The sequence below is a fragment of the Macrotis lagotis genome, chromosome 5 (assembly GCF_037893015.1).
Source record: "Macrotis lagotis isolate mMagLag1 chromosome 5, bilby.v1.9.chrom.fasta, whole genome shotgun sequence".
Taxonomy (NCBI): domain Eukaryota; kingdom Metazoa; phylum Chordata; class Mammalia; order Peramelemorphia; family Peramelidae; genus Macrotis; species Macrotis lagotis.
The window spans coordinates 102,485,060-102,557,148 of record NC_133662.1 but is presented as its reverse complement, the minus strand read 5'-3'; positions in this window follow the sequence as shown (position 1 = coordinate 102,557,148).

The following is a 72,089-nucleotide window of genomic DNA, read 5'->3' as shown; positions in this document are numbered from 1 at the left end:
AGTGGTCTTTTGTTCCTACAAAAAGAGGTTCCTGTCTCTCTTCCTTTCACTGTAGCTGAGAACTGGTCAAAGTACTCAAGGAAGTTGGTGCACCGTTTCATTTCACTTGGCACCCAACATGGTAGGGGAAGATCATTGAAGGACTTCAACCACAGGGCAGATCAGCCTTCATGGATCTGAGAGGTCTCCAGCTACAGCCCAGTGTATGGATTGGTGAGCTAAGAATATTCTTATCATGGGACAAGTATTAGGGGTTTCAGAGAAAGACAGATACATAAGATTATTATTTAAAGCCTTAAAGAAACAGGGTTGTATAGTACAAATAAGAGCTATTAGGAAATATATAGAAGTAGTTTATAAAGCATCCTCCTGGGTGCTAGAAAGAATGCCCAGTGACATGAATGATTGGATCATAGTAGGGGAACAAATGACTGAACTTCATAAACATGCACCTGTCACTGAAGGAATAATTTTATGAATAATTTGGTTAGATCTGTTTATGCAGATGAATTGCATTTACAGTGCCCTGGGAAGTTTAACACAGAAATGCAAACTTCTGCTCCTAGGTCTGGTCAAGAGATGCCCAGCTCTCTGTTCTTTAACAATTTATTATATCGGAATTTGGGTTGTTTAAAAATGAAAGAGAAAGGGTTAACAAGGAAACAATGGATGAATTAGAAAATGAAGTTGAAGAATTAGAGGAATAATGCAGTCACATGTCTACACCTTCAATAGGTCAAAAACCAGTTAAGAGCATTATGGACAAACAAATAGACAGCCCAAAAGGATTTGAGAAATCACTAATTAGTTCAGAAAATAAGGAATTCGGTTTATCACCTCTTAAGAGGGGGTTATTTCAGGTACTACAACAGGGAGAAAACCTCAAGGATTTGGGAATAATGATACTTGTCTTAGAAGACACTCAAGTGGATCCTAATACTGGACAACAAGCTAGAATCAGAAGACATAATGTGGTTCCTAGTAGTCAAATAAAAGAGTAAAAGAAGGCAGTTAAAGAATATGGGGTGAAATCACCATATTTATATTTGCAGTTAAAAACTTATAAACTGATGCTCTTACACCAAATGATTGGAAGGTAATAATTAGCGTTTGTTTAACACGTGGTGAAGCAGTGGCATGGATATCAGTTTCATTAAATCCGGGTAATCCAATAAATGCTAACACATACTTTGAGCAAATGACAAGAACAGGACAGTATTGTACAGATGGTCAGCAGATCACCTACACTTTGGAAACTTATGAAAGGCTTGCAAAACGTGCAATAGAGTCTTGGGGGTATAGTCCCTGTATCTGGAGAAAGTAAACCCTTTGCCACTATTATACAAAAACCTGATGAACCTTTTTTTGACTTTGTGTCCAGAATGCAGGATGCTGTAGCTAAGAGTATGGGGGACACCCTGGGTACAGACACTCTATTGAAACAAGTGATAAGGAATAATTGTAATACAGATTGTAAAAAAGACTTAATGGGGAGCAGATGGGATGTCTCATTGGAAGAGATGATTCAAAGATGTTCTAGCATAGATTCTGCATTGTATGGAGCTGAAATCATGCCTCAAACTATGGCTAGGGGCTTTAATGAAAGCAGCATAAAATGTTTCAAGTTGGCAGGATTGGACATTAGAATTAGAAGAAAGACTACCAAAATAAGGGAGAAGGGAATAGACCGACCATGTTCTGCATGCATATTCATTCACACTCAGGGCTGCCTGGTCCCCTTGTTGAAGGCAATGATATGACTGATAAGTACACTGATAGGTTCAGTCTGGGAAACATGCGGAGATCATAAATGGTTTCACTATTCTGCACGGTCCCTTAAGCTTTTATATCACATTTCCAAGGAAGCCAGTCAGATTATAAAACTGTGTGTGCAGTGTGTCCCTTTTCAACTCCTGATCAGTTCCTGATCCTTAGGAACCCTAGGGGTACCTTCCCTAATGAATTATGGAAAATGGATGTTACTCATGAACTCTCTTTTGGCAGACAGAGGTATGTTCATGTAACAGTGGACAACTTTTCTTCATATTTTATGGTCACACAACTGTCTGGGGAATCAGTTAAGGATGTCATTTGTCACTAAATATCTTGTTTTTCGATTCATGGTGCCCCTGCTTCTATTAAGACTGATAATGGTCTGGCCTATGTTTCTCTGTATTTCAAGTCCTTTTGTGAGGAATTTCATGTGATGCACATAACAGGAATTTCTTACAATCCCCATGGTCAGGCTAGAGTAGAATGTGCCAATAGGACCCTAAAGACCTTTTTTCAAAAACAAAAAAGGGGAGTTTGGGAGTAAATCCAAGATAAGAATGGACATGGCATGCTATACATACAATTACCTGACATTTTATGAAAACCATATTACCCCAGCCATGAAATATCACTGTTCTCCCTTAACAAAGAATTGTGCCAAGGGACTTAAACAAATTGCAGAGCCGAGGCATGATGAACAGGTTATGTGGAAAAATCAAGATAGAATTTGGAAAATGTCTAACAAGGTACTAAGAAAAGGGCCAGATATTTTGTGTTTCTACACATGAAGGGACTGAATGCTGGATTCCTTAATGGAATGCATGGACTATCTTTGAAGGGTCAAAATGCAAAACACCGTGGAGATGATCACATAGAAGGAGAAAAGGAAAACACAAACCCACTATGCAAAAAATACAATCCAAATACAAACATTAAATGCAAGGTAATTTGGGAGAGAAGGCACTAGAATTTGGGTGAGGGAGCACAGGAGAGGTTTCATGCAAAATACTGTGCCTGAGCTCCATCTTAAAAGAAGAGGTCTTCTGTGTGCAGAGGTGAAGAAGTATAGTCCAGGTAAAGAGATTGGCCAGTGCAAAGGCACAGTAATGAGACAGGGGGTTCTGTGAATGCAACAAAAAGGCTAATTGTAACGTCATTGGACAAAGATTCTTTTCTCCTTGTACTATGGGAGCTAGATATTTGCATCGCAAGTTATATCCACACAAGTACACAGCAACCTATTTGCTTCAAGGACTATGTGCCATGGCACGATAATTTACTTCCTGATAGAATACTTCATCATGGATTCCCTGCTCCATTATACCTGAATAACACCTTTTGGGGTTAATAACAGACTTTGGGGGAAGAATGGAACATAGCTATGGTTATGGGATGGAATAAGATCACATGGAGGGATACATCCAAGAGGATTACCTCAAGAGATGTACTGATAAGAAAGGCTTATTTGGGGGATAGCTATGAATTTTTGTCTGGATCTCAAGTAAACATAACTATGATTGACAATTATTATAATGTATCATGCATGAATTGTACTGTATCAGAATGTATAGATAGAAAAGTCAAAGGAACAATATTCATAGTTACTAGACCAAGATATGTTATGATAACTGTAAAAGCCCAGGGTTGGTATCAAAGTAAGGCTGATTAAGTATTTTCAAAATAGAAGAAAGAATATCTCACTATCCTATAACCATTAGAGAGAAAAGGTGTCTTTCATGTGTTATTTTAGAGATATCTGTATTGATATCTCTTATTGCTTCATAAATTTCCTTATCAATGTCTGTAAGTACTATAAGAAATGAAACAATACAGACTCAATTTTTTGGAAGAATTAGCTAAGAATGTCTCTTTGGGGTTTAAAGAACAGTGAATTATAGATGAAGAATTTTATAAGGCTATCAAAGCACTAAGGGATACTATTGAGAATGTTGGGGACAAAGTAGACATGATAAAATATAAAGCTAGTTTAGCTTAAGAATATGGATATTCCTCTTTTTGTTTCATGAAATTACAATATAATAAGCCACATCATTCATGAGTCAGGATTAAGAATCACCTCAATATGATTATAGATAATGGTATTCTTTCCATACAAATTAAAGATTTATATGACTTAGCTCAACAAATTAATGATGCTTCTAGAATGATCTTTTGCCTGATAAGACTGCTCAAAAAATCATTGATTATTTTAGTCATTTATCCTTTCCTTCTTGGGGACAGCATGGTCTGTACATGATTGTAGCAACTATTGGAGCCACTATTATGGTTTTGATTATTTTGTCATTTCTTGCTCGATTTGCCATTTCTGTTATATGCTCCAACATTGATCATATGAATTCGTGTATTTGGCAAAAGAAAAAAAAATGGGGAAATGTTAGCAATCCTTGAAGACAGAATCTGTGAGATAGCAAGGACAATGGTCTCCAAGACCCTCTTGCGCCTCTTTTGTTTCACAATACTGCTGACTCATTATCTTGGGACATATTCATGCTCCTACTTTTGTGTTTTCCCAAGAAGTGGCTCATCCTGAGATAATGAGATACATACCATAACTGTAAAGATAAGGAAATATGCCAAGAATTTGGACAAACAACTTCATGGTATTTTTGTATGGTTGTCTCCCATTGATTAACTCATATGATGCTGGCCAAAGACATTGGTAAGATATATAGAGGTTAAGTATACTCAATAAAGTGTTCTTTGTTCCTACAAAAAGTGGATCCTATCTCTCATCCTTTCACTTTAGATGAGAACTAGTTCTTTGATCGTCAAAGAAGTCAAAGTAGTTGGTGCACTGTTTCATTTCACTCTGGTTTTGATTTTGTATCTTCAGGTACTCATTTCAATAACCCAATATTTTGTCTTACAGTGTTCTTGTGACTTTTCATAATTTCTGAATTGTTTTCTGTTTCAGAAAATGAAAAGAAGGCTTACGAGACTTCCCATTATATACTTTTCAAATTTTTCTTAAATTATTATGCTCACAAGTTTGGAATTACACGCAAAGGGAAACAAAAGTGTGCATACCCTTTGTTCCAGCAATACCACTACTGGGTCTATACCCTGAAGAGATTTTGAAAAAAGGCCAAAAACATCACTTGTATGAAAATATTCATTTCAGCCTTGTTTGTGGTGGCAAAGAATTGGAAATTAAGTGAATGCCCTTCAATTGAGGAATGGCCTAACAAAATGTGGTATATGTATGTCAGGGAACACTATTGTTCTATTAAATCAGGAGGGATGGGAGTTCAGGGAAGCCTGGAATGATTTGTAGGAAATGATGCTGATTGAGATGAGCAGAACCAGAAAAAATGACATACACCATAACAGGAACAAGGGGGTGATCATCAACTGAAATGAAATTTCTCATTCCGTCAGTGTAACAATCAGGCATAAATTGTGGGTATCTGCTATGGAGATTACCATCTGTATCCAGAGAAAAAAAATGTAGAGTTTGAACAAAGACCAAAGACTATTACCTTTAATTAAAAAAAAAAAAAACCCTGTTATCTTATTATGTAATTTTGCTATCTCTTACAATTCATTTTTCATCCTTAAGTATATAATTTCTCTTACATTCAACTTATATACATTTATACCATGGGAACAGTGTAAAAACTATCAGACTGCCATCTGTGGGGGGTGGGGGTGAACGGAAGTAGGATTAGGGAAAAAATTGCAAAACTCAAAATAAGTAAAACTTTTCTTTTATTTGAAAAATAAATTGCTATGCCCACTAGAGATTTAAATAGGAATGCATACTGGGATTTTTTCTTTAGTTTTTTTTTTTAAAGACAATGGGGTCAAGTGCCTTGCCCAAGGTCACACAGCTAGTTAATTATTAAGTGCCTGAGGCTGGATTTGAACTCAGGTACTCTTGACTCCAGGGCCTATTACTCTATCCACTGCACCACCTAGCCACGTGGTACTGGTATTTTTTCAAAAAGTTTTACATTGACATAATCATATGATTTCTTTGAGGTTTGCTACTGATTATGTCAACTATGTTCATAATTTTTCTTAATATTGAAACATTCTGACAATCCTGTCATATTAATTAATCTGGTGATTCATTGCTATAATGGCCTTTCTAAAATTTGTAAAAAAAAAGTTTGCTTCAATATTTATAAGAGGAATTGATCTACAATTTTCTTGTAGGTTTTAGTTCTTACTTATTTAAGTGTCAATAACATATTTGTGTCATAAAAGAAATGTGACAGAACTCCTTGTTTGACTCTTCTTTAAAATACTTTATATGAAATTGAAATTAGTTATTCTTTAAATATTTAATAGAATTCACTTGTAAATCCATTTGACCCATGAGTTTATTTATTGTTTGTTTTGTTTTTTAAGAGTTCATTGATGATCAGTTCAATATCTTTTTCTGTAATGGTATTATTTAAATATTTAATTATCTTTTGTATTAATTTGAGCAATATATATATATATATATTTAAATTGTCCAGATTATATAACATATATATGTAAATTGCTCAGAATATATATTCATACATTTAATATAGATTGTTAAATTTAATGTCATTCATTGTACAAAAAAATTCTGATTTATTATTTTAATTTCCTCCTCTTTTGTAGATGAAAAAATGACGACTATTTATAATCATAAGAAAAGTACTCTAAATCTCACCTCACAGATTTTCAATCCTAGCAATTTTTTTCTGTCTTCATATTAATCAAATTAAACAAAGGCTGATATAATTTTTTAAAGCTTTTGAAAGGCAATGGGTTTTAGTGTCTTGCTCAAGTTCCACAGCCAAGCAATTATTGAGTGTCTGAAGTCAAATTTGAACTCAGATCCTTCTGACTCCAGGACCAGTGCTCTATCCACTGCACTCCCTGGCCACCCCAAGATTCATCTATTTCATTGTTTATTTTTTTATAGAACCAATTCTTACTTTTATTAGTTCAATAGTTTTCTTATTTTAAAGTTTATTAATGTCTCCATTTATTTTCAGAATTTCAAATATGTTATTTATTTGGGCATTCTTAATGTGTTCTATTTTAGCCTTTTAAGTTACAAGCCCAATTCATTTATCTGATTTTTCTCTAATTTATTTAAGTATTTAGAGATATATATTTCCAAATAAAACTGCTTTGGTTGCATCCCACAAATTTTCTTATGTTATCTGATTATTGGAAATGTCTAGGGGACAGCTAGGTAGAGCACTGCATAGAATGCTATCATTAGTGTCAAGGGAACAGGAGTTCAAATCCAGCCTCAGAAACTGACACTAGGTAACTTGTGATGGACGTTGAGTAAGTCACTTAATTGCCTCACATTCATTGCCATCCTCAGTTATCTTGCTTCAGATTTGGTCACTGGACCCAGATGTTCTCAGAGGAGAAAAAGGCTGATGAGTGAGCACAAGACAATCTCACTCAAATTCAATTCATATGTTTATCATGGCATCACTTCATTTGATATCATGAACTTTTTTAAGAATTAAAGACAAACATCATCATCATCATAACTGTCTAGAATGAAATTATTGTTTATTAGTGTGAATTGTCATTTGATTCACTAATCTTTTAAAATTAGGTTATATAGTTTCAAATTAATTTTATTCTTTCTATGTCTCTGTTTATTGCACCATGATCTTAAAAGGTTTCATTTTACCTTTCAATATTTCTTCAGTGATTATAGGGCTTCTAATGCCTTAATATATGGTCAATTTGGGGGGCAGATGCCATCCCCTCTGAGAAAAATGTATATTACTTTCTAAATTTATTCAGTTTTATTTAGATGTCTATCATACATAATTTTTCTTTTTTAATCGAAATTTTATTTTCATTTTCCATTTGTATACAGTGGTTAGATTTTCAACATTTCATCCATTGGCAAATTTATGAGTTTCACATTTTTCTACCATCTTCCCTTCCTTCTGCTCTTCCCCATGTTGGCAAACAGTTTTGTTAGACTTTCAAATGTACAGTAATGTTTAGCATATTTACATGTTAGTCATGTTGTGAAACAGGAATTAGGACTAATGGAAGAGGAGAAAAAACATGAGAAAGGAAGGAAAAAATATAAAAGAAGTTTTCAAAAAGTAAATAATTCTCATTCCTATGCTCATTCCCCTTTGTATGTGGATGACATTGTAATAGCAGATCTTTTAGGATTTTCCATGATATCTGAAATGCTAAGAGGAGCTGCATCCATCATAGTAAATCTTACCATGTTAGAAATGGTTACAATGTTCTCTTGTTTCTGTTCACTTCACTCAATATTAGTTCGTGCAATTCTTTCCATGCTTTTCTGAAGTCTGATTACTATGATTTCTTATAGAATAATAGTATTCCAAGAAATTCTTATACCATAATTTGTTCAGTCAATCCCCAATTTATGACCCTCTCAATTTCGAATACTTTGCCACTACAAAAAGAACTGCTATTAACATTTTTGAACATGTGAGATTTTTCCAATATTTCTTTTCCATTGAGATATAGGCCTAGTGTTGTATTTATGGTTCAAAGGATATGATAAGTTTTATTGTTCTTTAGACAGAGCTCCAGACTGCTCTGTAGAATGGGTGGATCAGTTCACAACTCCAACAATATGTCATTAACCTTTTAATTTTCCCACATTATTTCCAACACTGACCATTTTCCTTTTTTCTTATTTAAACAAATCTGGTAGGTGAGATTTGGAGTATTTTTCTAATGACCATATATAGTCTTCATTTCTTCTTCTGAAAGCTGTATATTCATGTCCTCTGACCATTTATCACTTGGAGAATGACTTGTAATTTTATTAATTTAATATGGTTATGTATATTAACAAAATTAGATTGCTTCCCTACTTTCTGCATGTATCAAATTGTTGATTAGTTCCATGATTTTTTTCTTGATCCACTCATTCTTTAAGGCTAGGTTATTTGGAAACCAATATTTTTTTTACAGAACAATAGTATTCCATACTGTTCATGTACCATAACTTGTTTAGCCATTCCCCAATTGATGGGTATCCCCTCATTTTCCAATTCTTTGCCACTACAAAAAGGGCTGCTATGAATATTTTGGAAGATGTGGTACTTTTCCTAAATTTTATGATTTCTTCTGGATGTAGACCTAGAACAGGAATTGTTGGGTCAAAGGGAATGAACATTTTTATTGTGTTTTGGGCATAGTTCCATATTGCTCTCTGGAAATGTTGAATTCATACACAACTCCATCAGCAATTCATCAATAAACCAATCCTCCCACAACCTCTCCAATATTGACCATTTTCCATTTTTATCTTCTTTTTCAATCTTGTAGGTGTAAGGTTATAACACATTGTTGTTTTAATTTGCATTCATCTAACCAATAATGATTTGGAGCATTTTTTTCCATATGATTATATATAGCTTTAATTTCTCCATTTGAAAATTGTCTGTTAATATCCTTTGACCATTTATCAATTGGAGAAAGTTTTTGTCCTTTTATCAGAAAATTTTAGAAGTCTCTATTTCATTGAAAATCTATCTTTTCCCCAGAAAGAATATCCTGAATTTTGAAGGGCAATCAATGCTAGGTTGGAAACTAAAGTCTTTTGCTTTCCAGAATGTCACATCCCAGGTCCTCCATCTTTTAATATTGAATCTGATGAGCCCTGTGTAATTCTGATGATTGTTCCTTCCTATGCAAATTGCCGCTTTTTTGATGTTTCCATTATTTTCTCATTAGTTGAGAATTCTGGGATTTGACTATAATAATCCTTGAAGGCTTTTTTTTCTCATGTGGTCTCTTTCTGGATGTAATTTATACATTCTTCCATGTACATTTTGTCTTTTTTTTGTGTGTTCTTTTCTTTTTAGGGATTATTTTGCAAGGCAGTGGGGTTAAGTGGCTTGTCCAAGGCCACACAGCTAGGTAATTATTAAGTGTCTGAGGCCAGATTTGAACTCAGCCCTGACTCCAGGGCCAGTGCTCTATCCACTGTGCCACCTAGCTGAACTTATTTTGTCTTTTTTATCTAGGATATTAGGGAAGTTTTCCATGATAATTTCCCAAAAGAAATTTTCCAGGCTCTTTCAGTAGAACAATGATTTGTGAATTATCTCACCTTGAACTCTTTTCCAGGTTATTTGATTTTCTTAAAAGGCACTTTACATTTTCTTCTATTTTTTCTGTCTTTCAATTTTGTTTAATGGAATCTTGGTGACTCATAAACTCATTTATATGTTTCCAATTCTAATTTTTAGGCTTTGTTTTATTTAGTTAGCTTTTTTATTCCTTTACAAGTTGGAAAATTTTAGTTCTAAATGAGTTAAGATTCCTTTCCTGGTTTGTTACTTTTACTTTTTAATAAGTTAATTGGGGGGCGGGGGTGAAGCCAAGATGGTGACAGGAGAGGATCATCTATTTGGTGCTCTCGCTCAAAACTTTGAGACTAAGGACTCTAACTAAATTTTCAAGAGACAGAACCCACAGAGGGAACCAGTGAGGCAGTTCTCCAGCCCCAGGTAACCTGGAAAAGAGCAGAAAGGCTCTGCTCTATGGGGTTGCAGGGCAGTAAGCCAAAGCAAAGGAACTGCAGCCTCCCAGAGGCAGCCCTAGGGTGCTGGGAGCCAGGGCTCTCAGCAGCAAGGGCAGTTTCCTGACCTACACTCTGGGGAGCATCAGGCAAAAATGTAAGGAATCAGTGGGGGGTATTCCTGCCAGAGTGAGCACATGAAACCCAGCCCTCAGGGTACTCAGTGAGCAGCTTGGCCTTGGCAGCTCACATCCAGGAATAGGATGCAGGCAGAGCCCATTAGCAGGAACCCCCAGGGCATGAGTGCTAAGCATAGGAAGGGGAGTGGAGAGAGACTGCTGAGCTCTGTCCTCTCTCCCTGGAAAAGAACTCTGGGGTTCAAACCACACTCAGATCCTGATCATAGTCTAGGCCCCCCATAGAACAGCAGGGCCTTCCCCAATTCTGCCTTCCCCATGGCAGAAGGGTGTGCTTAGAGTCCTTCATAGGCCAGGAGGGAAGACAGAGCCTCATATACTGAGATGCTTGTGGGGAGTGTCCCAATAATACTCAAAAGCTCAGGAAGCAATACAAAACCAAGCACAGGCTGGAGAAATGAGTAAGCAGAGAAAAAAGAGGAATTTCATTGAGAAATACTTTGACTGTGATCCCAAGTAGGATCAAAACACTCAATCTGAAGGTGAGGAAGTACAAGCTCCTGCATCTAAAGAACACAAGAAAAACAGAAATTGGACTCAAGCTATGACAGAGCTCAAAAAAGACTTTGAAAATCAAGTGGGGGAGATAGAAGAAAAATTGGGAAAAGAAATGAGAGAGAAGCAGGAAAAACATGAAAATGAAGTCAGCAGCTTAGTCAAGGAAATCCGAAATTATCCTGAAGAAAATAACATGTTAAAAACCAGCTTAGGTCAAATGGTTAAAACAATTCATAAAAGTATTTGAGGAGAAGAATACTTTAAAAAGCAGAATTGGTCAAATGGAAAAGGAGATAAGAAAGGTCTCTGAGGGAAAACAAATCCTTCAGACAAAGAATGAAATTGAGGGAAGTTTTGTGAGAAATCAGAACACAATACTTCAAAATGAAAAGAATGAAAAATTAGAAGAAAATGTGAAACATCACATTGAAAAAACAACTGATAAGGAAAACATATTAAGGAAAGATAAGTTAAAAATATTGGAATACCTGAAAGTCATGATCAGGAAAAGAACCTTGACATCATTTTGAAAGAATTACTACAGGAAAATTGTCCTGATATCCTAGAAGCAGAGGGTGAAATAGAAATTGAGAGAATCCACCGATCTCCCTGAGAAAGAGATCCCCCAAAAAAACCAACCCTCAGGAATATTATAGCCAAGTTCCAGAACTCCCAAGTCAAAGATTAAATATTACAAACAGCCATAAGGACACAATTCAAATATGGTGGAGCTGCAGTCAGGATCACACAGGACTTAGAAGCAACTACATTAAAAGTTCATAGGGCTTGGAATATAATGTTCTGGAAGGAAAAATAGCTTAGAATGCAACTGAGAATCAACTACCCAGCAAAACTGAATGTCCTCTTCCAGGGAAAAAGATGGACTTTCAATGAACCCTGGGAATTTCAAATATTTCTATTGGAATAGCCAGAGTTGAACAAAAGGTTTGATCTTCAAATACAGGACTTCAGTGAAGCATACATAGAGGAGAATGGGAAAATATGATGGACTTAACGATGATAAACTACATGTATTCCTTCATAGAAAAATGATACTGATAGTACTCATATGAACCTTCTCATTTAATAGAGCAAGTAGAAGGAGCTTTGACAGATGAAGCACAGGAGAAAGCTGAATTTGAAGATATATTGTGGTGTAAAAATGGAGTCAATAGATAAAAGGGAAATTTAAGGGGAGAAAGAAAAAGGAAAGAAAGAATAGGTTAAGATATTTCATATAATAAGATTTTTCTTTAATACAATAAGTTATTGCAATGATATGGAAGGCAAGAAGGCAAGGCGGAAATGAGGGAATCTTCACGTTCATCACAGGTGCCTAGGAGAGCAAACAGTAGATATACTCAATGGGGTATAGGCATCTGGAGTAAGAAGGAGAGAAGGGAGTTAAGGGGAAGGAGGGTGAGGTAAATGATGGAAGAAAGGATGGACCATGGGGGGAAAGTGGTCAGATATAACACATTTTTTTTTTTACTTCTTGCAAGAGGCTGGGATTGGATGGCCTGTCCAGGACCATAGGGCTGGGTGGATGCTGGGCCTAAGAGATGGTTTGTGAACTTGGGGCCTCTTGACCCCAGGGCTGGGGATATGTCTGCTACACCACTCAGCTACTGTAAAGCAGAGTTGGAGTGAAAGGAGAGAGAAAATATAGTACAATTGTAGTGGAGAAGGATGAATGGAGGGAGTTGTGAAGAGCAATGGCAACGGTGGAAATATATGGAAGTAACTTTTTGTGATGGACTTATCATAAAGAATGTGATCCACCTGTGACACATCTGGTGGTGCTGGAACACAGACTGAAACACATTTTTTGTTATTATCATTTTTTTGGGGGGGTTGCAGGGCAAATGGCACTGGGTGGCCTACCTGGGGCTACACAGCTTGGTGATTTTTGGGTGTCTGAGGCTGCATTTTTACCTGGTTGCTCTTGGCTCCAGGGCCAGTTCTCTGTACACTGCACCACCAGGCCATACCTACAATTATTATTATTATTGTTATTATTATTATTATTATTATTATTATTATTATTATTATCACTATTACTATTATTTTTCATTTTAATTTTTTCTCTCCCCTTTACTTTATCACTTATGTGGGTCTATATTTTTTGGGTGGAGGGGGGTATTATATTTACTCTTAAACAAGAATACTTTAGTAATGTATTAAAAAACCACTATTTGTACAAAATAAGAATAAATAAACAGAAAAAAGAAAAGGGGAAAAATAAGTTAAAATTTTCCAGTTGTTTATTTTTACTTTTAAAGGAGTTGTTTTCTCTAGTTAATTTTTCATAATTTTTCTGAAATGACTGTGATTAATTTTTTTCATTTGTATTCTTCCTCTAAATTCTTTAGTTTTTATAGCCTATTTTGAACTCTTCCATGAGGTTCTGCAGTTGAGGCCTATTCATAGATTCATTTAAATCTTCACATGTAGACAATCACTCACTGCTTTCTTCTTCTGGGATAGCTTTGTTTTCATCCCTATCTGAACAGTACCTTTTTCTGGTTACCATTCTTTTTGCATTTTTACCCATTTTAATAGTTTAGCCCTCCTCCTGGAGGAGTATAGAACCAAGCTGTGTTTGTATCTACGTTTCTGTTTGTGTCTTTGTGTGTCTGTGTGTGTGTGTGTTTGTGTGTGTGTGTGTGTGTGTGTGTGTGTGTGTGTGTGTGTGTGTGTCCTAGACCAGTAACTACTACATGACTTAAACTTTGCCAGTGTATTGCCTACAGAACCCAGGCATTGCTTATCATTAATTTTGTTCCCAACACCATCCTGTCTGTTCCCAGGTCTCAGTCTTGTCTGGGGTAGGGACCCTCTCTGCCAGCCTGCTATTAAGCTTGCTTGCTTACTTGAGACCTGATTTGTACTGTGACTAAGAGATTTCTGCTTTTTTCCTGATATTCTGCCTATGCTTGACTATATTTACCCTTTAACCTTGACAAAACAGATTTTTAAAGAAGATCCTTCAAAATATCTTGAGTTCAGACTTGTTTTCTTTTCTTTTAGTGGGAACTTGTAGCTTTAAGGGCTGTATAGAGGCTCCAATTAAAGTTCTGTGGGGAAAAGCTCTGGAAAGATATTTGGCTTGTGGCACTATCTTGATTCTGCCCTGGAAGTCTTGGCTTCAGTTTAAAATAAGAGGTCATATTTAAATTTTTAAAAAAATTTTATTCTGCTTCTAAACTACTTAATTTTTTTTAGCTATGTACAATTCTGCGAGAGGGACATGGGCTTCCCCCATGAAATTAGTTTCATTATCCATGTCTAAGTATTTGAATACTTTTCTACTTGGGGAATATGTTTTATATTGGTATTTCTTCATTACCTGTGGTACCACTTAGGAAGATCTAATTATCTATCTCCTTTAAATTAGATCTATTTTTACTTTTTCTTTGCTTTGTCATGATTGCTTACATATCTGAATAATTAGCCATTTTTTTAATTACAGGTGAAGCATGAGAAATTCTGTTCCAATCCTGCTTCAAATGTGTTTGGATAACAATATAGAATTCTCATTTTTAATTCAGTCTGCTATTCATTTCAGTTTTATGGGAGAACTTGAATTCCACCCTAATCGACAGTGATGGTTTTCCCGTTTGTACTTTTCCTTTTACCATATCCTGGCTCACCAATGTTTTGCTTTTGACAATCTGTCTTTTCTTTCAAATTTTTTTCAGTTTTCTCCTCCCTTTCACTTTTATTTTCCCATCCTTTCTGCTCTACCTTCTATCATCCCTTCCTTTCCCTATCTTTTGCCTTTCTTCTTACTAATTCTTTTTTATGATAGGCAAAATTTCTAAATCCTATTGAGAATTAATATGACTTTATTAAGCTAAATCTGTAATAAGCTAAATGTAGTAATATTCATTCAAGTCTGCTCCCATTCCCTTCTTTCCCTCCAATATAATAATGTGATAGGTCATTTAAGCCTCTTCATATGGTGCTTTTTATCCTCTCCTCCCTCTTTTTCCAATATAATTATTTTTTTACTTCTCATTTGATATCTGTCTTAATCCCACACTTTTCGGCACAATATATTCCTTAACATTTTCTAAAAGAATATAGTATTAAAGAGTTATAAGTATTATCATACAAAGTAGGAATGTAAACTTTTGTACACACACACACACACACACACACACACACACACACACACACACATATATATATATATACAATTTACCTTTCTGCTTACATGTTTACATATCGCTTGCATTTTGAACATCAGTGTTTGTGTTCAGTTTTGGTTGTTTTATCAGGTAAGTTTGAAAATACCCTATTTTGTTCAATGTCCATTTTTCCCTGAATTTTGCACACTAGGTGATGCTTGGTTGCAGTTTTACAAAAAAAAATTGTATTCCAGTTCTACTGATCCTTTAATGTTTGGCTAGCCAAATCATGTATAAACAAAACTGTGTCTCCTAAATATTTGAAATTTTTTAAATACCTGATATATTTTCGCATTAAGCTGATAAGCCTGATATTTGACTATAATATTCCTTGTAGCTTTTTTGGGGGGTATGGTCTCTTTCTGGGGTGATGAATTAATTATTTCAAGGATTATTCTATCCAATTCTTATAGCAAATCAGATCAAGTTTCCTTGATAATTTCCAGAAAGTTATTGTCCAGGCTTTATTTTTGATAATGAATTTTACGTAGACCAGTGATTCATAAATTATTTATCTTGTATCCATTTTCCAGGTTAGTCATTTCCCCCAGGAACGTTCTTTAGATTTTCTTCTATTTCCCCTGTCTTATGATTTTGTTAGATGAAACCTTAATGTTTCATAGAGTCATCAGTTAACACTTTCCAATTCAGATTTGGAATGATTTATTCTTCATTCAAGTGAGTTGTTTTAAATTTCCATTTAACCAATTCTGCATTTAAAGGTATTGCTTTCTTCAGTAAAATGTTTGACTCTTTTAATAATTTATTTACTTTCATATTACTACAGTAATGTTTCTGTAAAAGTAAACACCCTCCCCCAAAGATAGAAAACCCTCAAGAGAAAGTGTAAGAGTGTAATTTAGTCTTTGTTCAGACATCATTGGCTCTGTCTCTGTGATGGGTTGCATTCTTTATCATAAGTCCATCAGAGAAGTTGCTTCAATATTTTTCCACAGAGTTGCTACTTTTAATTGTATTTCCTTCCCTCTCCATTCCCATTTCTTCGATTCTCTCTCTCCTTTCACCCTGTCTCTCCTCAGAAGTATGTTTTATATGACTACCCTCTCCCTATGATCTTTTCTCTCTTCTATCACCAACACCCCCCTTCCCTAACTGTCCTCTTTCTCCACCTCATGTCTTTCTTTCTAACACTATGTAAGATAGATTTCAACACACCATTTCTAAACCCCTTCCACTTAATTTTTTCTTGACTGTTTATATATTATCTTAATCAATTCTATCTCTCCTTTCCCTTTCTCCCTATATATTCCTTTTTCAGTCATTAACTCAACCTTTATTGTTCATTATGCCCTTATATTCATCTCGCTTCTATGACTTGTCTTTATATGTTCCTTCTATCTATCTTTTATAAATGAGAAGGCTCATATGCATTGTCAGTATCTTCTTCCCATGAAGGAATACATGCAGTTCAACATTACTAAATCCCTCATAATTAGCCTTTCCTGACCATCCTCTCAATGCTTTACTTGAGTCCTATTCTCAAAGATCAAGCTTTCAGCTGTGGTCCTTTCAACAGAAAAGTTTGAAAGTCCCCTCTTTCATTGAAAGTCTATCTTTTCCCCTGAAAGTGGATGTTCAATTTGGCTGGGCTGTCCTGACGTCTTTGCTGAACTGGACTCTTTGCTCACTCTGGTGTACAAGAGTTCTTCAAATTCAGCTTCAGATAGGTAATACTTAATTACTTACTTGTGACCTTGAGCAATTCAATTAACCACATTTCCTTGCAAAAAACAGAAAAAAAAACAAAACAAAACAAAAATAAACTGATTTCCTCCTATTAGGTTACATGGTTTATTTTTTGGTCTTTATGTTTGATTCCAAGATCACAGTCCCTTTCTAACCAGAATATGAGGTGTCGGGAACCAGTTTAAACTAATAGATAAAATATGTAGTTTACTTCTAATAATCATAGAAGACTTGGGTTAGGGGATTCAATAAAAAGGAGAAAAGAGGAGAGAGACAGAAAGAGAAAAAGATAGAGACAGAGAGATAGGGAGACTGAGAGAGAGCAAAACAGAGAAAGAAACCAAGGCAAAGAAAGAGAAAGACAGAGACAGAGAGACAATGAATTTTGCCAAAATAATGGTCACATTAATAAACCAATTGTAATACTCTACCTCAGAGAATAGGATCTAGGTGATTGTTTCGAGAAGAGGACAGATATGTCTATAAGGGTGACTAGGTTAGTGTTAATAGGAGTTAGTTTAGCCTTAACCTGAATAATTCCTAAGGTAAAGTTTTTGCATTACCTGTTAACAGTTAAATGTGTTATACTAGAGCCCTAAGGTTACTAGTCACCAGATCCTTATTGTGGGATTGATCTTGTATAATCAATTCTGCCCCACTTCAACTCTGAGATCATGGAGACTTATTCAATGTCTGTGGTTCCAGTTAGTCTTTGAGTATCTTGGGTAAACTCTCAGATATCACACTTTGGAAAAGACAATTTAAATTGTATTCACAGAAATGGGAAAAATAAGCTTTACAAAGTTAATGAAGTCTTCTGGGAGGGAGGGAAGATCCGAAGTGTGAGACTCACTTCCCTCCCTACTAATATTACACACTTATTTGGCATTCATTGTCCAGGACAGCTTTGATGTTTAGTTTCAAACCATCAAGGATCCCACTTCTGATTCTAAATTGATGATTGAGATAAACCTCAATATTGAAAAAAAATGTGTATTAAGAAAGTTTATTGAGTTATTTGGAAGAAGGAAGAGCCAATAAAAGATGGCATGATTCCATAAACTTTTATGAGTAACAAATTATATTGAAGTCAAAGAAAGGAGCAAGGACACAGCAGCTTGAGACAAATAATGAGATGAAATTTCTTAAATACATTGCCATAATGTGTCTCTTTCCTCAAAAGTTTCTGGAGTACACTGTTCTAAAATTCTAGTGCATTTATACATGCTAACAAAAGAAAAGATAGAAATCACCAGCTGATTTTTGGTTTCTATGTTGCTCTTGTTCTGACTGTTTCAATATGGAAGATTTGAGCTAGATATAAGGAAGGATAAGTATAGACAGAACTTCATGAATTAGAGTAGTAAATATGGGATATCCCAAAGCAAAAACAGAACTGGGATATTTTAATGGTTAGATAAACATATTTTGTTGCTTGTGAACAGTACTGAGAAAGAAAAGATACTGATAACTCTTGTACAAGCCTAGATGTTAATGCAATCAGTTAAGGAAACAATCCTGGTCCACAAAATTTATTCATTGTATTCTTTAATAGTTCATGTAATGAAATTGGAAACACTTAAACTTATCCTAATCTTTCCTACTATCTAAAATCTATAAAGACACTGAATGGCAAGAAGATTGATCACATTATTTGCTTTAGATTATTTTAAAATATTTCCTTTAATTCTTTATTTTTACTGAAATTTCATAAATCAAGTGGTTACTGAAAAAGTCATCAGAACGTTATGAATGATGTTTGTATAAACAGAATCTATTTAAAATATGAGTTGAGGTAGAACCAATTATTAAACACCTGGAATTTTAACATCTTTCTAATATTTTGGAAAGATATGTTTTTAACTCTGAAAAGATTCATATAAAATTGGGGAAGGTAATTAAATTTCTAAGTCCTGCCATCATGGAAAGAGGGAGTATAAGTTTAAATATAGAATGTATGGGTGTACTATGATAAAAAGTGGAAATTTATCATCAAATGTACATAGCTGGCTAAGAATATCACCTGACTGGTAAACTGAAGTTGCAGAAATTTGGTAATCATATAATAAAATGTATTTTTTCAATAATTAACTAATAACTTCCTACTTTTTGTAGAAACATTTGCATAAAGAGATGAACCATATGGTCTGTTGTTGCTATACCTCTCACATTCAAAATGTTTATATGCAATGTTTGTTTGGAACTGCTAGACTGCTTTCCTTAACATGTTTTAGTGATTCCCCTTGACATTTTTTAACCTTTTACTCTTCTAGATGATTTTTTTTATTATTTAAGTAGCTATAAAATTATATCTTTGGTAGTTTGATCAGTATGGTGCTGAAAATGTATATTAAGTTAGGTAGAATTGTCATTTTTTTCTCTTTACTTGATTAATATTTCTCAGTTGTTTAGATGTCTTTATTTGTCTATAAAACATTTTGTTTCTTTGTTCATATGGACTCTGAATATATCTTGGCAGGTAAACATCCAAATGCTTTATATTATTTGAAATCTTTTAAAATAGAATTTATCTTTCTATTTTTGCTAATGGATTTTTCTGATATAATAAAAATGCCAATGATTTTGTTGGGTGAATTTTAGGCATCTAAATTTACCAATGTAGTTCATTGGTTCAATTAGGATTTTAGTTGATTCTCTAGGGTTCTCTTATTCTTTTATGCTATCATCTACAGCATGATCATTTTCATTCTTCATTGCCTATTTTTATTCCTTCACATTTTCTTGTTTTATTTCTGTAACTAATATTTCTAATGCAAAGTTGACTAATAAAGGTGATAATGAATATTCTTACTTCACCTCTGATCTTATTGGAAAGGTTTCTAATTTTCTTGAGTTTTCGAAATATTAAAATCAGGCTAGATATAGTATTTTTCCCAAGTTATTTTGTTTTCTTTATTTTCATGCATACGTATGTGTATATTTTAAGTTACAAAATTTCCTTCCACCCTCTTTTACCCACCCCCCCCTCCCCTCATCATTGAACAGTCAGGTTAGCATTGTACAAACATAATTTAATTAGATGTAATATTAAAACTGATTGACTTTTACGAAAATGCCAAAATTTTAACACATGTGATTTTATCTCATGACAACTCACAAGAAACCAGGGCGTGTTATGTCCGATCCCCATTATTTTTTAACTGTCTTAATTTTTCTAATGTCTCTCATTACTGACCATTGAACATATTAATTTTTAAAAATGATTAATAGATTTTAAATAAATATACACATAACCACATATTATATATTTATATAACATATATAATATATGTATGTATGTTTGTGTATTTATGTGCATTGTATGTGTGTGTTTATTGTTCTTTAGCCATATTAATCATATGCAACTCTTTATGACATTTTATTAAGTTTACTAGGCAAAATGATATATTGCCAGTTTCTACTCCATTTCCTTTTTACATGTGACTTTGATGTTTGTCCTTTCTCTAAGCAGAAGGTATGTACACCTTCACATACCCACAAATACACACACACACACACATATACAGAAACTTCATCCAAATAAATTCACACTTTGCTTATGTCTAAAAAATACATATCCATTCATGTTTAACTTTGATGCCTCTATGTTAGGAATTAAGCATTATATGGTATAATCAATCTTTTGACTTTATTTTATTTAAGTTCTATTGTCATTCCAAGTGACTTTTCTCTGTAATTTTATTATTTAATACATTTTATTTTTTATTCTGATCACTTCTGCATGCAACATTTCATAAGAGGTACCCTTATTTTCTTCTAAAATTGTGCAGTTTTGATTTCCCATGGTACAATAGGTTCTATTACCCATCAACGTAGTTTGTAATCTTTTTGACTACCAGGAAAAACTCAACTATAAATATATTTGCATATGTAGGTCAATTTTCTCTTTCTTATGTATTTTAGAACATAGACTTTGTAATGATATAGTTAAATCAAAGGGAATGAAATGTGTAGTATCTCTTTTGATATTGTTCAAAATTATTTTCTAAAGTATCAATGAATTGATGATAATTAGTGTTACATTAAATTTCCTTTAGGTAATGTGGCCTACTAAACAGAGTTCCATTTCAAATCAAAGAGATAGATTAACTTCTTTTGTCAGAAATATAACAGCAATGACTGAGCTAAGAAAGTTACTAGGTTCTTGCAAAGTGACTGATGAATTTGGAATTGGACTATCTTGTTTCTAAATTCGTGTCTTATAATTACTATCTCTTGTCATCCTGTTAAGAGAATGTTTTCTCTCTCTGGACTTTAGATCTTTCATTTGTAAAAGTAAGCATTTGGAATAAGTGTTTTCTTTGGTCTGTTCTTTTAAGCATGTTAAACGATGTTTGAACTTCTATCACATTTGGTGTAGGAAATTATCATAATAGAAATTGTCTTACACAAAGTAAAACACAGATCTTTGAATATTTCCAGAGATTTGATGGATGGAATATGGAACTAATTTCAATAAAACAACAAAACATTTAAAATACTTAATGGCAGTAGGACTCCTAAATCCACATTCTAAAATGATATGGATCTGGTGAAACTGAACATACTAATTTATCTTTTGTACTGAATACACAGCTTGTGAGAGGGATATCATAATGGACAGTCCTACAGGAAAATCATGGAAAATTAAACTCTGTCAAGCTAGCACTTGATAAGAAATACTTAGAAGTCTGTGTGTTGGGAAATGTGATGGAAAAAAATAGGATTATATAGGGATGATAGGAAATCATGGATAGTAGAAGTTTCTGGGGGCATAAAAAAAAACATCATGAGGTCATAGTTTGTTGAGCCAAGTATTAATAACCCAATGTATCACGATAGCATAAAATATTCTTTAAAAATCATAAATAATCATGGATTCATTCTGTATAAGGGTCAGGAGCAAAAATCTGAGTCTGAAGTGGGTACAAAAATTCCAGTATGTAACAATATTCTGATTCTTTCTGTCTCTCTGTTTCTCTCTCTGTCTCTCAGTCTCTCTTTTTCACTCTTTCTCAATTATAATAATACTTTCATTCTTAGTCAATGAATTTACTTTCTTTTGTACAGGACACAGAGATAACTTTCTGTACAACAATCTAAAAAAAATCAGAATATATACTTCAGAGAAGCTTTAATGTCCATTTCTCTAATAAGTAATAATTTACAGCAATTTTTTTTACATTTTTCAAGGCAAAGGGGTTAAGTGGCTTGCCCAAGGCCACACATCTGAGGTCAGATTTGTACCCAGGTACTCCTGACTCCAAGGCCAGTGCTCTATCCACTGTGCCACCTAGCCAACCAGTAGAGCAATTTTTCATATGACTATGTATTGCTTTGATCTCCTCATCAGTAAAATGCCTTTACATGTCCTTTGACCATTTGTCAATTGGGGAATGGCATTTAAAAAAAATATGACTGAGGTCTCTGTATATTTTAGAAATGAGTCATTTGTCAGAAACACTAGTTGTAAACATTGTTTCCCAGTTTACTACATTTCTTCTGATCTTGGTTACAGTGGATTTGTCTCTGCCAAAGCTTTTTAATTTAATGTAATCGAAATGATCTAGTTTGTTTTTAGTGATGTTCTCCATCTCTTCCTTAGTAATAAACTGGTTCCCTTTCCATAGATCTGACAAGTAAACTTGATCTTCTAATTTGCTTATAGTTTTTTTATGTCTAAATCCTGTATCCATTTGCATCTTTTCTTAGTATAGAGTGTCAGGTGTTGGTCTAAGTTTCTTCCATACTAAGTTCCAATTTTCCCAGCAGTTATTATCAAAGAGAGAATTTTTAATTCCAATAGCTAGACATGTTGGATTTATCAAGCAACAGATTACTATAATCATTTCCTGCTATTGCACCTAGTCTATTCCACTAGTCTACCACTCAATTTCTTAGTCAACACCAGACAGTTTTGATAACTGATGATTTTTAATATAATTTTAGATCAGGTAGGGCTAAGCCACCTTCTTTTACATTTTTTCTTCATTAAATCCCTGGAAATTCTTGACTTTTTATTTCTCCATATGAATTTACTTACCACTTTTTATAACTCATTAAAGTAATTTTTTTGGAATTTTGATTGGTATGTCACTAAACAAGGAGTTTAGTGTTGGTATAATTGTCACTGTTATAATATTAGCTATACCTATCCATGAGCAGTTGATGCTTGCCCAGTTATTTAAATCTGATTTAATTTGTGCGAAAAGTGTTTTATAATTGTTTTCAAAAAATTTCTGAGTCTCCCTTGGCAAATTGACTCCCAGGTATTTTATATTGTCTAAGGTTACTTTGAATGGGATTTCTCTTTCTAGCTCTTCCTGCTGTATCTTGCTAGTCATATATAAAAAAAGTTCAGGATTTATGAGGGTTTGTTTTATATCCTTCAAATTTGTTAATATTGCTAATTGTTTCCAGTAGTTTTTTGGATGATTTCTTGTGATTCTCTAGGTATACCATCATGTAATCTCCAAAGAGTGAGCATTTTGTTTCTTCCTTCCTAATTCTAATACCTTCACTTTCTTTTTCTTCTGTAATTGCTGAAGCTAACACTTCTAACACTATATTGAATAGTAGTGGTGATAACGGGCATCCTTGTTTCACCCCTGATCTTATTGTGAATGCTTCTATGCTCTCCCCATTGAATATAATGCTTACTGATGATTTCATATAGATGTTGCTTGTTATGCTAGGAAATAATCCATTTATTCCTACACTCTAGTGTTTTTAATAGGAATGGGTGCTGTATTTTTTCAAAAGTTTTTCAGCATCTATTGATATGATCATATAATTTCTGATAGGTTTGTTGTTGATATAATTGAGTATAATAACAGTTTTCCTAACATTGAAACATCCCTGCATTTCTGGGATGAATCCTACTTGGTCAAAATGTAATATTCTAGTTATAACTTGTAATCATTTTCTAAGATTTTATTTTAGATTTTTGCATCAATATTCATCATGGAGAAACATCTGTAATTTTCTTTCTCTGTTTTAACTCTTCCTAGTTTAGGCATCAGCACTATATTGGTTTCATAGAAAGAGTTAGGAGAGTTCTGTTTTCCCCTATTTTTCCAAAGATTTTATATAGAATTGGAACCAATTGTTGCTTAAATGTTTGGCAGAATTCACTTGTGAATACATCAGGCCCTGAAGAATTTTTTCATAGGTAATTCCATGATGGATTGTTGAATTTCTTTTTCTGAGATAGGGTTGTTTAGGTATTTACTTAAGTTTTTACAATTTTAGTAATTATTTGTGTGTTCATTAATTAGCTAGCTTTTTTATTTATTTTATGTATGCAAATATTTTACAAATTACATGCAAATATACTTTTCAACATTCATGCCTTTGCAAGCTTTTAAGTTCCACATATTTCTACCTCTCTCCCTTCCCTCTCCTCTTACAAGGGCAGCAAATAATCTTTTGTTTAACAAATCTCCATATTAGTCAAGTTGTGAAAGAAGAATTAAAAGTAAGGAGAGAGAACACATAAGAAAGAAAATAAAAATATAAAAGCAATTTTAAAAATGAACAAAGCTTCCTTTGCTCTCCATTCAGAATCCTGAAATTTATAAGATCACAAGTCATTCCCCAATTGATAAATGGTCAAAGGATATGAATAGTTTTCAAATGAAGAAATTCAAACTATATGTAATCATAGGCAAATATGTTACAAATCATTATTAATTAGAAAAATGCAAATTAAAATAAAAATGAGGTGTGATCTCACACCAATTAGATTAGCCAGGATGAGAAAAGGAAACATGATTAATGTTGCAGAGGTTGTGAGAGTATTGGGGCATTGATGCATTGCTGGTGGAGTTGTGAACAGGTATTTTATGGTATTTTACGGAACATGTCCCTTAGGTTGTCTTTGATCATTGCACTGATGAGAAAAATGATGAGTACAATATTCTCATGATTTTGCTCTCTTTATTCACCATCAATTCATGCAAATATTTCCAGGCTTTTCTGAAAGCAGACCACTCTTGATTTCTTAAAGAATTACTTGAGATTAATAGACCATAACTTATTCAATCTTTCCCCTTTTGATAGGGTTCTTATCAATTTCTAATTCTTTGCCACTATTAAAAGAATTGTTATAAACATTTTCCTGCATTTGTTTTCCACTTTTTTATGTTCTTTTTTTGGATATAGACCTAACAGTAGTGTTGCTGGATCCAAAGGTAAGCATAAATAAATCACCCTATTAACATAACTCCAAATGGTTGGATCAGTTCAAAACATCAGTTCACACCATTCACAACAGTGAATCGATGTCCCAGAGATATTGCTATCAATTTGGTATTCCAACCAAATAACTACCTTACAAAGCTAGAAAAAATAATAACAAAATTCATCTAGAACAACAAAAGGGTAAGAATAACAAAGGAAATGATGAAAAAAAATTGCAAAGGGAGGTCAGCTACCATATCTAAATCTATACTATAAAGCAGCACTTATCTTAAGCATCCTGGTGCTGGTTAAGAAATAGAGTAATGGATCAGTAGATTAGGATCGTTTCAACAGAAACTTCAGTAAAAGACTATAGCAATCAATGTACTATTTGACAAACCCAAAGACATCAGCCTCTGGAATAAGAACACACTATTTGACCAAAAAACTTGGGAAAACTGGAAAATGGTATGGTAAAACCTAGGCATAGATCTGCATCTCATACACTATACCAAAATAAGGTCAAAATGGGTACAGGATTTAGACAAAAAGAGTGATACCATGGATATATTAATAGACTAAAAAAATACTCTATCTATTTAATTTATGGGAAAGGATAAATTTAGGACCAAAGGAAAATTAGAGCACATTATAAACTGCAAAATGAATAATTTTCACTGTATTAAATTTAAAAGGTTTTACACAAATAAAATCAATGCTGGCCAAAATTAGAAGGAAAGCAGAAAGCTGGGAAACAATCTTCACAACCAGAAGTTCTGATAAAGGTCTCATTTCTAAAGTATATGAAGAAGTTCATCAAATTTATAAGATCACAAGTCATTCCCCAATTGATAAATAGTCAAAGGATATGAATAGACAGTTTTCAAATGAAGAAATTCAAGCTATATATAATCATAGGCAAATATGCTACAAATCACTATTAATTAGAAATGAGGTGTGATCTTACACCAATTAAATCAGCCAGGATAAGAAAAGGAAACATGATCAATGTTGCAGAGGTTGTGAGAGTATTGGGACATTGTTGCATTGCTGGTAGATTTGTGAACAGGTCTAATCTTTCTGTAGAGCAATATGGAGCTATTCCCCAAAATCAATAAAATTGTTCATCCCCAGATAATAAAACTATGATTGTTGATAACTGATTAATAATATTAGAGCAATAAATAACACCTAGGGATGATGCACAAAGATTTCTAATATTAAAGGGAAAGAAGGGAGAATGTGAATGATGAGTATATTCTATTCACTAGATTTAGCCCAATGAGAAAATAAGATACAGTCTCACTTGAGTTTAAAATAATCCAACCTAATCTACAGGGAAGGGAGAGACTAGAAAAGGGAAATTTAAGGGAAGAAAATACTGATAAAAGAGAAGGGAAGGTCTAAGTGAAAATAAGCTGAAAGTTAAATTTTTAAAAGAAAACAGAAGGGAAAGGTAATAAAATTTTGGAGAGGAAGAATAAGAGAAAAGGTAAGAGATAAATATAAATAGAGAAAATAGCATGGAAGGAAATACAGAATTAGTAAACTTGCCTGTAAATGTGAATTGGATGAATTGTCACATGAAACAGAAATGGATAGCTGAATGGATCAAAAACCAGAATCCTACAATATGCTGTTTACAAGAAAAACATATGAAGCAGAGTTACATATGGGCTAATGGTAAAAGCCTGGAGCAAAATATGCTATGGCTCAACCTAAAGCACAGAAAAATTCTGGGATAGTGACCCTAATCTATTATAAATTAAAAACAAAAATCAATCTCATTAAAAAGGTATAAGAATTGAAACTATATCTTCTTTTCTTTTTTATGAGGCAAATGGGGTTAAGTGGCTTGTTCAAGGCCACACAGCTAGGTTATTATTAAGTGTCTGAGACCAGATTTGAAATCAGGTACTCCTGACTCCAAGGACGATGCTCTATCCACTGCACAACCTAGCCACTCTGAAACTATATCTTCTTAAAAGGCACCATTGGCAATGAAGTTATGTTATTACTAAACCTGTATACATTGAGTGGTATGACATTCAGATTCTGACAGGAAAAGTTGAGTGAATTACAAGGATATATAGACAGCAAAACTTTAATAATGGGAGAACCCAATCTCCCTCTCTTAAAACTAGATAAATATAACAAAAAATTAAATAAGAAGGAAGTTAAGAAGGTGAATGAAATCTTAGAAAATTTAGATATGATAGACCTCTAGAGAAAACTTAGTGGAGATGTAAAATAATATATCTTTTTTTGCAGCAGTACAGGGTACCTTAACTAAAATTGAAAATATACTTAGGCACAAAAATATTATAATCAAAGGTAAAATGGCAGAAATAATAAATGCACACTTCTGAGACCATGATGCAATAAAATTACATGTGATATAGGGTCAGAAAAAGATAAACCAATAACTAATTGTAAATTAAATAATCTTATTTTAAATAATAGGTGGATCAAATAACAAGTAATAGAAATAATCAATAATTATATCAAGAAAATGATTATAATGAAATATCATAGCAAAATTTATGGGATGCAATCAAGGCAGATTTGAAGTGAAACTTTAGGTCTCTAAAGATCTATATGAGTAAATTAGAGAAGGAGGAGATTAATGAAATGGGTATGCAACTAAAATAGTTAGAAAAAGAACAAATTAAACATCCCCAATTAAATATCAAATTAGAAATTCTATAAATTAAGGGAGAGATTAATAAAACTGAAAGCAAAAAAAAATCTCTTAAATAAAACTAAAAGTTGGTTTTATGAAAAAGCCAATAAAATCCACAAACCTTTTGTTAATCTGATTTTTAAAAAAGAAAGCAGATAAACAAATTACCAATATCAAAAATGACATGGATGAACTAAGCACCAATAAGGAGAAGTTTTTGCAATAATAAAAACAATTCTGCCAAAATTAGAAAGAAAGCAGAAAGCTTGGAAACAATCTTCACAACCAGGAGCTCTTCCAATAAAGGTATGATTTGTAAAATATGTAAAGAATTGCATCAAATTTTTAAGCTCACAAATCATTTCCCAGTTGATGAATGATCAACAGATATGAACAGTTTTCAAATGAAGAAATTAACTGTATGTAATCAAATGAAAAATTCTCCCAATCACTACTGATTAGAGAAATGAAAATTAAAACAAAAATGATACATCATCTCTCACCTATTAAATTAGCTAATATGAGAAAAATGGAAGATAATCAATGTTGGATAGATGGAAGGAGTATTGGGACATGGATGCACTACTGGTGGAGTTGTGAAGAGATCGAACCTTTCTGTAGAGCAATATGGAAATATGTCCAAAGAGCATTAAAACTCTTTTGACCCATCAATTCCAATATAGATTTATATCCAGAAGAAACTATAAAAATGGTAAAAGTCCTACATTTTCCAAAATATTCATAGCAGCTCTTTTTTTAATGGCAAAGTATTGCAAATTGAGGGGATGACCCTGAAAGAGAATGCTAGATTTTGCTGGGTGCTTGAATCTTAGTTGTAATCGAATTTCTTTTGTCTTGTGTAATACCTTGGTCATGTTCTAAAGTCTTTTAATGTGGAAGCTGCTAAATCTATTTTATCCTGATTGTGCTTCCATGATACTTGAATTGTGAATTTCTGACTTAGTAATATTATCTATTTGACCTGGGATTTATCACATTTACCTATAATATTCCTGAATGTTTACATTTTGGAATTTCTTTTAGGAGGTGATTGATGTGTTATTGCAATTTCTATTTTGCTCTGTACTTCTAGAATATCAGTGCAATTTTTCTTGGGAACTTTTCTGAAGATGATGACTAAGAATTTTTATTGATCTTGTCTTCCCAGCAGTCTAATAATTTTTAAATTATCTCTTCTGAATTTGTTTTCCAGATCAGTTCTTTTTTCAGTGCAATATTTCACATTTTCTTCTAATCTTTCATTCCTTTAATTTTGTTTTATGGTTTCTTATATTTCTCACAAAGTCATCAACTTCTCTTTGCTCCATACTATATTTTAAGGATTATTTTCTTTATTGAACCTTTGCACCTTTTTTGCATTGGCCAGTCCTGCTTTTTAAGATGTTCAGAATTTTTTGTCTCCTTCAACAATCTGCTGACTCCTTTTTTATGATTTTTCCCCACATCAATCTCATTTCTCTTTCCAGTTTTTCTTCCATCTTCCTCTCTTGACTTTCAAAGTCCCTTCTGAGCTCTCCATGTTCTGAGAGAATTCATATTTTTCTTGCAAGTTCTGGATGTAGGGAATTTGATTTTTTTACATTCTTCTGAGTGTGTTTTTGATCTCTGTTAACATAGCAACTTTTTATGATGAAGAGTTTTTTTTTCTTCTGTCATTTACTCATTTCTTCATCCTATTATTGGATTTTAACCTTTTTTTGTTAGGGTAAGACTCTGCTTCTGGGGTTTGGGTGGGGGTGAGGGGTACACTGTTCTCAGTTTTGTTTTCTGAGATACTTATAGGGATTTTCAAGATTTCAGTTCTTCCAGGGAAGTAGGCTCTAAGGGAAGGTTTTTATTACTCTCTTGGCCTGTGAGTGACCACAAGCTCTCTTTTCTACCCTGAAACTGAGGATAGTCCCTGATCCACTGTGGAAAAAGCTCTGCTGTGTTACTGCTCTTCTTCTTGGGATGGTGACTCAGGACTGTGTCCCAGATATGAATATGGGCAAAACAACAGAGTCCTGCTTGAATGATAGCAAAGAGATCCATGAATATTATTCTTTTCCCTTTTCTATCTGTGGGCTGAGAGTTTAGGAAGCAGCTGCTGCTGCTGCTGCTGATTCAGTGGTGCTCAAGCACTGCTCCTTTTCTGCTGAAGCCAGATCTGTGCTTCTGAGACCTGAGCTATACTGTGCTCAATTTCCATCCTTGTGTGACAGAGTTGTCCTATTGCTTTTACAAATTGTCCATGGAAATCTCTGGACTGAAAGGACAGAGACCACCCCCACTGCCCCTTACCCAGTAGCCCTGTTCCTTGTTCTTGGATTGCTGGGGCTGGTTGGCACCTACTTAGATCTAACTACACTGAAAGTTTTTTCTCATCTCAATACAGCAGAACTTCCCTACTGATATTTCAAATTTTCTTGGGTTGGAAAATTGTTTAGCTTTGGCTTTTTTATGGATTCAGTAACTCTAAAAATTATTAACATTTGTTATTTAAATATATTTGTTGGGTATGGGAGAGAGGTTGGATGAGTTTCTGCTTTTATTCCACTATCTTGACCAGATTTTACTTTCTAATGGGAGAAGACAATTCAAAAATCAGAGTTGAAAAGAAGGTTGAATACGCATCTAAGCTACATAGAAGAAAAAGTCAGTATTGTAGCCTGGAGAGAGAAATGAACACACAGCTGTAGATCTCATTGTTTAAAATTCTTAGAGGAACCATCAGGAAAGTGGGAGGTTACAATTGTGGTGAAGACTTCCAGTGTTTGAATTATAGGGATATATTGAGTTTGGGGGAATGAAGACATATCTGAGGCATGGTAGAGAAAGTTCAAGGGAAGAGAGAAATAATCAGTCCATTTTGAGGTTATCTATGCCTATTAAGATTTCTGATTGTTAATTGGAACATCATCTTTAGAAGGAGGTATAATAACCAGTTAAAAAGCACTTTCTGGAAATGAGGGACTTCCGGCTAAGATGGCTGAGAGAAGACAGGCACAGTTCTAAAGTGTCCTGATCTCTTCTATCACATGAAACAAACCTCTTAAAAGAAATCCTACCCACAAAACACAGAAAGAAAAGCCAGAAGAAAGAACATCTACCTCAGAATTTGTCTTCTGCAGCAGCTTTAGCTGAATTCGGGTGGGTGGGTCTGGGCTCAGAGGGAGGATCAGCCCCGATCAGCCAGATTAATAGCTGAATTGGAACCAGGAATCTGAAGGCCCAAGAGCTGGATCTGCTGGATCGGTGGTGGACCTGGACAACAGGGGCTTGGGTCAGTGCGGGAGCAGAGGCACTAATGTAGGTGCTGTCAGCCTGGATCTTGGGGACAGGGATGGGGGGAGAGTTCTGGTGCAGGAGAGCTGCAGACAAAATCCTGGGCTCCTCTGATCCCATTACAACTCAGACCTCCTCCCAAACAAACAAATGCAAACTACTTCTGTCTCAGGCCCAGGTGTGTGAGCAGAAGAACCAGCACAGCTGAGTAATGACCTCAGGCCAGGGTAAAGCCCAAAATTGATTGAAGGCAAAAGAATTCAGTAGTTCCAACCCTTCCCTTCAAGCTAGGGAGAAGGCCCCAGATTTGGTCACAGACACTCCAGAGAAAGCAACCAACACCTCCTACTGGCCAGACAGAGAAACTGCACACAGTGAGCCAAGATTTTAGCCATCCCAAGCCCAGGTGAACCAGCCCCACCCCAACTCAAGGTCTAAGCGAAATGAAGAAGGGTCAGCAGAAAGGTGGATCCATAGAAAAATTACTGGTAGGGAAAGACCCTAACTCAGAGAGACCTGGAACCTTTGAGGAGAATACAATCTGGTCTCTGGCAGAGAAATACTTCCTTGAAGAAATGAGGAAGGAGCTTAAAAATTTGGGAGAGACAATTAATACCTTGCAAGAAGAAAAGAAAAGCTTAGAAAGTACAATTGGACAAATACAAAAGGAGAACAAATATCTCAGATCACCAATTGGACCAAAACAAAATGAGAATAATTCTCACAGATCCTCAAATGAGCAAATGCAAAAAGAAATTAATTCTCTCTAAACCTCAATTGGTCAAATGGAAAGTTCTTTCAAAAGTAGACTTGACCAATTGGAAAAGGAGTTGCAAAAAGTTAATGAAGAAAACTCCTCACCCAAAAAAAGAATGGAGTCTGCAGAAACTAATGACTCCATGAGAAAGAAAGAGATAGTTAAACAAAACCAAAAAATAGAAAAAATAGAACCAAATGTAAAATACCTCATCAACAAAACCACTGACCTCCAGAATAGATCGAGGAGGGACAACCTGAAAATTATAGGACTTCCTGAAAACATTGAAGAGAAAAAAAAAGCCTGGACTTAATATTACAGCATCTAGTGATAAAAAACTGCCCTGCTATCATAGAATTGGAAGGCAAAATTGTTATTGAAAGCATACATCAATCCCCAACAGAAAAATATCCTAAAATGAAAACACCAAGGAATGTTGTGGCCAAACTCCACGACTATCAGATAAAAGAGAAAATCCTGCAAGCAGCCAAAAACAAACAATTTAAACATCAAGGAGCCACATTAAGTTTCAGCAGGACCTGGCTGCATCAACATTAAGGGATCCCAGGGCCTGGAAGGAGATAGTTCAAAGAGCAAGGGAGCTTGAAATGCAGCCAAGAATCTACTTTCCTGGAAAGCTCAGCCATCCATTCCAGGGAAAAAGATAGATATTTAATGAAATGGAAGAATTCCAAAAATTTCTGATGAAAAGACCAGAGGTAAACAGAAAATTTGGACATCAAACAAGAGCTTCAAGAGACATATGAAAAGGTAAAGAGAAAGAAAAGGGGGCGGTAAAAGGAAAGAAAAAAAGTGCTATTCAGTAAGTTAAAACTGGCTATATCCCAGCATGGGGGAAAAAGGAATGGGGGAAAAAATATTCTCATAAATCTTGAGAATGGTAAATCTAACAGAGAGAATACTCCTAGCAGGAAATGGTGCATATTCATGACCTATCCATGAGACTGCTATCTAATGGGATGTAACTGGCTTTAACCCCACTTAGGAGAATGACTCTAATAACTCTCAGGAATTTTGACTCTATTCAATAGAATATACTGTAGTAGAAGGGGCAAACACTCAGAATTTTCTATGACTTAGAATGATCTAAAAAAAACTACTTCCTTAAAAAGGGGGACAGGAAAGAGACTGGAGGAGAGAGGGGATTTAATGGGGTAAATTTAATTACACTAAGAGGTACAAAAAACCTATGGTAATAGAGGGGAAGAAGGGAGCAGAGGAGAAACACCTGAAACTTCTTCTCATCAGACTTGGCTTAAAGTCAATTTACACATACTCAGTTAACTTATAAAACATCTAACCTTTCAAGTATTAAAAGGGGAAAAGGGCAGGGGGATGGAGAAAGGGAAGCAAAGTGGGGGAGGGATATAACAAAAGGAAGAGAAGGGAAAAGGGAAAAAGGGAATGTGGAAAGAAAGGGGAGTTTGTGATATAGGAGGGCAAACACACTGAAGGGCCTGGTGTTCAGAAATAAAATACTGGGGAATATAGATAAAGGCAGGAAACGGGGAAAATACACACAGAGAGAAGATAGCATGGGGAGCAATAAAGAATTAGTACTCATAGCCTTGAATGTGAATGGGATGAACTCTCCCTTAAAATGTAAGCAAAGAGTAGAGTGGATTAAAAACCAGAATCCTACAATATGCTGCTTACAAGAAACTCATTTGACAGAGAGATACATATAGAGTAAAGGTAAAAGGTTGTAGCAAAATATTTTTTGCTTCAGCTGAAGTACAAAAAATTGGGGGTAGCAATACTTATCTCAGACAAAGTGAAGCAATAATAGATAGCATGAAAAGAGATAAGGAAGGAGACTTTATCCTCCTAAAAGGTGGCATAGACAATAAAGTCATTTCAATATTGAATATATATGCACCAAGTGGGACAGCACCCAAATTCTTAGAGGAGAAGCTGAAAGAACTACAGCAAGACACAGACAGCAAAACTCTACTACTGGGAGATCTCAACCTCCTGCTATAAGATAAATTGAATCATAACATAAACAAGAAAGAAGATAAGGAGGTAAGTAGATTGTTAGAAAAATTAGATATGGTAGACTTATCGAGGAAACTGGATGGGGATAGAAAGGAATATACCTTTTTCTCTGCAGTACATGGAACTTATTGAAAAATTGACCATGTACCAGGACATAAAAACCTAATGATCAACTGCAGAAAGGCAGAAATAATGAATAGATCTTTCTCAGATCACAATGCAATAAAAGTCATATGCAATACTGGACCAAGAAGATAAAGACCCAGAACAAATTGGAAACTGAATAACCTCGTTTTAAAAAATGAGTGGACAAAAAAACAAAATATAGAAAGAATTAACCATTTTGTCCTTGATAATGATAATAATGAAACAACATACCAAAACCTATGGGATTCATTCAAAGCTAGTTTCAGGGGACATATTATAGCTCTAAATGCTTACATGAATAAATTGGAGAAAGAATACATCAATGAACTAAACATGCAACTAAAAAAAATTAGAGAAAGAACAAATCAAAAATTCCCAGTTAAATATCAAATTAGAAATTCTAAAAATTAAAGGAGAAATTAATAAAATCAAAAGCAAAAAACTATTGAATTAATAAATAAAACCAAAAGTTGGTATTATTAAAAAATAAATAAAATTGATAAACCTCTGGTCAATTTGGTAAAATAAAAAAAAACAAATTGCTAGTATCATAAATGAAAAAGATGAACTCACCACTAAGAAGGAGAAAAGTAAAGTAATAATTTGAAATTATTTTGCCCAACTCTATGCCAATAAATTTGATAATCTAAGTAAAATGGATGAATATTTGCAAAAATATAAGTTGCCCAGGTTAAATGAAGAAGAGTTTAAATACCTAAACAACCCTATCTCAGAAAAAGAAATTTAACAAGCCATTACTGACCTCCCTAAAAAGAAATCTCCAGGGCCTAAAGGATTCACAAGTGAACTCTACCAAACATTTAAGGAAGAATTGGTTCCAATCCTTTAAAAACTCTTTGGAAAAATAGGGAAAGATGGAACTCTGCCTAACAATTTCTATGAAACAAATATGGTGCTGTTACCTAAACCAAGAAGAGTTAAAACAGAGAAAGAAAATTATAGACCTATGTCCCTGATGAATATAGATACAAAAATCCTAAATAAAATCTTAGCAAAACGATTACAAGAACTCATCACTAGGATAATACATTATGGCCAAGTAGGATTTATTCCAGGAATGCAGGGTGGGTTCATTATTAGGAAAACTGTTAGTATACTCAATTATATCATTAACAAACCTATCAGAAATCATATGATCATGTCAATAGATACTGAAAAAGCTTTTGACAAAATACAACATCTATTCCTATTAAAAACACTAGAGAGTGTAGGAATAAATGCACTGTTCCTTAAAATAATTAGCAGTATCTATTTGACACCATCAGCAAGCCTTATATTCAATGGGGAGGGATTAGAGGCATTCTCAAAAGGATCAGGGTTGAAACAAGGCTTCCCATTATCACCACTACTATTGAATATTGTATTAGAAATCTTAGCATCAGCAATTAGAGAAGAAAAAGAAATTGAAGGAATTAGAATTGGGAAGGAAGAGACAAAATTCTCACTCTTTACAGATGACACGATGGTCTACCAAAAAAAATCCCAAGAAATCATCCAAAAAACTACTTGAAACAATTAGCAATTTTAGCAGAGTTGCAGGTTATAAAATAAACCCTCAGAAATCCTCAATGTTTCTGTATACATCTAGCAAGAAACTGCAGGAAGAGCTTGAAAGAGAAATCCCATTCAAAGTAACCTCAGACAATATAAAATATTTTGGAGTCTATTTGCCAAGACAGACTCAGAATCTTTTAGAAAACAATTATAAAACACTTCTCACGCAAATTAAATTGGATTTAAATAGCTGGGCATATATCAACTGCTCATGGACAGGTAAATCTAATATAATAAAAATGACAATTCCACCAAAACTAAGCTATCTGTTTAGTGCCCTATCAATCCAAATTCCAAAAAAAAAATGCTTTAATGAGTTAGAAAAAAATTGTAAGCAAATTCATATGGAGAAATAAAATGTCAAGAATTGCCAGGAGCTTAATTAAAAAAAAAGTACAAAAGAACTTGGCTTAGTGTTACCTGATCTAAAATTATATAACAGAGCATCAGTCATCATAACTTTTTGGTATTGGCTAAGAAATAGAGTGATGGACCAGTGGAATAGACTAGGTGTAAAACGGAGATGATTACAATAATCTGCTCTTTGAAAATCCCAAAGAATCCAGCCTTTGGGATAAAAACACCCTCTTCGTTAAAAATTGCTGGGATTATTGGAAGTTATTATGGAAGAAACTTAGATTAGACCGACACCTTTACCAAGATAAGATCCAAATGATGACAAGACATATAAAAAACAATACTATAAGCAAATTAGAAGATCAAGGACTAGTCTATCTGTCACATCTATGGAAAGGGGAGCAGTTTATGACTCAGGAAGAGTTGGAGAACATTACCAAAAACCAATTAGATGACTTCAATTACATTAAATTAAAAATCTTTTGCACAGATAAAACCAATGTAACCAAGATCAAAAGAAATGTAGTAAATTGGGAAACAATCTTTACAACTAATGATTCTGACAAACAAAAATCCATTCCCCAATTGTCAAATGGTCATAGGATAAGCAAAGGCAATTTACAGATGAGGAGCTGAAAGAAATCAATAGCCATATGCAAAAAATACTCTAAATCATTAATTATTAGTGAAATGCAAATTAAAGCTTCTCTGAAGTACCACCTCACACTTCTCAGATTGGACAATATGACCAGGAAGGATAATGATCACTGTTGGAAGGCTTGTAAGAAATCTGGGGCACTATTACACTGTTAGTGGAGCTGTGAACTCATCCAACCTTTCTGGAGAACTATTTTGAACTATGCCCAAAGGGCAACAAAAATTTGCATACCTTTTGACCCAGCAATACCACTTCTGGGTATATATCCTGAAGAGATGATGAAAAAGGGTAAAAACACTCACTTGTTCAAAAATATTTATAGTAGCTTTGTTTTGGTGGCAAAGAATTGGAAATCAAGTAAATGTCCTTCAATTGGATAATGGCTCAGCAAACTGTGGTATATGTATGGCATAGAACACTATTGTTCTATTAGAAACCAGGAGGGATTATCTTTTCTAGTTCAGTGTTTCTTTTAGGGAAAAGAATAAAATTATAATCAAATTCCTAACTAGATTATTTGAAATGGTAAATTAATTGAAAGAGAACAAAACACAAAGTTTTAAGAGCTGTATGATTAACAAATCATGGAAAAAAAGATGCTAAAAATTACACTGTGCAAATCCTTATTGTTCTTTAAATCTAAGTTGAATAATGCTGACAAATTCCTTCACTATACTTTCTTTTATTCTTTTTTTTTCAGGTCTTTGCAAGGCAAATGGTGTTAAGTGGCTTGCCCAAGGCCACACATTTAGGTAATTATTAAGTGTCTGAGACCTCATTTGAACTCAGGTACTCCTGACTCCACTGCCAGTGCTCTATCCACTGTGTCACCTAGCCACCCCTCTTCTACTATACTTTCAATGTTAACTGTGAGGTGCATAGTGAAAATGGCTTCATCTTCACTCGTTTAATAATAGTAGGAAAGATGAAGCCATTTTGAGGTCTTTCCAAAGATTAAGTAATAAATCAGAATAATAAGAAATTTTACTTTCAGGATTAATACAGACCTCAGAGGAGATGTAGTCCAATTTGTATCTTATCTCATAATCTTTCTATGACATGTAATTAATGAAAACTCCAGTAATGACTCACTCTCTTCTTAAAGAGTCCATTTCACATTTAGATAGCTGTATTAGGGAATTAGATGGGATTAGATGGGATTAGATAGGAACAAATAAAATTAAAGAAAAAACTTAGAGAAAGATAAAAATCTTCTACACTTTATTTCAACATTTTACACTTAGTTCTATTTTGCTATAAAGATCTCTTCTTTTTGTTAATTGATATTTTATTTTTCCAAATATATTTTATGAAAGTTTTTTGACATTCACCTATAATCATATAAATAATTTTAAGGTAAAACATTTCCCTTCCCTTCCTTCTCACTTTCCCTCAATGGTGAATAGTCAGGTTAATAATATTGTATAGAATCATTTGCTTTAAAAATGTTTACTTATAATTCATTTTCAGTATGAGGAATTAGAATTAGGGAAAGAAGAAAATAAGAGAATTTTTTTCTTTAAAAAGTGAATATAGTGTTCCTCAGATTCTGAAAGGCTTTTCTCCTGTTATTTTTCTTCCCCTGAATAGGGTTAGCACTGTATATAGCCAATCTGATAGGGTTGTCTAGCTCTCTGAATGGCTGAAAGGAGCTGAATCGTTCAAGGTGGATCAACTCACAAGGTTACAATTAGATCCTGAAATTCAACCCAAGCTTATCTAGAGTTTGACTATTTATGTTTTTTTATAAATCAATAATGTTCCTAAATATTCATATACTATAACTTGTTTAGCCATTCCCCAATAGATGGGTAACCCCTCAATTTCAAATTCTTTACCACTAAAAATAACTATTATGAATAAGTTGGAATGTGGTACTTTTCCAATATTTTTATGATTTCCTTTGTATATAGGACTAGAAATTGAATTGCTATGTCCAAAGGTCATGATCAGTTTTATTTCTCTTTGGACATAGTTCCATATTCCTCTCCAGAATGCATGGATCACTTCACAACTCCATCAGCAATGCATTAGTTTCTGAATCCTCCCACAACATTCTCCAACATTAATCGTTGTCCATTTTTGTCATCTTAGTCAATACTCTAATCAATAATACTTGGGAGAATTTTTCAAATGATTTTATATAGCTTTAATTTCTTCATTTAAAACCATCTATTAATATCCTCTGATCATTTATAAATTGGCAAATGACTTTTAACCTTATAAACTTGATGAAATTCTCTATATATTTCAGAAATGAGAGAGACCTTTATCAGAACTCCTAGTTTTGGAGAATTTTTCTCAGCTTTCTGCTTTCCTTCTAATTTTGGCAGCATTGATTTTATTAGTGCCAAACTTTTTTAAATTTAATATAGTCAAAATCATTCATTTTGCAATTTATATTGCACACTATATTTTCCTTCGTAATGTTTCTTCTTCTGACAGTTCTATTATAGAATCGAATAAACTGTCAGCTCTCATCATGAATCTTCCTTTATCCATACTAATCATTCTTAGTTGTTACAATTCATTCCTAGTTTAAAATTGCCTTATCATAGGTTCACATTTCTAGATGATTTTCAACTTGTTCATAATCTACAATATGTCAATTATAATTAAATACATATGGTCTGATCAGAGATATATTCAGCAAATTTAGCTTCACTATTGGCTTTTTAAATTTTTTCATCCATATGCAAATGTATATTTTTAAGCTGCAAAATTTCCTTCCACCCTCCCCTCAGCAGCAGACAGTCAGGTTAGCAATGTATATAGATATTTTTGATAAATATGTTTATAGATTAGTCATTTTCAGTATTAGGAATTAGGATTAAGGGAAAGAGATACATATGAGATAATTTTTATGAAGTATTCATCAAATTCTGAAGGGTTTGTTTTTTGTTTGTTTTGGTTTGATTTTTACTTGCTATGGATGTGGACAACATTGTCCATAGCCAGTCTTAGATTGTTTTCCTAGCTCTCTGAACTGCTGAAAGGAATTGCTTCTATGTTGTAAATGTGAACATTGTTAGGTTAGGTCTTCTCACTTCACTCAACACCAGATCCTGTAACTCATTCTATGCTTCTCAAGAGTGTGACCATGTTTGGTTTCCTATAAAATTATGATATTCCATAGCATTCATGTATCATAACTTGTTTAGCCATTCCCCAAATTATGGCCATCCCTTCAATTTACTGTTCTTTGCCACAGCTAAAAGATCTTCTCTGAATATTTTCCCTTTTCATTATTTCTTCAGGAAGTAAGCATAGAATTAGAATTACTGGGTCAAAGGGAATGAACATTTTTATTACTATTTGCAATTGCATATTGCTCCCCAGAAAGATTGGATACATTCAGAACTCTACCAGCAATGCATCAATGTCCCAATTCTCACACATCTCCAGCTTTGATCATTTTCCTTTTCTCAACTTGGCCAATTTGATAGATGTGAGGGGATACCTCATAGTTGTTTTGATTTACATTTCTCTAATCAATAATGACTTGTAACATTTTTATATGATTGTGTATCACTTTAATTGCTTCACTTAAAAACTGTCTATTCATAACTGGGACCAGTTATCAATTCAGAAGTGAATAGAAACTTTATAAATTGGATGCAATTCTCTATATATTTTAGAAATGAGACCTTTATCAGAACTCCTGGATGTGAAGATTCTTTCCCAACTTTCTGCTTTTCTTCTAATTTTGGCAGCATTACTTTTATTTTCTTGGTCTAGTAATTAATCTATGGTATCATCCTTTATGTCCAAATCCGGTGCCTATTTTGACCTTATCTTGGTCTAGGGTGTGCAATGTGGGTCTATGACTAGGTATTGCCATTCTATTTTTCAATTTTCCCAATAATTTTTGTCACATAGTGAGTTTTTGTCCCAGAAACTGATGTCTTTGTGCTTGTCAAACAGTAAATTACTGTAGTCATTAGCTAGGCCACCTTTCTTTACAATTTTTTATATGTTCCCTTGCAATTCTTGACCGTTTCTTGCACTGGATGAATGTTGTTGCTATTTTTTTTCTAGCTCAGTAAAATAGACTTTTGGAAGTGTGATTGTTATTGCACTGAATAAGTAATTTAATTTGAATATAATGATCATTTGTATTATAAGGAGTTAGACCTAACCATGAGAAATGGACATTTTTCCAATTATTTAGATCTGACTTTATTTAGGTGAGAAATGCTTTATAATTGACTTCATATAGTTTCCTATTTTTTTTCTTGGAAGGTAGATTCCCAAGTATTTAATGTTGTCTATATTTAGTTTAAATGGAATTTCACTTTCTATCTCTTGCTCTTGTGCTTTGTTTTTCATATATAGGAATGCTGATGATATATTTGGATTTATTTTATGTCCTGCTACTTTGCTGAATTTGTTAATTTCTTCAGGAGTTTTGGAGATGATATGAAAGCTTTGTTTCCTCATTGCCAATTTTGATTCTTTCAATTTCCTTTTATTCTCTTATTGCTACAGCTAGGATTTCTAACACTGTATTGAATAGTACTGGTGATAATGGGCATCCTTGTTTCACCCCTGATTTTATTAGAAATACTCTGAGTTTATTCTCATTACATATAATATTGAGATACTATATACACATGCTATTTATTCTTTTAAGGAAAATACCATTTATTCCTAAACTTTCTAGTGTTTTAATAGGAATGAATGCTGTTTTTTATCAAAGGCTTTATCTGCATATATTGAGATAATCAGATGAGTTCTGTTGGCTTTGCTATTGATATGCTCAAGTATGTTGAATGTTTCCTAATGTGGAACCAACCCTGTCTACTTGGTATAAATATAACCCTATCTGAGGAATAACTTGCTATAGTCTCATTGCTGAAATTTTATTTCAAATTTTTGCATCAGTATTCATTAGACATATTGGTATATCATTTTCTTTGCTGTCTTAGTTCTTCCTGATATAGATATCAGCACAATATTGGTGTCATAAAAGGAGTTTGGCAGAACTCCTTCTATTTCCTATTTTTCAATACTTTATGTAGAATAGGCATTGTTCCTTAAATAAATTAATTGTTCCTTAAATGTTTAGTAGAATTCACTTGTAAAATCCATCTGAGCCTGGAGACTTTTTCTTAGGGAGTTTACTGATTGTTTCCTCAGTTTCTTTTTTAGAGATGGGAAAATTTTAGTAATTTATTTCCTCTTCTGTTAATCTGGGTATTTTGTATGTTTTGCAAATATTCATTCAATCAAGAATGACTCAGAAAGTTGTAAGAAATTTTTGAAAGAATATTTTTACATTGGATTAGTGAAATTTGTGAATAAAAATTTGTGGATGAAAATTATCTGCTTCATAATTTTTTTGAATTACTTTTATGACTTGCATCAAGTTTATAAATCTTTTATTTTTATTCAATGTTTATTAGATTTATTATATAGTTTATTTGGTTATCATTAATGTGTGATATTTGTGATTTGGACTGTTCATTTAAGCATTTTTTTAAAATAGCCTTTCATGCACCATTGTAAATAATCACATGAACTACTAATGTTTTTAAAAATATTAATCACTATAGCACCCTTTGAAGAACTATATTTGCTGTTGTTGAATTCTTTTACCTGTGTCCAAGTATTCCTGATTTCATAGGGATTTAAAGGCAAAGACATTGGATCTATTCTCCATTTTCTTCTCCAGTTAATTTTGTAGGTGAAGAAACTGATGTATATAGGCTTAAATGTGTTATACAGGAAAACAAATTAATATTAATACTAAACATAAATGAATCAAGAAGTATGGCATCTAAATTCCTAGAGGAGAAACTGAATGAGTTACAGGAAGTCATTGACAGCAAAACAAACTAATCAATAATCATCTCTCAGAATTAGATGAATCTAAACAAAAAATAAACAAGAAGGGAGTGAAGGAGGTGAATAAAACAGGCCTCTGAAGAAAATTAATTTGGGATAGATAGGGATATATATATATACATATATATATATATATATATATTTGTATCTATATCTACTATATATATAAACATACATATATATTTATATAGTAGATATAGATATAAATAGATATGTCTAGATATACCTATCTATATCTATTTCTCTATTTCAGTGTTACATGGCCCCTGCATGAAAACAGATCATATATTTGGGCAGAAAACCTACCAAACCTACCAAATATTAAATTCATATACTTCAGCTGGTGATGCAAGAAAAATTACATGAAATATAGGGAAAGATGGACCAAAAATTAAGTGGAAACCAAATAATATAATTTTAAAGAATGAGATTGTCAAATAACAAATCAAACAAACAATAAACCATTTCAATCAAGACAATGACAATAATAAGATAACATTGCAACACTTTTGCTAAGCACTTAATTCACTTATTAGGGGAAATTTTTATTTCAAAATGCTTAAATGAATAACATAGAGAAAGAAGAGAAAAAGAAATTGGACAAACAACTCAAAAAAAGAGCAAATTTAACATTCTGAATTAAATATCAAATTATACTCTTTCTGTAGAGGCAAATAATTAAAAATGAGGGCATGCCCATCCTAAGGGAAATGCCTGAAGAAATTATGGTATATAAATATAATGGAGAACTATTGTTTTAAAAGAAATCATGAGTAGCAGCACTGGAAATTCTTGCATTAAATGATGCTTAGTGAAGTTAATACAACTAATAGTATGTTGTAAACACTGAAAAGCAATATTATGAAATTATCAACTGTGATACACACAGTTCCTCTTAGTAGTTCTGTGACCAAGAACAATCTTAAGAGATCTATTACAGTAAAATGCCATCCAAATCCCAGGGAAAAACTGTGGAATCAGAATGCTGAACAAATACTACTATATTTACTTTTCATTATTTCTTTTATTTTTTTTATTTCTTTCTAATAGTTTTTTTCCTTTCTCTGCAATTGTAATTCTTTTTTATGATTCATATAGGAATCTATTCAACATAATTGTCCATGTCTAACCTATATCATATTACATTGAGGGAAGGAGGAGAGAAGAAAGGGTGGTAGTAAAATGTGCAAATCAAACATCTTTCAGAAATTGAATGTTGAAAAAATCTTTACATTTAAATAAAAAGAAAAATTTTAAAACTTAATATTGAAGCATTGAAAATTTTAACAATTTATTTTTTTTAAATCATTTCAGTCAGGTCTAACTCTGATTTGTTTTTCCAAATATGATATAGTTGTTTTGCTATTTTTTTCTTCTCTAACTCTTTTAATAGATGAGGAACTGAGACACTGGGGTCTCAACTGAACTCAAGGGACTTGTCTGGGGCCACATGGCTAATAAGTCTCTTATGTTAGATTAGAATTCAGGAAAATAAGTATCCTTAATTCTAGGACCATTCCACTATCCACTGCTCCCTCAAAGTTTTCCTAATACTCATCATCTTCTGGATGCATTTTTAAGGATATACTGAAGATAGATGTGTATTAATTGTTATAAAGTGCATATGTAGAAAAAGACAGTTTAGTTATTGACAGAACAGGAACATTTTCATGTATGGAAAAATGTATGCCTATATATATATATATATATATATATATATATATATATATATATATATATAATGTATACAAAGTTTCCTTAAATCTTATGTGACACTGAAGTGGAAAGAAAAGCTAAACTTTTTTTTAAAATTTATTAGTAGTAGGTGATGTTATATAGTATCTAAAATTTTGCAAAGTCTATTAAATACCTTTTCTAATTTGTAACTATATGGAAATATGTCCAACCTGCAGCTAGTATTTCAATAGTAAATAATTCTCCAATTTGGTCACAGTTGTTATAAATAAAATGATACTGTTTTATAACATATTTTACTAAATCTAAAACTGAAGGTTTTTCTTTTTATTTTATATAAATTTATTTTTTAAAAATAATAATTGAATATCAACACTCTGAACTCTCTAGGGAACTTCACCAAAAGGGTAAAAAATGAAAAAAGCAGCAAGAACTGGCTTCTCACAGGTAGGAACTTCAATTGTCAAGAATTCTTATGAGCAATGACTTCATAAAATCAATATGCTTTTCTTGAGCATAGTGCATAATGAAAGAAGTAAGGAAATCTGACCTGCTAGCAAACATTCATTATCATTTCAGTTCTTTTACACTTGAACCATGAAAATATTGATAGTACATCCTATAATGTATGCAGATAAGTGTATTAGATCTGATTTTAAAGACTCTTTTTGCTGCATAGGAGACATTATAATGTATTTTCTTCTGATCAGTAGATTGACAAATAGCTAAAGAGCACCAATTCCTGTAGAAAACTGGGAAACAATTTGACTTATCTCTCCAACTTCTAATGAACCTAACTATTCTTTACAATACATTTGGAATAATTGTTTATAGAAATATTTTCAAGACATGATTAGAGATCTAATTAATGCTTTCTACAACTATAGCATCCTTCTGTTTAGGTCTAAAACACTTTGAAAATATGATACATTTTTATTATAATAATGACTACTGAAGAGAACATTAGTTCCAGAAAGAAATTCTTCAAACTCTTGGCACTATATGGTGTAAGATTTAAGCGGGATTAAAAAAACTTTTAGATTAGTAGCAGGAAAAAAAGCTTAAAAACCTTCATTAGGAGACTGTTTTCAATATACATATGGCAGTTTTATTGGTTTTATAACTATGCTGTAGAGGAATAAAAAAGTGTCAGTAATTAATTACCTCATTCAATTTATTTTCTGCTAAAAATATGCATAGTATTTTTATTTTACTAAATAAAATGTAATCCATTAGGCAACATGATAGGATCTTAACATAATATACAAGGAATGTATCTCTCCCCTAGGTTTCAAAACCAATTTATATGTAGATGACATCCATTTCTTTAGCAAAATTTAGTTTTCAGTTTCAAAATACACAAAAGAAGCATTTTTTTTTCCTTCTGGTAAATTAAAAAAAGGAATATATACTTTTGCTATATTACAGGAGATTATTTGGAGAACAATAATAGTGGAATTGCAAGGTGAAAATATCTGACTTAGAATGTATATGAAGAAAATATAATAAATTTTATTAATTCTTGTCTAGGATTGAATGAGATACCTTTTCATTCTATATTTGCTACACAATGCAACAAACAATGTACATTCATTCTTTATTTCATTATGAATTTTCTAACCTATTTTCTCTTATTCATTAATTTATTATTCTTTCATTAATTCATTAAATTATTTCATTTTCAAGCCATTTAATAAAGAAAAGAACAGATTTGTCTACCAAAATGTGCAGGTCCATGGATTGTACTCAACTCTAGGATTTGGAAAGTGAGAACAATTCCTTATTGTAGACCAATAGAGCATTAGAATATTATCCTCGTAGGGGCAGGAATTTCAATTTTTAATTTTTTATGTCAGCTGACTTTGAGCTTGCTTTAACCTTCAGTAATTTTACTCTTTTATGAAATGCCTACAATAATCTACAAAATATTTCACGTGTGGCTATATAGCAAAGAAAATTTGAGCACAATTTTCTCCAAAGAATTAAAAATGTATATCATATGGTGTGCAAAATAGAGGCTCAAGTTTAGTGTGAATACGTTCCATCATATAGCTAATAAGAAACTTAAAATAAGAATAAGAATACAATATGTCTTCATGGAAATGTTTATTAGGAGGAAAGGATGATTTGGTCATGTAATTAGAGTTATTAAAGAGAAAGTTCAATTTCCCCTGATATGATAAATATTTCTTCCTATGTGCAAAACTGGAATTTGGGGCAAAAAGAAGATAGAGATCCTTCTCAAGGGAAAATGATGCATTCAGATTTTGTTTTTCCCCATGTATCTCTTAATTAGTGGGTGTGGGAATATATTTTTAACTAAATCATTTTGTTTATTAAACACTAAATCCCACTCATCATTCCATTTGAATAGCTACTAAGAAATAAAGTGTATCTTGATTTCTACTTTCCACTATGATCTTATCTTCCCCTGTCCCTTCACTTTCTTTTTTTTCACTGAAAGATTTTATTATTTTGAATTTTACAAATTTACCCCTATTTTTGCTTTCCTCCACCAATCCCCCAGAGAAGGCCGTCTGTTAGTCCTTGTACTATTTCTATGATATTCATTGATTTAAGTTGAATGTGATGAGAGAGAAATCATAACCTTAAGGAAGAAAAATAAAATGTAAGAGATAGCAAAATTACATAATAAGATAATTTTTCACCTAAATTGAAGGCAATAGCCTTTGGTCTTTCTTTGAACTCCACAATTCTTTCTCTGGATACAGATGGTATTGTCCATTGTAGATAGCCCCAAATTGTCCCTGATTATTGCACTGATGGAATGAGCAAGTCCATCAAGCATAATGATCACTCCCCCTGTTGCTTGTTAGGATGTACAATGTTTTTCTGGTTCTGCTCATCTCATTCATCATCAGATCATGCAAATCCTTCCATAGTTTCCCGAATTCCCATTCCTTCTGGTTTCTTTATTTTAGTTAATATCACTTTATGTATACATTACTAAAATATTCTTAAGAATAAACATAATACACCTTGCCCCAAAAAATATAGAACCTCATGAGAAAAAAAAATAAAAGAGAGGGAAAAAACCATGCTTCGGTCTGTGTTCTGATACCCTCAGTTCTGTCTTGGGTATATCACCATCTTTATCATAAGTCCATCACAGAAGTTACTTCCATATTTTTCCACAGTTGCTGTTGCTGATTGCAATTCTCTCCAGCCATTCCTCCCCACTATCATATATTTTCTCTCTCCTTTCATTCAGTCTCTCTTCTAAAATTTGCTACTGGGCAGCTGAGTGGTGCAGCAAACAGAGTATCAGCCCTAGGGCCAAGAGGATCCCATCCCACATACCACCCCCAGAGACAGAACAGCCACCCAGCTCCATGGTCCCAGACAGGCCACCCAATCCCAGCACCTTGCAAAAAGAAAAATATAAAATGTGTTTTATCTGACTATTCTCTCCTATGATCTACCCTGTCCTCTATCACCCACATACCTCCTTCCCCCTGTCTCCCTTCTCCCTTTTTTACTCTACATGTTTATACCTATTGAGTGTTTATGCTGTTTCCTCTCTTAGCCATTTCTGATGAGAGTGAAGGTGCCCTCAATCCCCCTCCCCTTCCGCTCTTCCATATCTTTGCAAAAAGCTCATTGCAAAAAAAAAATATTTTGTATGAAATATCTTAGCCTATTCCACCTCTCCATTCTCTTACTCCCAGTACATTTCCTTTTTAACCATCGACTCCAGTTTTACAACATATTATATTTTCAAATTCAGCTCTCCCCTGTGCTTCATCTATAAAAGCTCCCTCTACCTGTTCTATTAAATGAGATGGTTCATGTGAATATTATCAGTATTATTTTTCTATTCAGGAATACATGTAGTTCATCATCATTTACTCCCTCATAATTTACCCTTGTCCTCCTCTCTCTGTGTGTCACCTGAGTCCTGTATTTGAAGGTCAAAGTTTCTGTTCAGTTCTGGTCATTTCAGCAGGGAAATTTGAAATTCCCCTGTTTCATTTAAAGTTTATCTTTTCCCCTGGAAAAGGATGTATAGTTTTGCTGGGTAATTGATTCTCAGTTGCATTTCAAGCTCTTTTGCCATCCAGAATATTGTATTCCAAGCCTCATGAGCCCTTATTGTAGTTGCTGCTAACTCCTGTGTGATCTTGACTGCAGCTCCACAAGATTTGAATTGTCTTTATAGTTGTTTGTAATATTTTCTCTTTGACTTGGGAGTTCTGGAACTTGACTATAATATTTCTGAGGTTTGGCTTTTTTTTAATCTCTTTCCTGGGGAGATCAGTGGATTCTCTCAATTTTTTTTTGCCCTCTGCTTCTAAGATATCAGAGAAATTTTCCTGTAGAAATTCTTTAAAAATGAGGTTCAGGCTCTTTTTTTAGATTGTGACTTTAAGGTATTCTAATAATTTTTAAATTATCTTTACTGAATCTGTTTTCCAGATCAGGTGTTATTTCAATGGAATGTTTCATGTTTTCTTCTAATATTTCATTCTTTTGTTGTTGAACTGTTGTATCTTGATTTCTTGTAAAGTCATCAGATTCCTTTGCTCCATTCTACATCTGAAAGATTTGTTTTCCTCAGAAAACAAATGTCTCCTTTTCCATGTGGCCAGTTATGCTTTTTAAAACAGTCTTCTCCTCAATAAATTTTTGAACTGTTTTATCCATTTGACCTTAGGTGGTTTTTAACATGTTATTTTGTTCACTATTTTTTGGATCTCTTTGACTCAGCTTCTCATTTCATTTTCATGTTTTTTTCTGCATCTTTCTCATTTCTTTTCCCAATTTTTCCTTCTATTTCCATTACTTGATTTTCAAAATCTTTTTTGAGTTCTGTAGTAGCCTGAGTCCAACTTCCATTTTTCTTGGAGTCTTTAGATGCAGAATCTTGTACTTTCTTCTCTTAAGATTGAGTAGTTTGATCGTCCTTGGGATCATAGAGAAAATATTTTTCAATGGTCAGGTTCCTTTTTTCCTGTTTACTCATTTCCCCAGCCTGTGCCTGGCTTGTGGTGCTTCCTGATTTTTTATTTTTATTGAGACACCCCCACAAGGACCTCAAAATATGAGGTTCTGATTGCTCTCCTGGTCTATGAATAACCAAAAAGCACACTTATCTGCCATGGGGCTGAGGAGGGGTGCTCCCTGTTCTATAGGGGCCTAGAATCCAATCAGGATATAAATGTGGTTAAAGCCACAGAATCCTGTTCCAGGGACAGAGGACAGACCTTGGTAGTCTTCCTCCTCTCCTTTTCCTTTGGTGGGCTGAGCACTCAGGGTGCAGCTTCCTAGAAGCTCCTGCTTGAAGGCTCTATAGGGCTGCTTCAGTTTTCTTTATCTGGGTTGCTGGCCATGCTAAGTACCATGCCCAGGCCAAGTGATCTGAGTGCTGCAACTGTGCTCAGGGCCTGGGCTTTGCAGTAATTCTGGCAGAGGTCTACCTGCTTATTTTCCAAGTTGTGCTACATTCTCCCTAGGGTGCACCCTGGTTGTTCCCCAGGGACTAAAATTTCTTCAGTCTGGTGGGGGTGCCCCTCTAATCCCATGGAGCAGAGTTTTTCCACTATTTTCCAGTTTACCTTGGGCTGGATAATTGCCTCACTGGATATTTCTGTGGGTTCTGTCTCTTGAAAATTTACTTAGAGTCATAATTTTAAGAATTTTGAATATTTAGAAGAGAGAGCAGCTAGGAGAAACTCTTCTCCTGCCACCATCTTGTCTCCCCCTCCCCACACCAATTCACTTTCAATCTTACTAGTAGAATAATAATAAGATCAATATTGTTGCTTTTAGAAAGCATGACATAAATATCAATCAACTAATCAATAGATATTAATACCAATTACTGTCAGGAACTTTACTAGACAATGGGGAGTGAAAGACAGCTATAAAGTAATGCCTATTTATTTTGATATATTTCTCTTTTATTGAGAAAGACAATATATGCATACAGGGAAATTATAGAATCACTAATTTAGAAGTGTAATCAGTTTCAGAAATCATAAATTTAATCATCTCCTTGTACAGATCAGATAACTGGGAACCTGAAAACTTGTGACTTAAACAGGCTTTTGTAGCTTGAAAGTATCTGAGGAGGGATTTATACTGATAGCTTCATGAATCTCTTGGCCAGTCAATTTCAATTCTTTCCTGTCCCTCAGAGATAGCATTTTATTTTTCTTTTCAATGTCTTTTTAAAGGTAGCTCCATATTGTTGCAATATATTACCTTATCATTTTGCTTTTTAGAATTCATAGCACCCTTCAAATATCAGCTCAAATTTTACTTTCAAAATCATTCTTTTTTTGGCCAAGGCCACACAGCTAGGCAATTATTACGTGTCTTAGGCCGGATTTGAACTCAGGTACTCCTGAATCCATGGCTGGTGCTCTATCCACTGTGCCACCTAGCCACCCTAAAATCATTCTTGATAAGCCTTGCTACTTGTTATGACGTAAATTTATTTATATTTTAATTTGAATACATATTGAATTTACTTATATGTGTGCAGTGTTTCCTCTCAATAGAACATGAACTACTTGAGTGTAGGAACTGTTTTAATGTCTACATGTATATTCCCACAAAACACCAAAATGCTTAAAAAATAATGGAGTGAGAAATTTAATAAAAATATTGAAAAATGTTGGTTGATTTATTGACTAGAATTCTGTAGAGAAGATTGACCTAGAGATATCAGTTTTGAAGTCCTGAGATGATAAAGTTTACATTAATTTCTACGTGAAAAAATAATATTTTAACATCAGTTATTATTACCCATTTTGAGATATGTAGCATAAATGTAAGAGATATGTCTGATTTCTTGGGGGGGGGGGTTCTTCAGCAAGTTGGGATAGATAGATAGATAGATAGATAGATAGATAGATAGATAGATAGATAGATGGATGGATACACAGAGAAATATGGAGATATAAATATATATATATATATAGAGAGAGAAAAAAATTCCTAAACCTATAGACCTCATTCTATCTCTCTCTGTTCTTGTCACTGTGCTTGTCTGTGTCTGTGTCTGTCTGTCTCTGTCACTGTCTCTCTGTGTCTCTCTTTGTCTCTCTGTCTCTCTACCTCTGTCTCTGTCTCTGTCTCTCTCTCTCTCTCTCTCAAACACACACACACACACACACACACACACACACACACACACACACTATATGGATATCTTTTTTTTCTCATTCAATAAAAGCAAAGTCCTTCAAAGACCTTTTACTGTCAATAATTACCAGCCCCAGCAAGTCTTACTTTAAAAATACTTTTTTTCAGTTTGTGTAAGATTTTGTGTTCTACATTTTCTCTGCCCTTCCCATTCCTCTACCCTTAACAATGAGTAATTTGAAAGAGGATATGCATATGTTAAACATATTTCCCTATCAGTCATGTTGTGAAATAAGAAACAGAGCAAAAGGGAAGAAATAAAACCATAAGAGAGTAAAATAAAGGATGAGGAATTAAAGAAATTTTTCCTGGTTTTCTTCTAAATTTGTTCAAAAGCATTTTAATTTTATGCAAGCAAAATGGCTTACTTCACTTCTCAGAACCCCTCTATCTTTTGTGAGGTCATAATGTTTCTCTTTTCCATACATCCAAAAGGCTTGTGTGTGTTAACTTCCTTAATTATGATATTTCCCTTTATGTCTAAATCATTTATCCATTTTGATATTTTGACATATTTTCCTCCTGTATGTTATAGGTAATATATGTCAATAAACATTTCTTAAATCCTTATTATGAGAAATGCATGTTTCATATGGGAATCAGTAATTTCATAGATCTTGAATCAGTACAACCCTATTTGAAGGTAATATGCTAGTTTATGAGCAGACCACAAACAATTCAAAACAATCCTTATATGAATGAGCTTCAGATATAATATGGAAGATGAAAAAGAGTGAATGCATATGCATATTTAGGTTTATATACATTCACATGCCTGTCACTGGTCATTACACTGATGGAGTGATCATGCCCATCAAGGTTGATCTTCACCCCATGTTGTTGTTAAGGTGGTTCTGGCTCTGTTCATCTCACTCAGCTTCAATTCATGCAAATTTGTCCAGGCTTCTCTGAAATCCCATCCCTCTTGTTTTCTAATAATATAATAGTGTTTTTGTCACATACAAGTTCCACAATTCGTTCAGCCTTTCCTAAATTGATGGACATCCCATGGATTTCTAAGTTTTTGCCAATACAAAGAGAGCTGCTATGAATGTTTTTGTACATATGGGGTTTTTGCATTTTTATCCATTTATTTCCAGTATCCATTTATTTCTAAGGTCTCTAGTGTATTTAGTAGGAATAGGTGCTGCATTGTGTCAAAGGCTTTTTCCAGACCTATTGAGATAATCATATGATTTCTGTTAGGTTTTGCATTCATATAGTCAAAGATTCTGACACTTTACCTAATATTGAACCATCCCTGAATTTCTGGAATAAATTCTCTTGGTCCTAGTGTATTATCCCAGTGATAACATACTGTAAATGCTTTGCTAATATTTTAGATGAAATTTTTGGATACATATTGGAATAAAGAAAAATGGGAAATTTCCTTGCTCTTTTTTGACTCTTCCTGGATCATATTGGTGTCATAGAAGGAATTAGGCAGAGTTTCATCATCACCTATTTTTCCAAATAGCTTATATAGAATTGAAACTAATTGTTGAATGTTTGATAGAATTCTCTTGTAAAGGCATCTGATCCTGGAGATTTTTCTTTAGAAAGATCATTGATGATGTGTGGAATTTCTTTTTCTGAGATTGGGCTATTTAAGTATTTAATTTTCTCTTCATTTAACCAGGGAAAATTATATATATATGTAAATAGTAATCCATTTCACTTGGAATATCCAGTTAATTAATATATAGTTGGACAGATTTGTTCTGAATTATTGCTTTAAATTCCTCCTTATTATTGGTAAGTTCACCTTTGTTTTTTTTTCTTTCTTTTTATAACAAAGTAATGAAAGGTTTATCTATTTTATTCTTTTTCCCTTGGTTTTTCTTTATTAGTTCAATAATTTCCTTGATTTCAATTTTATTTCTCAGTTTTTAGAATTTTTAATTTGGTATTTAATTGAGGATCTTTAATTTGTTCTTTCTCTAATTTTTTAGTTGTATTGTCAGTTCATTGATTTCCTCTTTCTCTAATATATTTATGTAACCATTTAGAGATATAATCTGTCCTCTAATAACTGCTTTGGCTGTTTCCCATAAGTTTTAGGATGTTGTCTTGTCATTGATATTGTCTTGGATGAGATCATTAATTTTTTCTATGTTGTGTAGTTTAATGCACTTTTTCTTTAAAATGAACTTATTTAATTTTCTCTTAGTTTTAGTTCTGTCTCTTAATAGGCCACTGTTTCTAAAGATTTTCTTTGAATTATGGTCTGAAAAAGATGTATTCTTTTTCTTCTTTTCTGCATTTGATTATGAGGATTTTATGTAGTAGTACAATGTCAAATTTTGTGTGATTGTGTTGTACTGCAGAGATAAAAAGAACTGTTTTCCTTTCTATACCCCCATTCACTTTTCTTCAAAGATCTTTCATGTTTAAGTTTTCAAACATTCTATTTAGCTCCTTAACTTCCTTCTTGATGTTTTTTTTTTTTTTTAGGGTTCGATTTATCTCATCCTGAGAGAGGGAGTTTGAGATTTGCTGTCCATGTTTTCCTGTAACTCATTCAGCCTCTCCTCTAAGTATTTGAATGCTATCTGCGTGATGCATACATATTTAGTATTGAAATAACTTTATTGTCTATAATACCGTTTAGGAGAATAAAGTTTCCTTTCTTATCTCTTTCAATGAGATCAATTTTGCCACTACTTTGTCTGATATAAGTAGTGCTAACCCTGCTTTTCTAACTTCAGCTAAAACAGTGTATTCTCTTCTAGAATTTTTTCCTTTACTCTGTATGTATCTCTCTGCTTCAAATGTTTCTTGTAAGCAGCATATGGTAGGATTCTGGCTTTTAGTCCACTCAGCTATTCATTTGTGTTTTTTGGAGAGTTCATCCCATTCACATTAAAAATTGTGATTACTAACTCTTTATTGCCTTTCATGCTATCTTCATTCTATTTGTATTTTCCCCTTTGTTTAACTTATCAGGGATCCCCAGGATTTTGCTTCTGACTTAGGTCAAAAATAAATACCTTTGTCAAGATCTTTTTTGAATGTAGCAGTTCATTCATATTGAACATAAACAAGGTCTTTATACTTCTTTAAATCAAGCAAAATGTTTATGAAGGAGACTTGGTCATTACTTAGTAATTGGTAAAAAAAAAAGCAAGAAACAGTGAGAAATAGATACAGAGAATCTGAGGGTTTGGGTTCTAGAATTTGTGGAAATCTGATGCTTTAAATATACCTCTGAGGTACAAAAGAATGTCTGAGCTAGGACAGAGAACTGAGATATCAAATAGAGTCATGAGTTATCCAGTCATGTCAGAGTAGAAGACCTTAAATGAGGGAAGTCATGCCAAAAGTTTAGTCATTTCCCAAATACTCCCTCCTAGTTTCTGATGTTTATACATAAACATTTTAATAGAATTTACTATTAAATTATATAAACATTTACAGGAAATTAAATTTTCTTGTAACCGTAGAGTAACTGATGATTAATTAAAGAGACATAATAATGAAAAGGAGAGAAAACAATATTTACATGTATGAAAAAAATTTCTATCTGGGTATTAGGAAAATTGTGACTAGATGTAGAAGGTTTCAAACATAATAAATTTGCTAGTGTATCAAAAACAGTTGAACTATTTCGATATTATTCTCCTAACAAATTTAGGACACTTTTTTAAAAAAATTATTTATTTTTTCCTCCATCTTCACATGTATATTTTTAAGTTACAAAATGCCCTTCCATCTGTCTTACTATTCCCCTCTCCTCAGCAGCAAACAGTAAGGTTAGCATTATGTATGTATATATATATATATATATATATATATATATATATATATATACACATATATATATATTTGATAAATATGTTTACAGATTAGTTATTTTCAGTATGAGGATAAGAAGAGATAATTTTTTAAAAGTGTTTAGTAGCTCCTTTTTTTGCCTGTTTTTTGTTTTTTGTTTTTCTTTTTTGGTTTAGTAGTTTCTGAAAGGCTTTTTGTTTAGCTTAGTTTCATTTTGTGTTGATTTGATTTTTCCTCCTCTGGTTGTGGAAAACATTGCCCTTAGTTGGTCTAATAAGGTTATCTGAGCTCTCTGAATTCTGGAGATGAACTGCTTACCTCATAGTTGATCATCTCACTATGAGGCTGTTCATGTGTGCATTGCTCTCTTGCTTTTGCTCTCTTTGTTCAGCATCTGATAATGAAAATCTCTAGAGTCCAACCACTAATGGTTTTTTAATAGAACAATAATATTTCTTTTATTCATATAACATAACTTGTTTAAGCAGTCCCTAATTGATGGGCATCCTCACAATTACCAAATCTTTGACACCCAAAATAAGCCACTAAGAATATTTTGGAACACTTAGGACTTTTCCTACTTTTTAGAGTTACTTTTGCATATAGACCTAGAAATGTATTTGCTGGGTCAAAGGGCATGAACAGTTTTATTATTCTTTGGGTGGAGTTCCATATTGCTCTCCAAAATGGGTAGATCACTAGAAATGCAACAATCTTCCAGTCCTGCCACAACCTCTCCAACAATGATCATTTTCCCTCTCGTTATCTGGGCCAATCTGATGGGTATAAGGTGATACCTCATTGTTGTTTTAATTTGCATTTCCTTAATCCATAATTATTTGGAGCAATTTTTTCATATGATTATTTATGACTTCTACATTTAAAAGCTGTCCATTCATATCTTTTGAACATTTACCAAGTGGAGAATGACTTGTAAATTTGATGAAATTCTCTCTATATATTTTACAAAAGAGACTTTAGAAATCCTACTTGTGAAGATTGTTTCCTAGCTTTATTCTTTCCTTTTAATTTTGGTGGCATTGATTTTATTAGTGAAAAAGCTTTTTTAATTTAATTTAGTCAAGTTCATATACTCTGATCCTTGTTTGGTCATAAATTTTTCCCCTTTCCATAGTGTGATAAATAGAGCATTTCTTGGTCTATTAAGTTATCTGTGGTTCTAAACTTAATCTCTAAATCCTGTACGAGTTTTGAGATTATTTTAGTATAAAATGTGAGATATGGTTCTATGCCTAGTTTTTGCCATACAGTTTTCTAGTTTTCACAATAATTTTTGTCAAATAGTGAATTTTTATCCCAGAAAATAAAGTCTTTGAGTTTCTCAAACAATAGATTTCCATAGCCAATTACTGTGGCTTATCTTGTACCTATCCTAATACATGATCCATTACTGTATATCTTGACCAGTAACAGACAGTTTTGATGACTGTCATATTGCAGTATGGTTTTAGATCTTGTAGAGCTAGGCCACCTTCCTTTATATTTTTTTCATCAGCTCCTTGCTATTCATGAATTTTTTTCTACATCTAGAAAATTAAACTTTAATTGATGAAGAATTCACAGATTACCTATAAGAAAAACAAAAGGTTTCAAATTCCAGGAGGAAGGAGAGAAAATGGTTAAATTTCATGTTGCAAGTCAGAAACAAAACAACCTAAGAATACAATGGAAAGAATACTGTAATAATGAAAAAAAACTATCTCTAGTCCATGAGGAGAGACAAAACCTTGAATTCCACGATGAAATCCAAGTTCAGGGAGACCCATAAACCTAGTCATGGTTCTCTGAATCTCAGTTTGGTTCAAAATTTACCTGTTCTGTAATGGGTAAAATATAAAAAATCAGGTACTTACAGCCAAGGTGGTGGAGAGAAGAGAGGCACAGTTCTAAAGTCTCCTGATCTCTTCCCCATCTATCATATGAAACAAACCGCTAAAAAAAAATCCGACCCACAAAATCCAGAAAGAAAAGCTGGGAGAAAGAACATCTACCTCAGGACTTGTCTCCAGCAGCAGCACTGGACGAATTCAGGCTGGTGAGTCTGGACTCAGAGGGAGGATCAGCCCAGGATCAACCAGATTAACACCTGAATTGGAACCAGGAGTCTGAGGGCCCCAGAGCAGGATATGCTGGTCAGCTGTGGGGCTAGAAGCCAGGGGCTTGAGTCAACTTGGGAGCAGAGGCACTAGTGTTGGTGCTGTCTCCCGGGAGCTTCTGGACAGGGCTGGGGGGGGAGAATTCCAGAGCAGAACTGTGGACACTATCCCAGGCCTCCTCTGGTCAGAGGAACTCAGAGTCCCATTACAGCTCAAACCTCTTCCCTGAACAAGCAAATGCAAATTAATTCTGCCTCAGACCTAGGTGTGTGAGCAGAAGAACCAGCTGAGCTGAGGAATGACCTCAGGCTAGGGTAAATAGCACCACTGATTGAAGGCAAAATAATTCAATAGCTCCATTACCTTCCTTCAAGCAAAGGGAGAAGTCCACATTCAGGGTCACAAACACTCCAGAGAAAGCAACCAGCACCTCCTACTGGCCAGCCAGAGAAACTGCACTCAGTGAGTAAAGCCTTTAGTGATCCCAAGCCCCTGTGAACCAGCTCCTCCCCACCTTAAGATTTTAGCAAAATGAAGAAGAGTCCGTGGAAAGGTGGATCCATAGAAAAATACTTGGATGGAAAAGACCCTAACTCAGAGAGACCTGGAACCTCTGAGAGGAATATGATCTGGTCTCCAGCACAGAAAGGCTTCCTTGAAGAAATAAGGAAGGAGCTTAAAATATGGGAGAGACAATTAATACCTTGCAACAAGAAAACAAAACCTTAGAAAGTACAATTGTACGAATACAAAAGGAGAATAAATCTTGCAGATCCTCAAGTGGACAAATACAAAATGAGAATAATTCTTTCAGATCCTCAACTGGGCAAAGGCAAAAAGAAAATAATTCTCTCAAAACCTCAATTGGTCAAATAAAAAGCTCTTTCAAAAGTAGAATTGACCAATTGGAAAAGGAGTTGCAAAAGGTTAATGAAGAAAACTCCTTCCCCCAAAAAAGAAAGGAGTCAACAGAAGCTAATGACTCTATGAGACAGCAAGAGTCAGTTAAACAAAATCAAAAAACAGAAAAAAATAGAAGAAAATGTAAAATACCTCAGCAACAAAAACATTGACTACAAGAATCGATCGAGGCCGGCAACCTGAAAATAATAGGACGTCATGAAAACATTGAAGAGAGAAAAAAAGCCTGGACTTAATATTACAGGATCTAGTGATGGAAAATTGCCCAGATATCATGGAATTGGAGGGCAAAGTAGTTATAGAAATAGTACATCAATTCCCACCAGAAAAATATCCTAAAATGAAAACACAAGGTAAAGTTGTGGCCAAATTCCAGAACTATCAGATGAAAGAGAAAATCCTGCAAGCAGCCAGAAAGAAACAATTTAAATATCAAGGACCCACAGCATGGGTCATGCAGGACCTGGCTGCATCAACATTAAGGGATTGAAGGGCCTGGAATGAGATATTTCAAAGAGCACGGGAGCTTGGAATGCAGCCAAGAATCAAATATCCTGCAAAACTGAGCCTTTTCCTCCAGGGAAAAAATGGACCTTTAACAAAATGGAAGAATTCCAAAAATTTCTGATGAAAAGACCAGAGCTAAACAGAAAATTTAGACACCAAACAGGAGGTTCAAGAGACACATGAAAAGGTAACAAAAAAGTAAAGGGGGCAGTTAAAGAAAAAAAAAATAGTGCTATCCAGTAAGTTGAAACTGGCTATATCTCAGCATGGGGGAAAAAAAGATTCTCATAAATCTTGAGAATTGTAACTCTAACAAAGAGAATATACCTGGCCAGAAAAGATGGACATTCATGATCTATCCATAAGACTGCTATCTAAAGAGATGTAACTGACTTTAAACCCACTTGGGAGAAAGACTCTAATAACTCTCAGCAATTTTGACTCTATTCAATAGAATATACTGTACTAAAAGGGACAGACACTCAGAATTTTCCATGACTTAGATAGAATGATCTAAAAAACAATACCTCCTTAAAAAAGGGGAACAGGAAAGAGGCTGGAGGAGGGAGGGGGCAGAATGGGGGTAAATCTCCTTATATCTCATTACATTAAGAGGTACAAAAAAGCTACAGCAATAGAGGGGAAGAAGGGAGCAGATGAGGAACACCTAAATCTTCTTCTCATCAGACTTGCCTAAAAGTCAACCTACACATATTTAGTTAACTTATAAAGCATCTAACCTTTCAAGTATTAAAAGGGGTAAAGGGGGACAGAGAAAGGGAAGGGGAGTGGGTGGGGAAAAGGCAAAACAACAAAAGGAAGGGAAGGGAAAAGGGGAAAAAGGGAAAAGGGAAAGAAAGGGGAGGGGATGATATAGGAGGACAAACACACTTAAGGGGGTGGTTTTCAGAAACAAAATACTGGGGTGTATGGATAAAGGGGGGAGAGGGGGGAAAATGCAAACAGAGAGAAGATAGGACAGAGAGCAATAAAGAATTAGTAATCATAACCTTGAATGTGAATGGGATGAACTCTCCCTTAAAACATAAGCAAATAGCAGAGTGGATTAAAAAAAAGAATCTTAAAATATGCTGCTTACAAGAAACTTGTTCGAAGCAGAGAGATACATATAGAGGAAAGGTAAAATTTTGGAGCAAAATATATTTTGCTTCAGCTGAAGTAAAATAAGCAGGGGTAGCAATCCTATTCTCAGACAAAGCAGAAGCACAAATAGATAGTGTTAAAAGAGATAAGGAAGGAAACTTTATCCTCCTAAAAGGTACCATAGACAATAAAGTCATTTCAGTAATGAATATATATGCACCCAGCAGGAAGGCAAACAAATTCTTAGAGGAGAAGCTGAAAGAATTATACAGGAAGACATAGACCTCAAAACTCAACTAGTGGGAAACCTCAACCTCCCACTCTCAGATCAAGATAAATCAAATAAAAAAATAAACAAGAATGAAGTTAAGGAGGTAAATCGATTGTTAGAAAATTTAGATATGGTAGATGTAGGGAGGAACTGAATGGGGATAAAAAGAAATATACCTTTTCCACTGCAGTACATGGAACTTATACAAAAATTGACCATGTACTAGGACATAAAAACCTAATGATCCACTGCAGAAAGGCAGAAATAGTGAATACATCTTTCTCAGATCACAATGCAATAAAAGTCACATGCAATACTGGGCCAAGGCGATATAGACCCAGAACAAATTGGAAACTGAATAACCTCATTTTAAAAAAAATGAGTGGACCAAAAAACAAATTATAGAAAGAATTAACTATTTTAGCCTAGATAATGATAATAATGAACAACATACCAAAACTTATGGGTTTCATTTAAAGCAACTCTCAGGCGATATATTATAGCTCTTAATGCTTATATGAATAAATTTGAGAAAGAGGAAATGAATGAACTAAACATGCAACTAAAAAAGTTAGACAAAGAACAAATCAATTAAATTAAATTAAAGAGAGATTAAAAAACCTATCGAATTAATAAATAAAACCAAAAGGTGGTATTATGAAAAAACCAATAAAATTGATAAACCTCTGGTCAATTTGGTTAAAAAAAAAGAAAGAAGAAAACTAGTATTATAAATGAAAAAGGTGAACTCACCACCAATGAGGAGGAAATTAAATTAATAATTCAAAGTTATTTTGCCCAACTCTATGCCAATAAATATGATAATCTAAATGAAACTGATGAATATTTAGAAAAATATAAGTTGCCCAGATTAAATGAAGAACAGATTAAATACCTAAACAGCCCTATCTCAGAAAAAGAAATTCAAAAAGCAATCATTGAACTCCCTAAAAAAATGTAAAGGGCCTGATGGATTCACAAGTAAATTCTACCAAACATTCAAGAAACAATTGGTTCCAATTCTGTATAAACTGTTTGGGAAAATAGGGAGAGATGGAACTCTGCCTAACTCTTTCTATTAAACCAATATGGTGTTGTTACCTAAACCAGGAAGAGTCAAAACAGAGAAAGAAAATTATAGACCCATCTCCTTTATGAATATAGATGCAAAAATCTTAAATAAAATCTTAGCAAAATGATTACAACAAGTTATCACTAGGATAATACATTATGATCAAGTAGGATTTATTCCAGGAATGCAGGATTGGTTCAATATTAGGAAAACTGTTAGTATACTCAATTATATCAACAACATATGGATCAAGAAATCATATGATCATATCAATAAATGCTGAAAAAGCTTTTGACAAAATACAGCATCCATTCCTATTAAAAACACTAGAGACTGTAGGAATAAATGGACTGTTCCTTAAAATAATTAGCAGTATCTATCTGAAACCATCAACAAGCACTATATTCAATTGAGAGAGGCTAGAGCCATTCCCAATAAGGTCAGGGGTGAAACAAGGGTGCCCATTATCACCACTACTATTCAATATTGTATTAGAAATGTTACCATGAGCATTTACAGAAGAAAAAAGTAATTGAAGGAATTAGAATTTGGAAGGAAGAGACAAAACTCTCAGTCTTTGCAGATGACATGGTGCTCTACCTATAGAATCCCAAGGAATCATCCAAAAAACTACTGGAACAATTAACAATTTTAGCAAAGTTGCAGGTTATAAAATAAACCCTCATAAATCCTCAAATTTTCTATATAAGTCTAGAAAGATACAGCAGGAAGAGCTAGAAAGAGAAATCCCATTCAAAGTAACCTCAGACAATATAAAATACTTGGGAGTCTATTTGCCAAGACAGACTCAGAATCTTTTTGAAAACAATTATAAAACACTTCTCACACAAATAAAATCAGATTTAAATAAATGGGCAAATATCAACTGCCCATGGAGAGGTACAGCTAATATAATAAAAATGACATATTCTACCAAAACTAAACTATTTGCTTAGTGCCCTTGCAATCAAAATTCCAAAAAATTACTTTAATGAGTTAGAAAAAAATTGTAAGTAAATTCATATAAAGAAATAAAATGTCAAGAATTGTGAGAAGCTTAATGAAAAAGAGTGCAAAAGAAGGTGGCTTAGCCCTACCTGATCTAAAATTATATTATAAAGAATCAGTAATCTAAACTGTTTGCTATTGGTTAAGAAATAGAGTGGTGGACCAGTGGAATAGACTAGGTCTAAAAGCAGGTGATGATTATAGTAATCTGCTGTTTGATAAACCCAAAGAGTCCAATCATTGGGATAAAAACTCCCTCTTTGCTAAAAAGTGCTTGGATAATTGGAAGTTAGTATAGAAGAAACAGAGATAAGACCAATACCTAAGAGCAATTACCAAGATAAGATCCAAATGGTTATAGAACTTAGACATAAAAAACAATACTCTAAGCAAATTAGAAGATCAAGGACTAGATTACCTGTCAGATATTAGGAAAAGGGAGCTGTTTATGACTAAGGAAAATTTGGAGAACATCACCAAAAACCAATTAGATGAATTCAATTACATTAAGTTAAAAAGCTTTTGCACATATAAAATTACTGTAACCAAGATCAAAAGAAATGTAGTAAATTGGGAAACAATATTTACAACTAATGATTCCGACAAAGGACTCATTTCTAAAATATACAGAGAACTGAGTCATATTCTTAAAACAAAAAGCCATGCCCCAATTGACGAATGGTCAAAGGATATGCAAAGGCAATTTACAGATGAGGAGATCAAAGCAATTCATAGCCATATGAAAAAATACTCTAAATCATTAATTATAAGAGAAATGCAAATTAAATCTTCTCTGAGGTACCACCTCACATCTCTCAGATTGGCCAATATGACCAGAAAGGATAATGATCATTGATGGAAGGGATGTGGGAAATCTGAGACACTATTACACTGTTAGTGGAGCTGTGAACTCATCCAACCTTTCTGGAGAGCTATTTGTAACTACACCCAAACAGCAACAAAAATATGCATACGCTTTGACCCAGCAATACCACTACTGGGTCTATATCCTGAAGAGATGAAGAAAAAGATTAAAAACATTACTTGTACAAAAAATATTGATAGCAGTCCTGTTTGTGGTGGCAAAGAATTGGAAATGAAGTAAATGTCCTTCAATTGGGGAATGGCTTAGCAAAGTGTGGTATGTGTATGTCATAGAATACTATTGTTCTATTAGAAATCAGGAGAGATGGGATTTCAGGCAAGACTGGAGGGATTTTTACGAACTGATGCTGATTGAGATGAGCAGAACCAGGAAAACACTGTATACCCTAACAGCAATATGGGAGTGATGATCAACCTTGAAGGACTTGCTCATTCCATCACTGATACAATCGGGTGCAATTTTGTGCTGTCTGCAAAGGAGAGTGCAATCTGTATCCAGTTAAGGAACTGTGTAGTTTGAACATAGTTCAAGGATTTTCCCTTTAATTTAGAAAAAAAACGTATATCTTATTGTCTCATCTTGTTACCTCTTAGAATTCTTGTCTCTTCTCTAAGGATATGATTTCTCTCTTATCACACCCAATTTGGATCAAGGTACAACATGGAAACAAAGTAAAGACTGACAGATTGCTTTCCGTGGGGGTGGGGGGATGGGGGGGTGGGGGGGAGGGAAGTAAGATTGGGGGGAAAATTGTAAACCTGAAATAATATCTTTAATAAAAATTAATTAAAAAATACAAAAAAATCCATCTCTTCTGCTAACCTCTGTTCTACACTTGTCTCATGGAATGAGTTTACTTTGGGAGATGTATGTATTCTTGACATTTTTTTCCCCAGATGAGTTTTGTTATTATTTTTTTGAAATCAATAAAGTAGCTGTTTCGTAGTTTGATTGGTATGGCACTGAATAAGTATTTTATTTGTGATAGAAATGCCATTTTATCTTAGTGGCTTGACCAAACAAGGAGCAGTTGGCATTTTTCCAAATATTTATATATGACTTCATTAGGGTGAGAAGTGCTTAATAATTGTGTTCATACAGTCTTTTGGTTTGTGTTGGGAGGTAGATTCCCAAGAATTTAATGTTGCTACACTTACTTTAAATGTAATTTCTCTTTCTATCTCTTGTTCTTGGACTTCATACTGTCCATACAAAGGAATTCTGATTGTATGTATGTTTATTTTATAACCTGCAACTTTACTGAAGTTGTAAATTTTTTCAAGGAGTTTTACAAATGATTCTCTCAGGTTCTCTAAATATACCCTCATATTATCTGCAAAGATTTAAAGCTTTTGCTTCCTCATTGCCAGTTAGGATTCCTTCAATTCCTTTCTCTTCTCTTTTTTTTTTTTTTTTTGCTACAGCTGACATTTCAAATGATATATTAAATATTTATGGTGATAATGGCCATACTTGTTTCACCTCTGATTTTTTTGGAAATGCATTGAATTTATGCACATTATACATATATATTTGTGATATATTTTGATCAATATTATAGATATTTAGATAATATTATCTATTACTTTAAGATAAACTCTACTTATTCTTAAGTTTTCTTTTATTTTTAATAGTAATGGATGCTGTATTTTAACAGAGGCTTTTTCATCAGTCATTGAGAGAAACATTTAATTTCTTTTAGTTTTGCTATTGATATGTTCAATTATGCTCTGTTTTTTTCATAGTTTTGAACCATACCTGCCTATCTGGTATAAATTCTACCTGATAATGGTGTATTACTTGAGATATAACATGCTGTAGTTTCGGCTAAAATTTTATTTAAGATTTTTGCATCAATATTCATTAGGGAGGCTGGTCTGTAATTCTCTTTGTCTCTTTTTTCTTCCTGATTTAGGTAACAGCACCATGTTGGTTTTGCAAAAGGAGTTTGGTAGAAATCAGTCTTCTCTTATTTTTTTAAATAGATTATGTAGAATAGGAATTAATTCTTCCTTAAATGTTTGGTAGAATTCATTTGTAAAACCATCTGGAAAGGAGACATTTTCTTAGGGAATTTATTGATGGTTTCTTCAATTTCATTTTCTGAGTTGGGGAAATTTTAGTCACTTATTTCTTCTTCTGTTAATCTAGACAATTTGCATTTTTGCAAATATTCATTCATTTCAGTTGGGTTATTCAATTTAATGGAATACAATTTGTCAAAGTATCTCTGAATTAGCTTTTATTTGTAGTTATTTTGTTCTTTTCAGTTTTGATTAAGGTAATTTAGAACACTGTTTCACAGACTAGTCAATAAGACCAGAAAGGACAATGATCATTGTTGGAAGGGATATGGGAAATGTGTGACAATAATACATTGATGGTAGAACTGTGAACTCATCCAACCTTTCTGGAGAGCAATTTGGAATTATGTCCACAGGACAATAAAAATAGCATACCCTTTTATTCAGTAATACTACTACTATACCCTGGAGAGATCATGAAAAGGGTTCAAAACATCACTTGTATTAAAAATATACCTAGCAGCTCTATTTGTGGTAGCAAAGAACTGGAAATTAAGTGGATGTCCATCAATTGGGGAATGGATGAATAAATTGTGGTCTATATACATTATGCAATACTATTGCTCTATTAGAAACCAGGAGTGGTGAGGGTATCTATGATGGAGAATAACATCTGTGTCCAAAGAATTAAGTGGAGTTTAAACAAAGACCAAAAAATAATCTTATTATGAATTTTGCTATCTCTTATGTTTTATTGTTTCCCTTAAGGATATGATCTCTCTCTCTCTCAACACCATCAATTTTGATCAATGTATAGCATGGAACCAATGTAAAGACTATCAGATTGCCTTCTGTGGGGAAGGGAGGGAATTGAGACTGGGGGGAAAAATTGTAAATTTCAAAAGAATAAAATAAAAAAATAGAACACTTTTTTCAAATCAAATTCTTGAATGGCGGAAATAACAAGAATTCAAGGTAAGAAAATTTTCTTACCTAAACTGCTTGGTAGATTTTCAGAAAAGGAGTGTGCCATTTGATTGGGTGTTAGCAGGAAAGGTTCAGTATTTGGACCTGTAGTTAGATAGACCAAAAAATATTCTATGAATCTTATCTATGGAATAGAGATAAATTTATGACCAAACAAGAAACTGATACCATTATTTATTTATTTATTTATTTATTTATTTTTGGGTTTTTTTCTATTTTTTATTAAAGATATTATTCGAGCTTTACAATTTTACCCCAATCTTGCTTCCCTCCCCCTACCCCCACCCCACAGATAGCACTCCGTCAGGCTTTACTTTGTTTCCATGTTGTACCTTGATCCAAATTGGGTGTGATGAGAGAGAAATGATATCCTTAAAGAGAACAGAATTCTCAGAGGTAACCAGATCAGACAATAAGATATCTGTTTTTTTTTTTAAATTAAAGGGAATAGCCCTTGTACTTTGTTCAAACTGCACAGCTCCTTATCTGGATACAGATGGCACTCTCCTTTGCAGACAGCCCAAAATTGTTCCCAATTGTTGCACTGATGGAATGAGCAAATCCCTCAAGGTTGAACATCACACCCATGTTGCTGTTAGGGTATACAGTTTTTTTCTGCTTCTGCTCATCTCACTCAGCATCAGGTCATGCAAATCCCTCCAGGTTGCCCTGAAATACAGTCCCTCCTGGTTTCTAATAGAACAATAGTGTTCCATGACATACATATACCAGAATTTGCTAAGCCATTCCCCAATTGGAGGACATTTACTAGATTTCCAATTCTTTGCCACCACAAACAGGGCTGCTATAAATATTTTTGAACAAGTAATGTTTTTACCCTTTTTCCTCATCTCTTCAGGGTATAGTCCCAGTAGTGGCATTGCTGGGTATGCATATTTTTGTTGCCCTTTGGGCATAGTTCCAAATAGCTCTCCAGAATGGTTGGATAAGTTTACAGCTCCACCAACAGTGTAATAGTGTCCCAGATTTCCCATATCCCTTCCAACAATGATCCTTATCCTTCCTGGTCATACTGGCCAATCTGAGAGGTGTGAGGTGGTATGTCAGAGAAGCGTTAATTTGCATTTCTCTAATAATTAATGATTTGGAGCATTTTTACATATGGCTATGTATTGCTTTGATCTCCTCATCTGTAAATTGCCTTTGACCATTTGTCAATTGGGGAATGGCTTTTTGTTTTAAAAATATGACTCAGTTCTCTGTATATTTTAGAAATGAGTCCAATATCAGAATCATTAATTATAAAGATTGTTTATCAATTTACTATGTTTCTTTTGATCTTGATTATATTGGTTTTATCTGTGAAAACTTTTTTAATTTAATGCAATCGAAATCATCTAATTGGTATTTAGTGATGTTTTCCAAACTCTTCCTTTGTCATAAACTGTTCCCCTTTCCATACATCTGACAGGTAGACTAGTCCTTGTACTTCTAATTTGCTTATAGTATTGTTTTTTATGTCTATGTCCTGTAACCATTTGGATCTTATCTTGGTAAAGGGTGTGAGGTGTTAGTCTAATCTAAGCTTCTTCCATACTAACTTCTGACCACTGTTTATCCCAGTGGTCAGACTCTTTGGGTTTATCAAACAGGAGATTACTATAATTCTCTCCTGCTTTTACACCTAGTCTATTCCACTGGTCCACCACTCTATTTCTTAGCCAATACCAGACAATTTTGATGACTGATGCTTTAAAATATAATTTTAGATCGGGTAGTGCTAAGCCAAGTAAGTTTGCATTTTTTTCCCTTAAGCTACTGGCAATTCTTGACTTTTTATTTCTCCATATGAATTTACTTGCAATTCATTCTAACTCATTAAAGTAATTTTTTGGAACTTTCATTGGTAGGGCACTAAACAGATAGTTTAGTTTTGGTAGAATTGTCATTTTTATTATATTAGTTCTCCCTATCCATGAGCAGTTGATATTTGCCCAGTTATTTAAATCTGATTTAATTTGTATGAGAAGTGTGTTATAATTGTTTTCAAGAAGATTCTGAGTCTGTCTTGGCAAATACACTCCCAAATATTTTACACTTTGAATGGGATTTCTTTTTCTAGATCTTCCTGCTGTTTCTTGCTAGACATATATAGAAAAGTTGAGTGTTTATGGGGATTTATTTTATAACTTGCAACTTTGCTAAAATTGGTAATTGTTTCTAGCAGTTTTTTAGATGACTTCTTGGGATTCTCTAGGTAGACCATCATGTCATCTGTGAAGAGTGAGAGTTTTGTGTCTTCCTTCCCTATTCTAATTCCTTCAATTTCTTTTTCTTCTCTAATTGCTGATGCTAAGATTTCTAATACAATATTCAATAGTAGTGGTGATAATGGGCACCCTTGTTTGACCCCTGATCTTATTGGGAATGCCTCTAGCCTCTCCCCATTGAATATAATGCTTGTTGATGGTTTCAGATACATACTGCTAATTATTTTAAGGAACAGTGCATTTATTCCTACACTCTCTAGAGTTTTTAAAAGGAATGGATGCTGCATTTTGTCAAAAGCTTTTTCAGCATCTATTGATATGATCATATGAATTCTGATAGGTTTGTTAATGATTTAATTGAGTATACTAACAGTTTTCCTAATATTGAACCAACCCTGCATTCCTGGAATAAATCCTACTTGATCATAATGTATTATCCTAGTGATGACTTGTAGTCATTTTGCTAAGATTTTATTTAAGATTTTTGCATCTATATTCATCAGGGAAATAGTCTATAATTTTCTTTCTCTGTTTTAACTCTTCCAGGTTTAGGTAACAGTACCATATTGGTTTCATAGAAAGAGTTAGGCAGAGTTCCATCTTTCCCTATTTTTCCAAAGAGTTTATATAAGATTGGAATGAATTGTTCCTTAAATGTTTGGTAGAATTCATTTGTGAATCCATCAGGCCCTGGAGACTTTTTTTACGGAGTTCAATAATGGCTTGTTGAATTTCTTTGTCTGAGATAGGGTTTTTAGGTATTTAATCTCTTCTTCACTTAACCTGGGCAACTTGTATTTTTGTAAATATTCATCCATTTCACTTAGATTATCCAATATATTGGCATAGAGTTGGGCAAAATAATTTTGAATTATTACTTTTTTTTCCTCCTCATTAGTGGTGAATTCACCTTTTTCCTTTATAACATTAGCAATTTGGTTTTCTTCTTTCTTTTTTTAATCAAATTGACCAGTGGTTTATCAATTTTATTGGTTTTTTCATAATACCAACTTTTGGTTTTATTTACTAACTAAATATTTTTTATGCTTTTGATTTTCTTAATTTCTCCTTTAATTTTTAAAATTTCTAATTTTGTATTTGATTGGGGATTTTTGATTTGTTCTTTCTCTAATATTGTAGTTACATGTTTAGTTCATTCATTTCCTCTTTTCTCCAGGTTATTCATATAATTATTTAGAACTATAATATATCCACTGAGAGTTGCTTTGAATGAATCCAATAGGTTTTGGTATGTTGTTTCATTATTATAATTATCTAGGATAAAATGGTCAATTCTTTCTATAATTTGTTTTTTGGTTCACTCATTTTTAAAAATGAGGTTATGCAGTTTCCAGATTGTTCTGGGCCTATATATCCTTGACCCAGTATTGCATATGACTTTTATTGCATTGTGATCTGAGAAAGATGTATTCATTATTTCTGCCTTTCTGCAGTTGATCATTACATTTTTCTGTCCTAGTACATGGTCAATTTTTGTATAAGTTCCATGTACTGCAGAGAAAAAGTATATTCCTTTCTGTCCCCATTCAGTTTCCTCCATAAGTCTACCATATCTAATTTTTCTAACAATCTATTTACCTCCTTAATTTCTTTCTTTTTTTTTTTTGATTTGATTTATCTAGATCTGATAGCGGGAAGTTGAGTTCTCCTACTAGGAGAGTTTTGCTGTCTATGTCTTCCTGTAATTCTATCATCTTCTCCTCTAAGAATTTGGGTGCTGTCCCACTGGGTGCATATACATTCAATATTGAAAGGACTTTATTGTCTATGGTACCTTCAGGAGGATAAACGTTCCTCCCTTATCTCTTTTAAAGCTGTCTATTTTTGCTGCTGCTTTGTCTGAGATAAGGATTACTACCCCTGCTTTGTTTTAATTCAGCTGAAGCAAAATATATTTTACTCCAACCTTTTACCTTTACTTTATATGTATGTCTCTGCTTCAAATGAGTTTCTTGATAGCAGCATATTGCAGGATTCTGGTTTTCAATCCAGTCTGCTATTTGCATTCAATGTTATGATTACTAATTCTTTATTGCCCTCTGTGCTATCTTCCCTCTGTTTGTATTTTCCCCCTTCCCCCCCTTATCCATATTCCCCAGTATTTTGGTTTTGAATACCACCCTCTTCATTGTGTTTGCCCTCCTATATCACCCCTCCCCTTTCTTTCCCCTATCCCTTTTCCCCTTTTCCCTTCCCTTACTTTTGTTATTTCCCCTTATTTCCCCCACTCCCCTTCACTTTCTCCACCCCCCTCCCCTTTTCCCTTTTTTAATACTTGAAAGGTTAGATGTTTTATAAGTTAACTGAGTATGGGTAGGTTGACTTTAAGCCAAGTCTGATGAGAAGAAGATTTAGGTGTTTCTCTCCTGCTCCCTTCTTCCCCTCTATTACAATAGGCTTTATGTACCTCTTAGTGTAATGAGATTTGTCCCATTGAATCCCCTCCCTCCTCCGATCTATTTCCTGTCCCCGTTTTTAGGGAGGTAGTGTATTTTTTAGATCATTCTATCTAGGTCATAGAAAATTCTGAGTGTCTGTCCCTTCTAGTTCAGTATATTCTATTGAATAGTGTCAAAATTCCTGAGAATTAATAGAGTCTTTCTCCCAAGTGGGGTTAAAGCCAGTTACATCCCATTAGAGAGCAATCTCATGGATAGGTCATGGATGTCCATCATCTCTGGCTAGGTATATTCTCTCTGTTAGAATTACATTTCTCAGGATTTATGAGAGACTCTCCCCCCCGCCATGCTGGAATATAGCCAGTTTCAACTTAGTGGATTGCATTTTTTTCCTGTTACTCCCCACCTTTTTTTTACCTTTTCATGTTTCTCTTGAACATCCGTTTTGATGTCCAAATTTTCTGTTTAGCTCCGGTCTTTTCATCAGAAATTTTTGGAATTCTTCCATTTTGTTAAATGTCCATCTTTTTCCCTGGAAGAGAAAGTTCAGCTTTGCAGGAAAGTAGATTTTTGGCTGCATTCCAACCTCCTATGCTTTTCAAAATATCTTGTTCCAGGCCCTTTGATCACTTAAAGTTGATGCAGCCAGGTCTTTTGTGATCCTTACTGTGGCTCCTTGATATTTAAATTGTTTCTTTCTGGTTGCTTGCAGGATTTTCTCTTGTATCTGATAGTTCTGCAGTTTGGCCACAACATTCCGTGGTGTTTTCATTTTAGGATCTTTTTCTGGTGGGGATCTATGTAGTCTTTCAATGACTACTTTGCCCTCCGATTCCATGATATCAGGGCAGTTTTCCATGGCTAGATCCTGTAATATTAAGTCCAGGCTTTTTTTTTTCTTCAATGTTTTCAGGAAGTCCTATAATTTTCATATTTCCCCTCCTGGTTCTATTCTTGAGGTCAGTGGTTTTGTTTATGAGGTATTTTATATTTGCTTCTATTTTTTCTATTTTTTGATTTTGTTTGACTGAATTGCTGGCTCATGGAGTCATTAGTTTCTGTAGACTCCATTATTTGGGGGGGGGGCAGGAGTTTTCTTCCTTAACCTTTTGCCACTCCATTTCCAATTGGTCAATTCTACTTTTGAAAGAGCTTTCCATTTGACCAATTGAGGTTTAGAGAGAATTAATTTCTTTTTGCATTTGCTCTTTTGAGGATCTGAGAGAATTGTTCTCATTTTGTAATTGTCAAATGGATCATCTGAGAGATTTATTCTCCTTTTGTGTTTGTCCAATTGTACTTTCTAAGGTATTAATTATCTCTCCCAAATTTTTAGCTCCTTCCTTATTTCTTTAAGGAAGACTTTCTGTTCTGGAGACCAGATTGTATTCTCCTCAGAGACTCCAGGTCTCTATGAGTTGGGGTCTTTCCCTTTCAGGGGTTTTTCTATGGATCCACCTTTCCGCTGACCCTTCTTCATTATGCTAAGACCTTGAGTTGGGGTTGGGGGGCTGGTTCACCTGGACTT